General features: G+C 39.7%; 1 protein-coding gene and 1 long non-coding RNA gene across 2 annotated transcripts; one reads left to right on the top strand and one right to left on the bottom strand.

Annotated features, from left to right (window-relative positions):
• Positions 1-40,452: 40,452 nt before the first annotated feature.
• Positions 40,453-43,100, bottom strand: LOC105738157. Its single transcript, XR_001113913.2, has 2 exons — positions 42,930-43,100; positions 40,453-40,995 (listed from the first exon to the last, which is right to left on the bottom strand). It is a non-coding gene; the product is annotated as an uncharacterized LOC105738157 (long non-coding RNA).
• On the top strand, positions 41,738-45,726 carry MID1IP1 (MID1 interacting protein 1). Its single transcript, XM_030806992.1, has 2 exons — positions 41,738-43,619; positions 43,892-45,726. Exon 2 carries the CDS (start codon positions 44,156-44,158, stop codon positions 44,705-44,707), a length of 552 nt encoding a protein of 183 aa, XP_030662852.1. The 5' UTR covers positions 41,738-43,619; positions 43,892-44,155; the 3' UTR covers positions 44,708-45,726.
• Positions 45,727-72,089: the final 26,363 nt, after the last annotated feature.

Genomic DNA, 72,089 nt, shown 5'->3' with positions numbered 1-72,089 from the left:
AATTTAGATAAATTCATTGATAAGAGAATCATAACTGTTCACTGAGGGGAAATTAGGCAGGTTCAGGTTACATCCCTAGCCTCTGAGGATGATGTCATGGATACAAATTGCCACATTCTTAGAAAGCATTGGTATCACCTTCAGAGATAGCACAAGGTTGGTGGACCACACAGCTGACAAATTGTGACATTATTTATATTCATTAGAGGATGCTGAAAATGTCATAAAACCTGAGTGCCTTTAACCACCAAAAAGCCATCAGTTCTTTAATCTCCCTACTTCCTTGAAACACTTGCCCCTGCTTTTCTGGTCCCAAAGCTGAATGAGGTGAAGAATGTGCCCTGCCACCATTACCCTCCAGTACACATCCCACAGAATACACACCAACTGTGACTAAGACTTCCTAAAGCACCTTCCAAATCAATATTACCCTCTATTTGTAAGTAAGGATCCAGAATTATAAGGCAATAGGCCAATCTTAACTCTTTAATAAAGTGGTTCATGCCTCATCCAAATATTCATTAATTCAACACATTCAACCATGATCTAAGCACTAAGCTAGATTCAAGATAGAAACTCCTGCCACCGGGCATGGTGGCTCACGCCTGTAATCCCAGCACTTTGGGAGGCCGAGGTGGGGAGATCACGAGGTCAGGAGATCGAGACCATCCTGGCTAACACGGTGAAACCCTGTCTCTACTAAAAATACAAAAAATTATCCGGGCATCGTGGCGGGTGCCTGTAGTCTCAGCTACTCGGGAGGCTGAGGCAGGAGAATGGCGTGAACCCGGGAGGTGGAGCTTGCAGTGAGCCGAGATCGCGCCACTGCACTCCAGCCTGGGCGACAGAGCGAGACCTTGTCTCCAAAAAAAAAAAAAAAAAAAAAAGAAACTCCTGCCAACATATTCTAATCATCAGTTGGTTTCACTTTTAAAACCCAGCATTATGTGCAGTGTGACTAAGTGACAAGTCAAGTAACACTATGTCAATCAAGTCCCCTCTCTTCCATTTGATATTTGACCACCTAACACACTCATACACTCAGGCACAACCACAGGGGATACACATATTACTGAAATCTGAATCATCATATCATGACAGGTTTATATCAAGAGTTCTGATGCTATAAAATATGATATTTCGCATGTGACAATTTTAACCTATATTAATTGATTCCATTAAGTCTTGGATTTTTTTAAACCAGTCTGTGTGCTGAAATGAATAAACACACGTATTAATGTAAAATACTGTTACACGAGAAAGAACATTCTGGTTTTGTTTTGCATCATCGTTCACACAGATCTTTTCTAACCTATATTATTTTTCAAGATGTTCATAACTCTCTGAGAATTTATTTCTATTACTTGTGCCCCCTTATGGCTTTCAGGTGAAGTAGAAGAAGGAGGAGAAGAAAGAGGAGGAAGGGGAGGGTAAGAAGAAATTTGAAGAGATTGAATTGGGAGGCCGAGGCGGGTGGATCACCTGAGGTCGGGAGTTCGAGACCAGCCTGGCCAACATGGCAAAACCCCGTCTGTACTAAAATACAAAAATTAGCCGGGCATGGTGGGGGGCACCTGAAATCCCAGCTACTCTGGAGGCTGAGGCAGGAGAATTGTTTGAACCTGGGAGGCGGAGGCTGCAGTGAGCCAAGATTGCACCACTGCACTCCAGCCTGGGCGACAGAGGGAGACTCCGTCTCAAAAAAAAAAAAAAAAAATAGATTGAATAGATTGAATTTATCATCAAAGACGAAATGACTTGTGAATAACAAATCAACAAATGTCTTAAGCCAAAACTCCATTTTCAGTGATAAACATATCAAGCTCATTTAAGAAGTTAATGATGACAGCACTTATATAATTCATATTAAATTCATTACAAATACATTATAGGTTTTGGTTTAGGAGAAAAATAATTAGAAACTTTCCACTTAAAAAAGTTGCTACTAGATGCTGGAATCTGGGATACATTATAAAACTCCTGGTTAAATCAAGAAATACTTTGAGGACAAAAATAATGCATGAAAAGTGTTTTAAAAATTAAAATTAAGATAGCTCCTTCCTGCTCAGTAAATGTCATAGCAAAGGAGCAAAATTATATTTTACTTACTTTCAGTAAAACCTGGAACACCTGCCTTTGATGCAAAATTGGCATAGAATATAAAAAACATGCAAAGAAATGAAAAAAATGTGAAAATATAAAAATGATTGGCTGTACAGTATAACTTTAGAAAGGTTTTTATATTCCTGCATCAGATTCTTAAACTCTAGCCGAATTTACTAAGATACCTCAAAAGTAAATAATGGCAAATAAAGAAATTCACTCATTTGTTTAAAAGCACTTTTAAGTACCTAAATGTCTTATGTATTAAGTAGTTTATGAGAGTAGTTGAAGGAAGGTAACGAAAGAAGTTACAAAGTATTTTTAAGTTGTAATTAAACTGAGAAGCAAAACATACAAAACAATCAGAATATTATAAAATAATACATTAATAAGGAAAAAATAAAATAATATAACACAATTTGTATACATAAATGCAGAAAGAACATAGATAAAAGTGTCTGTTTCAGTTTAGAAAAATAATTTATGTACCACAGTAACTAGTCAAATAAAAAATGTATTACATATCCATATACTCTAAATACATGCAAACATAGACACATACACATAATTAAACATTTCTATTACTTCCAGATTATAGTGGTAATCAGGTATTTTTCTAGTTTATGTTGTATCCACTGTAGCTTTTATTTTTTAATTCTCTAGTTCGAGTGTGATAGTAATGTTGAGTAGTAATCAATAAATCGTGACTGGGCATGGTAGCTTTCGCCTGTAGTCCTAGCTACTTGGGAGGCTGAGGCAGGAGGATAACTTGAGCTCAGAAGTTTGAGGCTGCAGTGAGCTATGATCACGCCACTGCACTCCAACCTGGGCGACAGAGCAAGACCCTGTCTCAAATAAACAAACAAAAACCCAAACAAATAGTAAATTAAGAGAAAATAGCAAATAATCTTCCTAATAGTGAAATCCCCATATATCCTTGAAATGAACTTTGGCTCCGTCTAATTCATATAGAATTCCTTACATATGTGTTTCCAATTATTCTGCATTAGGTAAAATATGCAATATTGCTATGTTCTACCCAAATATTCTTCTTCCTCATGTATCTAAATCCTAACACATCTATAACACTCGTTTGAGGAATAATAACATTTCAGTGCACTAGGTAATACATATGTTTTTTATTTGCACAAAGAACTGTGTTTCCTCAACTGATTTATGTACCACCTGGACAAAATTATTTTTATTATGGTTTATTTCATTTTCTTCAGCATCCAAAACTGAAAAATACTTGTAAATTGCCAATGACACAATGACAATGGTAAAAAAATAAATAAAATAAAATAAAAAAGAACAGTCTTGAAATTCAAAAGCAAAACTCCACATTTCTTCAGAGAAACCCAAAGAAAAATGTAGCTGCAATACTTTTAAACTAGCAAATTCAAAGTAAAACCAAACAGCAGCCCGGCTAATTTATGAATGTCCTTATGGATACAAATAGCTAACCAACTTACAAATAAATTTGCAGGTTGCCTTAAGAGTCTTTTCTAGGCAGGGCACGGTGGGTCACGCCTGTAATCCCAGGACTTTGGGAGGCCAAGGCAGGTGGATTGCTTGAGCCCAGGAGTTCCAGACCAGCCTGGGCAACATAGTGAAACTCCATCTCTACTAAAAATACAAAAAATTAGCCAGGCCTGGTGGGCCACACCTGTAATCCCAGCTACTTGGGTAGCTGAGGCACGAGAATTGCTTGAAGCCGGGAGGTGGAGGTTGCAGTCAGCCAAGATCACGCCACTGCACTCCAGCCGGGGTAGCAAGAGAGAGATTCTCTAATGCCCAGTTTTATTCTCTCCCCTGACCAATCCATAGACTTTGTGGAGGGGAGGGTGAGGTGTTCTGAATTATACCAAATAACATACACATTTGTAAACTGTGGATTTACAAAGTAATTTGCAAAGTAATTACACATTATGCCCGCCCCTATGCACACATGCACTCATATACATGCTCACAGAGTCGTGGCTCTATGTGCGATCTCTATAAACACTCACATGCAGACAGAATGTCTCCATGTGCATTATGAATTACCTACTAGCTTCTAGAGCAGGGGCGTCCAATCTTTTGGTTTCCCTGGGCCACACTGGAAGAAGAAAAATTGTCTTGGGCCACACATAAAATACACTAATACTAATGACAGCTGATGAGAAAAAAAAAAGTCGCAAAAACATCTCATAACGTTGTAAGATAATTTACAAATTTATGTTGGGCCACATTCAAAGCCGTCCTGGGTCACGTGTGGCCTGTGGGCCACAGGTAGAAAAATCTTGTTCTAGAGCCTTCCAGATACATTTCGCAAAACTGATTTGGAACCAGCAGTATAGAGTAACTTGTATAATCTAGTTGGGAGCTGCAAGCTAGTTCCCAGAATTGCATAGCCTAACCCACATAACAGCCAGTAAACTCTGCTGGATGGGTTGAGTTATTTCTCAGTATCCCCATAACAAACAGTGACTTTTTTTCCTGTGGACAAGCCAAACAGAAAATTCTCATTTCTCTACCAACGAATGAATTTATTTTACATTTATTGAGAACTCACTGTGCTCAAAGCTGTGTTGCTTATGAACAAAGAGGACACACACACACACACACACACACTACAAGACCAAGGTGAATATAGTAGCTGCTATCAGGAAGGTCGAAATGAGAATGCAGAGGCAGGAGATATTACCTTTGACCAAGGAGTTCAAGGGTGATTTCATGAAGGAAGTCTTGGTTTGGCTATTCCTTAAAAGATAGGTATGAATTCAATGGGTGGGAATGGGGTTAGAGAAGGGAGTGGGCATAGAAGTGGAAAAAGTAAAAAAGTCACTGAAGAGTACAACATGATCTGAGCATGGTGTCATGATAGAGAGATGATGAAACCAGAGAAGACCAGTAGCTGGGAGCAGACAAAGGGAGCTCCAATTAATACGGTGAAGAATTGGGTGGGCAATAAAGACCCATAAGAAGGTTTTCATTATTTGTTTTTAAACCGTTTTTTATTGTGAAATATACCACAAATTCAGGGAAGTATATAAATCAAAAGTGTTTAGCTAAAGAAATTGCATCAAACAAACACACAGGTTGAAGAATAGAACATTGCTAGCACCTCAGGGGCCCCCTCTTCAGGTGTTCTTCTAATTACTTCATCACTCCCTCAAAGGTAACCACTAATCTGACTTTTACGATAATGACATCTTCACTTTTCTTTATAGTTTTACCACCTAGGCATGCATTCCTCAAACATAGTTTAATTTTGCTGGTCTTGCAAACTTTGTGTAAGTGCAATTATGTAGTATATATTATTTTGCATCTGGTTTCTTACATTCAGTGTTGTATTTGTGAGCTTCATCCGTGATGTTGTGGGAGCTCTAGTTCCTTTTTTTTTTTTTTTTTTTTTTGCTGTAGGGCAAGTTTGCTCAACCCGCAGCCCATGGGCCACATATGGCCCAGGATGGCTTTTAATGTGGCCCAACACAAATTTGTAAACTTTCTTAAAACATTATGAGATTTTTTTGAGATTTTCTTTTAGCTCATCAGCTATTGTTAGTATATTTTATGTGTGGCCCAAGACAATTCTTCTTCTTCCAATGTGGCCAAGGGAAGCCAAAAGATTGGACATCCCTGCTGTGGAGTATTCCTTTGTGTGAATATATCACATTGGTCCATTCTACTGTTGGCAGATATTTGGATTGTTTCTAGTTTGGGGCTATCATGAATAGTGTTGCCTTCTTGTGCCTGTCTCTTGATGCGTGTATCATCTCCTGATGAGAGGAGTGCCGCACTTTAGGCCAATCAGCGTCACAGTAACACGTAAAGATAGAGTAGCCTACAGAGAGACCTGTGACCAGGAAACTCCTTTGGAGATCAGGAAACTAGGTAGGCATCCCCTAACTAGTCTTGAGGGCCCAACTTGGATTGTTGCCTCAGTTGGCAAAACTCACTAGGCTGAAAGTCTTCAGTTTCCAATATTCAAATCAAAGTAGGAGTAGTTTCTCTGGATTTTTTTTCTTTTAGCATTTAGCAGGAGCAAGGAGTTGGTCCATGATTAACTCCATCACTGGTCTATTTATGACCTACTTTAATTTTTCATTCTATTTATTTGGTTAGTTTGAATACTGTAATAAGCAACTGAAAATCCACAGCCCCAAACAAAAGACAGGACCTTGGTAATGACCACAGCTAACTGTATGTTTCCCTCATCGTTCCATCTTCTGGCCTCTCCCTACCTCGTGCAGAGGTATTTTTGAACATTACATAAAACCCTCAAAAAGGACTATTGACCCCAAGTAAGTATCCATTTATGCTAGGCAAGTAGAAAAGAATATTGATTTCATTCTCTTTATGTCCTATTACTTCCAGGGAGGCAGACAAATGATAAAACGATAAGTTGTGTGAATCATGTGAACACACATTCATCTGGGACAAAGCAATTGCAAAGTCTTTACAGTTTTTTCATATGTAACTACTCATTCCCTTTAGAAGGATTTCTAGCAAAAATATAGCTTATGCAGCAACAGATTTCAGTATGATCCAGGCTATCTGAGAAACCTATTCCTTGATGATAAAATCGAATGGCAACACGAAGTTTAAATGCCTCTTCAGTATGTTTTGCTACCAAAATTGCTTAGTTTTCAATTTAACCATGCATTTAATCCTTTGGTGGACTGAGTAATGCCACGACAGAGTGTAAAGGAATTGGAACATCACGAGTTTGAGAAAAGGACAATAAATCCAATATTGCAAAATTACAGTAGATGGTGCTAGATGGGTGCAAAAGACTCCAACAGCCATCTGGGCCACCTTCAAGATTTCTCCTGAGCTTAGCAGTTTAGAAAATGTGCAATTTAGATTTATCAATTCAGGAGAGGCACTCAGATAAAACAGTTGAATTAGTGAGATCAATGAATGCAGAACCCTATAATTAGACAATGTTAAGGTTTTTATGGAAATTAACAATGAAGACAACTTTAAAGCCGAGGTCAAATCGTTGATCTTTCTGGGGTGTTGGTGCCAATGTTAAATTACTAAAAGAATGATTTTCCATTCATTTAAAATAATGTCATCTGTAAAGTTAATTTTTAAACTAATTTGCTCTTGGTATTAGTTATTTATCATTTATACAGTATTTGTACACTTTGTAGGTTAGCTTTGAGATTTAAATGTCCTATATAATGTATGCAAAGTGATTTACAAAGCATTACCTAGTATAAATTATTCTACACATGTGAAGTATTATTATTTTTATTATTATTACCTAAAGTGCTTATTAAATATTTGTATTCATTACTTTTTTACAGCCACTTTGTCCTGGATATTCTTCTTATTATTCTTTTAGCTTTTCAGGTGAAACAGCTGAGACATAAGATAATGAAGTGAATAATTTCAAACATGTATATATTCCCTTTGCAGCCACAGTACAAAATGACTTTCAATCAATGAACCAGAGATCAGGCAAGCACCTGTCCTTAATGAGAGGGTTATCTAGGGTTAACCCTAGATACAATGAAAATTAACAATGGGAGCGATTCCAAACCATCTCACTGTTGTGTCTCTATAACAGATGCTTCCCTCCCATGATCTGCTGAGCACTCAGTGGGATGCATTGGTTCTTGGCTTCCTTGGAGAAAGGAGCAACATGACACCACTAACCACACTCAGGATGTGACTTATCAGAATCTGTCAGTGACTGCAGGAAAATGTTGGATCTGGCATTAAGTAACCCTTTTTCTCTCCGCAGAGCCACATTCGGTTGAGGTTCATGTGTCGGACAGGGTGTGGAAGAAATTCCTTTTCTGAAAGGTAACCCTTATTGTCCAGCATCTGATATGTCCAGCCTAAAATATTCTCTTAAGTGCATATTAGCAAATCCTTGGAACTCCAAAGGCTTTTTCAGAGGCTGAAAGATCAGATATTTAAGTGAATTCTCTGTATTTATGAATCATTATGGCCTATTGATTGAATGTGTGAGATGTAGTTCTAATGTCTGTCTGCCTTACGTAAAAAGTTCTATGGACAGGGATATTATCCACAATGAGGGAGTTTTAATGGTGTTTTGATTTTTACAGGACCTAGCACCTAAATCGTTAAATAAATATAATTAATATTACTATTTGTATTTAAAAATAATAGTCAAGTGAATATTTCTTTTATTTATTTTCCAATATGTGTTTAGTACTTATTGTCCCCAGAAAAATGTACCTCGTCCTTGCTGTGATCAATAGTCACAGTAGTCATGGTGGATATGTCTTCTCCAATCACACTGACAGTATATGCAGAAACTAATATGCAATAGGTCTGTCCAGTAAGTATGAGAGGAAAATTTTATCTATATTTTTACTTTGATTATTTATTTATTTTGAGACGGAGTCTTACTCCAGGCTGGAGTGCAGTGGTGCGATCTCAGCTCACTTCAACCTCTGCTTCCCGGGTTCAAGTAATTCTCCTGCCTCAGCCTCCCGAGTAGCTGGGATTACAGTCTCCTGCCACCACGCCCGGCCAATTTTTGTATTTTTAGTAGAGATGAGGTTTCACCATGTTGACTAGGCTGGTCTCAAACTCCCGACCTCAAGCAATCCACCCACCTCGGCCTCCCTTTGCGCTGGGATTACAGGCTTGAGCCACCGCGCCTGGCCTAAAAGTCTATATTTTCTAATGTCATAGAAGGTATTGTAGTTGCCCAGCATCGGACTTTCAAATGTTAATAATTAGGCTGTGGGCCAGGCCTATTGCTCAGCAGCTAATGCACTGTGCATGCTACCGCGCAGGAGACCTCGGTCTGGTGCTAGCCGGAAGCTCTCCTATCTTCCAGCAGGAGGGAGGAGCACTGTGGAGGTGACACTGGGCGCCTTAGAGGAGAGAGCGGCGTGATGTATCACCACTCACCAGCCCTTGCCAGAGACCTGTTTAGAGTGAGATTACAGTCTCAGCAGAGCCTCTCATTTCTCCTGGTCACGGGGTTACAGAGCACTTTACAACTTGTGCTACAGGAAGGCAGGGAGGGATTTAAATGAGAGACTGGAAGAGACCCTCCATAAACCTCAGCCAGAGCAGCCCTGACTCACAGTAAGTTTCTGCTTCCGCTGGCTTAGAGATGGCCAGATCAATGTTTTTAGAAAAATGTAAGCTTTAAACATGGAATGGAATATGAATTGACCATATTTCATCTGGTCACAAATTTATCAGACAACTTGGAAAGCCTCTGAAATTCTGGCACTAAAATGGTTCTTTCTCAGAATTGGGGTATCTTTACTATTTGTCTCTATGGAGCACCTACTAACACTAATGGGAGAACAACCCTAATAAGGTCAACAAAAATGTTCTTGTAATAGTGTTCATTAACAGCGCTGCTAGATGACTGCTTAAAATCATTTCTGCTATAGTCTCTCCCGTAGATGAAATCATTTGCTTCATTTTTAACCGTTGCTTGGAATTCTATGCTTTCCAAATCTTCATCTGTGTTCCTTACCTTTAAGACGTGACCTAACAATTTTAATTCTCAATTTCTGGGGCCAGGTTCAGTGCTTTTTGAACACTAATCTGCCAAAACATGAGATAATATTCCTTTCTTGAAATTGCTATCAGTATTACCATCCAAGGGCCCCCATCAGCTGCCCAGGTTCCTAACTTCATCACTTTGTTTTTTCTCCTCTCCTTTGCCTCCCACATACAATTTACCACAAAGCCAAGCTGTTTAGTTTTTTTCCTCCACAATATCTCCAATATGTATTTGTTAATCTCATAAATATTTATGAAGTACTAGGAACAGTGCTACAAACGGGAGTTCTGTGCTAGGGCTGCGCATGGGCTCTATTTATTTTCATGGTCATCACCTTGGACCATGTCCCTGGTTGACTAAAGATGGCCTCAAATTCTTTGACAGTTCCCTCATTGAGAAATTTTGCACATTTAATGAGATTATAAACCTTTTAAGGTATAGGCTCTATGATCTATACATGAATTGAATATACGACCCAGCACAGCTAACATTTGTTAGCCCATGAAAAATATTCATGTCAATTAGAACTTGACAGAATCCTGTCCGTGTTGATGTGATTCCTGGGAGTCTCCCCAAAAGTTTGAAAAGGCTTTTATCTCTAGAGTCAGCAACTTTATTTATTTATTTATTGAGACAGGGTCTCACTTTGTTGCCCAGAGTTGGTGTGCAGTGGTGGGATCTCAGCTCACTGCAGCCTTAAATTCCTGGGCTCAAATGATCTTCCCACCTTAGCCCCCCAAGTAGCTGGGACTACAGGCACCTGCCACCATGCCCAGCTAGTTTTTTGTATTTTTTGTGGAGACGAAATTTCACCATGTTGCTCAGGCTGGTCGCGAACTCCTGAGCTCAAGTGATTCTCTTGCCTCAGCCTCCCAAAGTGCTGGTATTACAGGCATGAGCTACTGCGCCAGGCTTAGAATCAGAAACTTTGTATTGAATTGTCTAAATTTCCCTTGAAATAGCTTATTACAATTTTTTCTTATGATGGTTTATAAAAATTGTGATTTTTTGTTCCTATAACAGAAAGAAGTAAATATTTCCAAAGATTTTCTAGTGTATTTTAACAGATCAGATCTGTACATCTGGTAGAGACCCCATAAATAGTTTGAATCTGCCATGTAAATTTCATTGGGCAGTGATAATTCATGTCCTTAGATTTATTTTTTTAGCTTTATTGGGGTATAATTGCTGTACCAAAAATACATACATGTAATACATGCATCTATGCATCTTGAGTTTGGTCATGTCCTTAAATTTAAATGCTGATTTTAAGTTATCAATAAAACACTTAAACTCTACAAGTGCTTTGCAGTCATTCTGGATGGAATCTAACTAGCTTAATTTGAAATTTAGTGTAGCTGACAAAAAGCTATTAAGAGTAAAGTTGATGTGTCAAAGCATGGTAAGTTTAAAACTACATAAATACACTGCACAAACAAAAATAACAACCTTCCATTGTTCAGAGAATTCTTATTTCTTCAGTAATTGCTTTAGGCCTTCACCCACCACTTAGTTGAGTAAAACAAAGCAAGTAAAAGGATGAGTGACATTCATATTTTTTTGACATGGGGTCTCACTCTGTCACCCAGGCTGGAGTGCAGTGGGGTGATCTCAGCTCACTGCAACCTCTGTCTCCTGGGCTCAAACGATCCTCCCACCTCAGCTCCCTGAGTAGCTGGAACCACAGGTACACACCACCATGCCTGGCTAAGTTTTTGTATTTTTGATAGAGATGGGGGTTTCACCATGTTGCCCAGGCTGTTCTCAAACTCCTGAGCTCAAGCGATCCACCCATCTCGACCTCCCAAAGTGCTGGGATTACAGGCGTGAGCCACCATGCCCGCCCGACATTCATTTGTTTCTCAAAGCCATAAGCAATGTTGGCCCTCGTTATTATGTGTGCTTTATTTTTACAGACATTTAATAAAAACAAACAATTCAAGGAATATACATTGATCACTTTACCATGTAAAAGCTCTGTGCAGAAATTGTTTTTCCGTGATCTACTGGGGTGGAGGGGGAGAAATATATGTAAATAACCAGAAAATACTGCAAGATGTAAGTTGCAAAAATGAAATATAAAAATACAAGCATGATGCTTTAGGAAGACCAGGGTGGAAGAGACGAATTTTACTTAGGGGAAGGTGTGGATGGGGACAGGACTCAGACAAGGAGTCCTGAAGGAAATTACTTTTCTTCTAGGCATTGAGGAATAATTTCAATCAACATGGAGGGCAGAGATGGAAGGGGAGGGACTGAAAGGAAGAATAATTCTGGTTGAGCGAACTGCATGAGCGATATACAGGGTAAACTTGAGGAATGGAGAAGGCAGGTTCCACTGTGGCTGCCACACAAAATACAAGGTGGATGGGGGAGAAAAAAAATGTGAAAAGGCAGACTGGGAGAGACTTTAAAAGACCTTCTAAGGCATTTGGATTTTGCAAGTGATAGAAAGCCAGCGTTTTTTGAGCAGGAGAGTGACACTGCTACCAAATTTATTTTTTATTAAATTAGGTGTCAATAAAAGTATTTGAAATAACCCAAATGTTCAACACAGAAAATTGGTTGGAAATAGAATGGTATATCCCCATAATGGAATATTATGCCACCATAAAAAAGAACAAAGGTGATTTCTATACATAAATGCATCTCCAGGATATGCCATTAAGAAAAAAGATACAACGTAACATATTTAGCATGCTATCTTATATTTAAGAAAGGGAGAAAATACTAATAAATACATACAGGCACACATTTTGCTTGTATTTGCCAAAAATGAAAAAAATCACTTAAGGACAAATGAAGAACTAGTGAAAATATTTACCTATAGAGGAGAGGGAGAAAGCTGGGTGGAGGGCACAGAAATGGAAGTGAAATTTTTCTAAATAACTTGCTATATTACTTTGACTGGAAATATAGATCCATTTTCTATAATTAAAAATAATTTAAACAGGAAAAATTTGGTGGCAAATATAGCAGCAGACTGGAAGCAAGGATGATGCTTAGAAGGCCATTGCAAACAAGTTCGGTCAAGGAATGAGAAGCATTCTGAACTACATTACTGGTGGAAGGTGGTGGAGGAGAGGTGGAGACACTGGTGGTGACAAAGGTATCGCTTCTAAATGCTGCTTGTCCAGGTCTATTGGAAGTGTCTGCCTGATTAGGGAGAATTCATGCAACTTTAGAGTTCACCCACAGGACAGCAGAAAGCAGTGGATGAGCCCCTACAGTTGTATGAAGTAAGTAGTCCGGGAAGTTAAACTCACATTTTATTAAATATTGATTAATCCTTACTTGCCCAGTGCATACTAGCCAGGAGTGTGGACAGACAGGGGTGTGGGTAAAAATTGCTTGGATAATGGAAAGAGCCTTGGCACTGAGCTCCCTAAACCTCACAGAGTTGCTAAAACCTCAAAGTTCATTCACTTCCCCCAGAATGACTCAGAGCCATTCAATTAGGTAGCAAATCAAACTTATCTCTTCTCCTTAGCTACTTAAGTTTCCCTGCTGCCACTACAGGTGCTGTCACTGGCTATGCTGTCATCCTTAGCTTGTCCACCTAGAGTGTTCATCGCGAGCTGTTTTTGCCCACTTGTCCCCCAGTCACTGCCCACTTTGATACCACTGCTCCTAAGGCCACTAAAGCTGCCTCATTGCGTGACCTTGCTGTGATTTCTCCAACTTCTCTTGGTGCGGAAGTTTCCTGAGAAGGACATACCTGAGAAGCATCCGCCAGTACTGTACTCACACCACCCAACTGATCTGGACCTTCTGGAGAGGCAAAGGGCCTGCTTTAACCTGAGTAGTGGAGGAGATTTTGTCTTCTTTACACTGATGAGTTTTAATCCTAGAGCCAATGTTATTTAATTCCAGTTGTGATCACTTCTATGAAGGCTATTTTGAGGACCTGTCACAGGCGAGTGTGTGTGCCTTAAAGGGGTGTTGGGTTATTTTTGTTCTTTGTATCATGATTCTCTATACTTACATATAAGTTATAATTAGTTTTTGTCATCTATTCAATACTTAATCAATGTTTTAAAAATACTCAATTGACACTTCAGGAGAGTTTTTAAGTCTTATTCATGTGGGTTCAGGTTCAGCTCTAGCACTTAGCAACTGTGTGATTTTGGGCAAGTTACTTAACCTCCCTAAGCCTTGATTTTCTTATCTGTGAAATGGGAATGTCAAAACATTTACCTCATGGATGGTTGTGAGGATTAAATGAGAAAATGCCTGTAAACTGCTTATCCCAGTAGTACGGTGTACAGAGTAAGTGCTTATTATTGTTCACTATAACTTAAAATATGATGATGGGAAATGATAGCATGGGAAAATACGATTTGACATATGTATACATTATGTAATGATTACCACAGTCAGATTAACACATCCATCACCACCCATGCTGTACATTAGATCCCCTGAACTTGTCATCTTATAGATTGTACCCTGTGACCAACATGTCGGCATTCCCCCAACCTCTTACTCTGGTAACCACCATTCTACTCTTTGCCTCTATGTGTTTGACTTCTTTAGAGTCCACATGTAAGTTGAGACCATGCAGTATTTGTCTTTCTATGTCTGATTATTTCACTTATCATAATGTCCTCCAGGTTCATCCATGTTGCTGCAAATGGCAGGATTTCATTCTTTTTTATGGCTGAATAATATAAATATGATATATAAATATGAATATATGCTATATATATACACAATGGAATATCTATACACACACACATATACATATATCAATCACATTTTCTTTATTCATTTGTCAATGGACACTTAGGTTGTTTCCATATATTGACTATCATGAATAATGCTGCAATGAACATGGGAGTGCAGATGCCTGTTTGAGACACCAATTTCATCTCCTTTGGATATATACCCAGAACTGGGATTGCTAGATTTTATGGTAGTCCCATGTTTAATTTTTTGAAGAACCAGCATAGTTTTTTCCATAATGGCTGTATTAATTTACATTCCTACCAACAGTATGCTAGGGTTTCCTTTTCTCCACATTCTCACCGACATTTGTTATATCTTGTCTTTTTTGCTATCCTAACAGCATGAGCTGATATACCACTTTGGTTTTGATTTGCATTTCCCTAATCATTAGTGATGTTGCACACTTTTACATATATATAAGTGTAGGTCATTTGTGTATTTTCTTTGGAAAAAATGTCTATTCAGGTTCTTAGCCCATTTGTGAATAGAGTTTTTTGTCTTTTTGCTATTGAATTATCCTTTTATGATAAAAACTCTCAACAAATTAGGCATAGAAGGAATGTGCCTCAAACATAATAAAGGCAATATATGACAAACCCACAGCTAACATCATACTCAGTGGTGAAAAGCTGAAAGCTTTTCTTCTAAGATTAGAAACAACACAAGGGTGCTCACTTTCACTACTACTATCCAACATAGTACTGGAAGTCCTAGCCAGAGAAGCTAGGCTAAATAAATAAATGGCATTCAAATTTGAAAGGAAGAAATAAAATTGTCTTGTTTGTAGATTACATGATCTTATATATATATCTCAATTAAAAAACTATTAGAACTAATAAATTCAATAAAGTTGCTAGATACAACAACATACAGAAATCAGCTGTGTTTCTATACACTAACAATGAACTATCCAAAAAAGAAATTAAGAAAAATGATCCCTTTATAATAATATCAAAAAGAATAAAATACTTAGGAATAAATTTAATCAAGGAGGCAAAAGATCTGTATGCTGAAAACTATACAGCACCGATGAAGGAAATTATAGAAGACACAAATAAATGGAAACATATTTCACGTTCATGAATTGAAAGAATTAATATTGATAAATTTTCTCACTACCCAAAGTGATCTTTGAAAATACAGATTCAATGCAATCCCTATCAAAATTCAAATGGCATTTTTCACAGAAATAGTAAAAACAATTCTAATATTTGTATGGAATCCCAAAAGACCTAGAGTAGCCAAAGCACTCTTTGGAAAGAAGAACAAAACTGGAGATATCGCATTCTCTAATTTCAAGCTATATTACAAAACTCTAGTAATGAAAAGAGCATGGTTCTGGTATAAGAACAGACACATAGATCAACAGGGCAGAAGAGAGAGACCAGAAATAAACCCACATATAAAATAAACTTTAACAAGGGTGGCAAGGATTGACATTGGAGAAAGGAAAGTCTCTTCAATAGTGTTGGGGAAACTGGATATTCACATGCAAAAGAATAAAATTGGACCCTTGTCTGATATGATATACAAAAATTAACTTGAATCGGATTAAAGTTGTCAATGTAAAATCTGAAACTGTAAAACTCCTTGAAGAAGACAGGAAAAAAGCTCCTTGACATTAATTGGCAAGCACTGACAAGAATTTCTTGGCTATGAAACCAAAAGCGCTGGCAACAAAACCAAAAATAAACAGTGAGACTACAATAAATTAAAAAGCTTTTGCACAGCAAAGAAAACAATCAACAGAGTGAAAAGACCACCTATGTAATGGGAGAAAATATTTGCAAACCATATGTATGATAAGGTGTTAATATCCAAAATATTTGGGAAACTCACAACTCAATAGTAAAAAAAAAAAAAAATAGGTGATTTTTATTTCTCTTTTTAGACTGATATATATTTTCCAAGTCTGCACCAGTGTATATAGTTACTTTTGTAATTTGAAAAGGAACAATAAATGTTATCTTAAAGAATAAAAGAAGGTGAGAAAGAATGAAGCATCTAGATTTGACAAGTGAGAAGCAAGATGAGACTGGAGAGCTAAATAAAGCCAGATCATGTAGAGTATTGGAAGCTACCTTAGGGCTTCGAGATTGGATCTTTGAATAGCCATGAAAGCCCAGTCAAAGGCTTTGACCGTGGGTGCAGCAGGGCCAAGTCTGGATTTCTAAAAACTCACACTAGATTCAGGGTTTCCACAAAAGATGGTGAAGTAAAGGAATTTTTGTTACACTCTTTTGCTCCAACCCCACAGATTCGAACAAAGGAAAATTCCATCCACAATGAAACTAAGAAATGACTACTACTACCCAAATAGTGATGAATATTTGCTAAGTATAGTGAAACTTGGACAAAATGATGGGTTAATGCTGGGGGCTAACAAATAGCTTTCCAGATCTAAAGGAAACTGTAAATATCTATGCACATAAATAAAGGCATGCCTTTAGATACAATGTTGTAGGTGGGCTATGGGAGTGAGTGGGCCATGGTGAAATAGGGATTATCACTGTGCAGACCTTTTCCACCCTGAAGAAGTACAGGGGAAGCAATGTTGAAGAAAAGACACCATGGATATACCATTTTTGTTTTCTCCAGCCCAGATAAACTTCCTCTAGATGAGACAGGGATGACAACAGCTTGCCATTAAAACTGCTGTTTACCAGAGTCAGAGAGCAAAGAAAAACAAAACGAAACAAGACAAAAACCAGTAAGTTCATGAAAGAAAAAAGTTCAGTAAGCTCAAAAGTTGAGCCAATAGATCTTCCAGGTGAATAATGCCCTCCCCTTAAGGGATGTGCCAAGAGCTGATGAAGATGTGTATCACTCCCACGGAAGAGTCCTAGATTTGGGCATAGAATTTTCTAAGCCATCATACCTGATTTAAAACCAAAGGCTACCACGGGATGCTCCCTTTTCTCTTCCTTGGTGTTACTTTTGTTTGTTTGTATTAAGTAAAATTTACCTGTAATAAAAGGTACAAATCTTGTGTACGGTTCAATGAATTATGGCAAATGTATACACCTCTGTAACCAGTATCCCTATCAAGAACATATTATTTCTATCACCCAAGAAAGCCTTTTTGTGTGCCCTTGCAGTCAATCTCTAACTTCCCTTTTCTGCTTTCCTGTTATAGGCAATCACTGTTCTGATTTCTATCCCCATCAAATAGTTTTGTCTTTTTTGAACTTCATGTCAACATAATCATAGAGTATATACCCTTTCCTGTTTGGCTTCTTTTGCTCAACGTAATGTCTCTGAGATTCTATATATATGCAATTCATTGCTTTTTATTGCTGACTGGTATTCCATTGTGTGAATATACCACAGTTTATTTATCCAGACTTCTGTTAATAGACATTTGGTTGGTCTCCAGTTTTTGGTAATTATGAGTAAAAGTGCTGTAAACATTCTTTTACAATTCCTTTTGTGGACATAAGTTTCCATTTCTCTTGAGTAAATTGAAGTGGAGTTAATGGTCATAGTATAGGTTTATAGTTTACTTTCTGAGAAACTGAAAGTTTTTCAAAGTGGTTGTACCATTTCACATTCCCACATCAATGCTGAATTTCAATTACTCCCCATCCTCACCAAACTTTAGTGTTATTAGACTTAAATTTTGGCCATTTTAGCGGGTGTGACATGGTATCATATTGTGGTTTTAATTTGTATTTCTCTGATAACTGATGAATTTGAACACCTTTTCATGTGCTTGTCGGTCATATATTTTCTTTCATGAAGTGTCTTTTTATTCATTTGTTCATTCATTTATTTACTTTAAATTGCCAGATAAAATTTTATGCCTTTACTTTGTACAACACATTGTTTTGAAGTATATATGCATTGTGGAATGACTAAATATAGCAAATTAACATATGCATTACCTCACATAGTTTTCATTTGTATGGTGAGAACACTTTACATCCATTCTCCTAGCATTTTTCAAAAATACAATATGCTGCTAACTACAGTCACCAGGTTGTAAAATAGATCTCTTGAACTTATCCCTCCTATCCAACCAAATTTTATGTCCTTTGACCAACATTTCCCCAACCCCCTGTCAACCACCCTAGCCCCTGGTAACCATGATTCTTTTCAAGTCTTTTATGCATTTTTAAATTGGAATTTTTGTCATTTTATTATTGAAAGCATTCTTTAAGAATTCTGGATACAAGTCTCTTGTGAGACATATGTATCGTGGATATTTTCTCCCAGTTTTATAGCTGTTTATGGTGAGAAGGAAAGTTCATTTCCAGTTACTCTGTCATGGTGGGAATCAGAGATCCTTCTCACATTATTTATGTGGTGACTCTCTCCAGAACTTCCACCCTTTAAAGATGAGCAAAATGAAGAAAGGGCCCTGCATGGCTTGTATAGAGATATTAGCACCATCACCCCACGTGCCACCTGCAAAAAGAGAAAAAGAGAAGAAAATAAACATGTCAAAGGAAGAATGTACATCAGAAGAATCATCCTTGGAAACAAGCAAATGTCAGGAACTATAGGCCAGCACTGTTACACAACAAAACTTTCTGCAATGATGGAAGTGTTCAACTTCTAAGTTGTTCAACTTAGTAACTACCAGCCACATATGGCTAGTGAGCACTTGAGATGTGACCAGTGCAACTAAGGAACTGAAATTTTAGTTGTATTTAATTTTAATTTAAATGTATTTAATTTTAATTAATTTAATTTGGGCTAGTGGCTACCAACTGGATAGTGCCGCTCTGTACTCTCATTTTATACTGTCACATGGACTTCTTGGGGGATCAAAAAGGAGACATTCAGAAAATCAAGTCAGAGAGGGGAGACTTGCTTTTTCCCGAGCATCAGAACATACCAAAAAGCCACTTTTATCAAATCAATATGATATTGACATAAGAAAAGACAAAGTAATCAGTGGAAAAGAGTAGAGAATCAAGAATTATATCCCAGTATATATGAGAAATTAATAAGTGACAAATGTCATAGTTCAAACCCATTTTGGGGAAAAGTAAGATTTGTTAAAATAATTGGTATATTGCAATTGGATGTCCATCTCGAAAAACATAAAAATGGACTCCATCTTCCATGAAATAAAATATTAATTTCAGAAGATATAAAAAGGCAAATGTAAAATTAAACAACTAGAATCTTTAGAGAAAATTAGGAGACTATGTTCAATATAGGGTCAGGGGAACCCGCTTAACCAAGGTTAAAAACACAGAAGCTATAAAGGAAAAGATAGGCATATTTGGCTATATATGTGCAAAAATGTACGTAGGTTGTAAGGACACTTGTTGATGGTGGAGGTGGATTGCTCTATTCTGTCTGGGACAGGGAACTCAGTGGTGGGGCCTTTAGAATGAGGCTTTCCACTGAGGGGCTAGTAGATTCTATGACCATTTTTTCCTTTTTAAATGGTCCATACTATGCCATTCTCACCATTGTACAGTCATGCATCACTTAACAATGAGAATACATTCTAAGAAATGCAGTTTTAGGCAATTTCATCATTGTGCGAATATCGTGGAGTGTACTTGACCAAACCTAGATGGTATAGCCTACTACATACCTAGGCTACATGGTGTAGCCTGTTGCTCCTAAGCTACAAACCTCTACAGCATGTTACTGTACTGAATACTGTAGGCAGTTGTAACCCAATGGTAAGCATTTATGTAGCTAAACATAGAAAAGGTACAGTAAATGTGTGGTATAAAAGATTTAAAAAATGATACACCTGTATAGGGCGCTTACCATGAATTGAGCTTGCAGGACTGGAAGTTGCTCTGAGTGAGTGGTGAGTCAATGTGAAGGCCTAGGACATTACCGGACACTACTGTAGAGTTTATAAATCCTGTCCACTTAGGCCACACTAAGTTTATTTTTTAAATGTTTCTTTCTTCAATAATAAGTTAACATTAGGCCGGGCACGATAGCTCACACCTGTAATTCCAGCACTTTGGGAGGCTGAGGTGGGCGGATCACCTGAGGTCGGGAGTTCAAGACCAGCCTAACCAACATGGAGAAATCCTGTCTCTACTAAAAATACAAAATTAGCCAGGTGTGGTGGCGCATGCCTGTAATCCCAGCTACTCAAGAGATTGAGGCAGGAGAATCGCTTGAACCCAGGAGCCAGAGGTTGCGGTGAGCCGAGATCATGCCGTTGGACTCCAGCCTGGGCAACAAGAGTGAAACTCTGTCTCAAAAAATAAATAAATAAATAAAAATAAGTTAACATTAGCTTACTGTAACTTTTTTACCTTATAAACATTTCAATTTTTTAACTTTTGGACTATTTTATAATAACCCAGCTTAAAACACAAACACACTGTGTGGCTGTACAAAAATATTTTCTTTCTTTATATTCTTATTCTGTGTTTCTATTTAAAATTTTTTTTTTCTACTTTTAAAACTTTTTCGTTAAAGATGAAGACACTCGCACATACATTAGCCTAGGCCTACACAAGGTCAGGACCATGAATATCACTGTCTTCCGCTTCTACATCTTGTCCCACCGAAAGGTCTTCAGGGGCAATAACATGCTTGGAGCTATCATCTCCTGTGATAACAATGCCTTCTTTTGGAATACCTCCTGAAGGACCTGCCTGAGGCTGTTTTACGGTTAACTTTTTTTTTTTAATCAGTAAAAAGAATACACTCTAAAATAACAATAAAAAATATAGTACAGTAAAAACTGTACTAACCAGTAATATAGTTGTGAATTATCATTATCAAGTATTATGTACTGTACATAATTGTATGTGCTAGACTTTTATATGACTGGCAGTGCAGTACGTTCGTTTATACCAGCATCACCACAAACGTGGTGCTATGACATCATGATGGCTATGAAGTCACTAGGCAATAGGAATTTTTTAGCTCCATTATAATTTTGAGACCATCATCGTATATGTGGTTCTTTGTTGACGAAAACATTGTTTTGCAGCACATGACTGTATTTTAGAAGCAGGTAACTTGTTTTCTGGTTTCACAGGTCCATAGATAAAGAGGAATTTTGCCCCAGGATAGGCCATACTGATTCTTACACCTGATTTAGATAATGAGATTTAGAACTTTTTGAGATTTTGAAGCTTTTGAGTTGATGAAATTTTGGATTTAGAGTTAATGCTGGAATGGGGTAAGACTTTGGGGGAGGTATTCTGCATGTAGACTGAATGTAGATTTTTTTGAAGAGATGGACAGAGGACAGACTGTAATGGCTTGAATAGTGTTCCTGAAAAATTCGTCTACCCAGAACCGCAGACTATTACCTTATTTGGGAAACAGCACCTTTGCAGTTGTAATTTGTTAAGTTAAGATGATGTCATAATGGATTAGGGTGGGCCCTAAATGGAATAACTGGTGTCCTTATAAGAAGTCCATATGAAGACACACAGGGAAGGGGCTGGGCACAGTGGCTCAAGCCTGTTAATCCCAGCACTTTGGGAGGCTGAGGCGGGCGGATCATTTGAAATCAGACCAGTCTCGATAACAAAGTGAGACCCTATCTCTACAAAAACATAAAAAAAATTAGCCAGGTGTGGTGGCACACATCTATGTTCCCAGCTATTAAGGAGGCTGAGACAGGAGGATCACTTGAGCCCAGGAGGCTGAGGCAGCAGTGAGCGGTGATCGTGCCACTGCACTCCAGACTGGGCATCAGAGTGAGACTGTTTCAAGCAACAACAACAGTAACAACAAAGACACACAGAGAAGGCCATGAGACGATGGAGGCAGAGACTGGAATGATGTGTCTAGAAATTGAGGAAACCACGCATTGTCAGCAACCACCAGAAGCTAGGAAAGAGGCATAAGATAGATTCTCTATCAGAGCCTCCCGAAAAAACGAACCTTACTGACACCTTGATTTCATACCTCTGGCCTTTAGAACTGTGAGACAGTAAGTTACTGTTGTTTTAAAACACCAAGTTTGTAATAATTTGTTACAATGGTTCAGCTTCTCTTTTAGTCCTAGTTAACCAAAAAGTGGGGTTTCTTCTGTTAGATGACAATTGTTGGGGCCTCATTCACATGACCTTTACCTGTGACTTCTCAGTTCTTTCTTTCCTTTTTCCATTTTGTTGAGGTATAATTGAAACATCCTATTTTAGTTCTCTTTTGCATGCACTGAGAATTTGGAGGATGCTCCAGGCAGTGTCAAGAGATGACCCTCCCTTTCCCACTCAACCTCCTAATGATTACATTGGCTAAGCTGCAGTACTGGTATTTTTAGAACTATTTAATTCAATAAATAGTTAAACAGTAACAACAGCCACAGACAAAACTTTTACATGACAAAGGATACCATAAACAAATTCATTAAACAAAGACCTGGAAAAATACACCCGGAAGGCAACCACAGGTTTAATACCTATAATATACAAAGAGCTATTACAAATTGACAAGAAAATTAAAAACAACTCACTAAAAAACTGAGAAAAGGATATACACAGACTAGTAACAGACTTGCAAATTCAAATGGCCAATTACATGAAAAGATGCTTAAATCTGTGAGTAGAGATATGAAAAGTGAAGAAGCAATGTAATATTACTTTATATACAGCAGAGTAGCAAAGATTGACAAAGAAAAATGCCATCTCTCCTGGGCAGCAGTGTAGGAAAGAGTATCATAAATTGCTGGAAAAGTGAAGCGTTGCAGCCTTATCTGAAAAGCATCCTGGTCATTTCTGTTAAAATTAACAATATACACATTTTTTGACCCAGGAAATCTATTCCTGGGAAATTACCTTAAAGAGATAAAAGTCCCTGTATGCAAGGATATTCAAGAATCCTTTTCCTGTACTGTTCGAAGTGGCAAAAAAAAAAAAAAAGAAAGAATGCCCATCAAGAGAAAAATGGCTAAATAATTACAGTAAATTCATAAGATGGAATAGCATGCAGCCATTTCACAATCAAATTAGAGATAAATAAGATGACTTAGAAGTATTTCCATAAGGTGTTGTTGAGAAAAGCAAGATGCAAACACAAACAAATAACATAATAGGATCTTATTTCTGTAAAGCAAACATTGATCAGATGAAAGCATATGTGTTTGTTTATCATATCTGCCTATGAGACAGATTGAATTAATGCCCTAATTTTGTACCACTTCCTGTATTCATGCCCTTGCAATGTAACATCACAGTTTCTTCCATCAAGAGATGAAATACAGTTCCCCACCCACTGATTATGATTTTAGCCAATCGGATGTTAGCTGTCACATAAACAGACACTTTAAAAAGTGCTTATGTGATTCGACTTGCCTGCTTGCACTTCCTCTATCTCCATGAGGTAGGAAAATCTTGGTCTAGCCCACTGAGCCAAGGAGGAGGATGAGAGAGAAGTGAAGCCACACTATGTTACCCCTGACAGATCCTACCTAGAGCAGAGGCCCCAGTTGATCCTGAAATGCATGAGGAAGCTCAGCCAACAGTGACCAAATTCCAATCTCATGATTTATGAACTATAATAATAAGTAATAGCCATATTAAGTCACTGAGTTTGGGGGGGTAGTTCATTATGCAAAATAACTAACTAATACCTTGTATGTATGTGTGTTTATCTGCTTATGCACATACTGTCTGTATAGGATTAGATGTTTGTGCACAAAATTGAAAAGATACACAGTTGGTTAGTCTGGATTATGGGGTGGTGTGATGTAGGTTGGAGTGGGAAGACAGGAACAAAGCAAAAAATTAAACATAAATAAACACATAAATAAAAGAAGCACTCTAAAATAAAAATGCATGTATGCCAGCCCATTTATGTATGTTTAAAATTTCATACTGTACAGTTTGTTGAACAGAACCCCAGCTCTCTCCCCTGAAAAAAATATATCCTGAATCTCAGAACGTGAACTTATTTGGAATAAGGGTCTTTGCAGATGTAATTAAGGTAAGAATCTTGAGATGAGATTATCCTGGATTAGAGTAAGGCCTTAAATCCAATGACTGGCATCCTTATAAGTGACAGAAAAGGACAAGGAACAGAGAGAAACAAAGGGGAAGGTCATGTAAAGCCAGAAGCAGAGATTAGAGTGATGCATATACGAGCCAAGGAAAGCTAAGGATTGCTGGCAGCCACCAGAAGCCAGGAGCAAAATACAGAACGGAATCTCCCTCAGAGCCTCCAGAAGACACCGACACTGAAACCTTGATTTTAGATTTCTGGCCTCCAGAACAATGAGATAATATAATTCTTTTGTTTCAAACCACCAAGTTTATGGTACTTTGTTATGGCATCCCTAGGGAACGAATATGTACTGTGTACGTAGTGTCCATCAGTCAAGATGGTGTTCAGCTGTATCAGGAAACTGACTACTGGCTTAAATAAATAGACACTCATTTTTCTCATGTAACAAGAAGTATGCAGATAGACAGTTCATGGCTGGTACAGCAGCTTGTACATATAATCTACACCCAGGTTTCTTATAGATTCATGCTTTATTATTAATATGTGTTGCTGTCTTTCTTATATGATAAATGGATGCTGCACCTGAGGTATCTAGCTGCTTTTCTGACAGTAAAAAAAGAAGAACAAATATTATAGAAGAAGGCAGAAGACACATACCAGTGTTGACTGTCCTTTTTTATAAAGTTTTTCCAGAGGGCCACAGAGAAATTTTTTCTTTCATGTCATTGGCCAGACCTGACCTCTCCTAGTTGCAAGGTGGCAGGCATAAAATGTGATGAGATTCAGGAGATATTTTGAAATTCGAGCCACTGTGATTTCAGTATGATGGGTTAGATATTGAATCAGAAGAGATATAAAGGAGCCAAAATGAGCAAGTGGAAAAAGGTAGCTTTCCCCAATTAAAAGGAAATGTACAATTACAAACAAATTACACGGAAAGGTTGTTTTTAAGGAGGAACAGGAAAATGCCTCAGTGATGAGATAGTAAGTGATGATAAGATGCGGAGAAAGAGCTACAAGTTGTGCTGGCAGAACTCAGGAAATACAGATAAAAACAAAACAATTATTAAAAATAAAAACCGTATTTGTAATGTAAACTATGGACTTTGGGTGATAATGATGTGTCAGTGTAGGTTCATCAATAGTAACAAATGCACCACTCTGGTGCAGGATGTTGATAGTCCGGTAGGCTATGCATGTGTGGGGTTGTGGGGTATATGGAAAATCTTTGTACATTTCACTCCATTGTGCTGTAAACTTAAAACTGCTTTTAAAAAAATTTTTTTTAGCCAAGTGTGGTGACTCACACCTGTAATCTTTGGCACCTTGGGAGGCTGACGTGGTTGGATCACTTGAGTCCAGGAGTTTGAAACCAGCCTGGGCAGCATGATGAAACCCCATCTCTACAAAAAATACAAAAAAATTAGCCAGGCGTGGTGGTGCCTGTCTGTAGTCCCAGCTACTCTGGAGGCTGAGGTGGAAGGATCACCTGAGCCCAGGGAGGTTGAGGCTGCAATGAGCTGTGATCGTGCCACTGCACTCCAGCCTAGGCGACAGAGTAAGATGCCACCTCAAAAAAATAAATAAAATAAAATAAAGTAAATTATTTTCTTAAAATCAAGCATACAGAAAAACATGGAAAATAATAAAACAAACAACCCATGTACCCACAACCCAGTTTTATCAAATGTTGGCATATTTGCCATGATTTTTAAAAAAATCTTTTTAAAAATAAAGTATTTCAGATTGTTGAAAAAATACAGTGCCTTTGAAAGACAAAAAGTTGAAAAGATTTTACTAAGACCAAAAGCATGTAATGCAGAAATAGGTTTAAAATTATGCGATATGAATTGGAAAAGGAGAAATAAATGAAAGTAAATAGGAAAAAAAAGAGACAGCTATGGAAGAGGGACAAAAGAATGCAAATAAACTCCAGAAAAAAAGAACAGGAAGCCTAACTAAGAAAAAAATATTCAATGACAAAATTTTAAAATACTTTCTGAAAATGAAGGTAGACATAAATCTGTGGATTGAAAGAATACACCAAATTCAAGGAAAAAGTTGATTTAGCCTGGTAAATAGACAAATACTGGAGAAGTTGCTGAACTTCAATGAATACATTGAATCTTATGGGCATCCATAAAACAAAACCAGAATAAATTAGGTGGACTTCACACTTCTCCACAGCATTATTCACACTTAGAAAACAGTAGAGCAATGTGTTCAGATTTCAGTAGTGAAAAAATGAGCTGGTAATATTATAGTCAATCTAGCTGTTGTCCAGATACTTAAAAAAATCAGAAAGCTATTTTTAAAGTGTAATAATTTGGAGACTACTGCATCTACAAGCTCTTCTTGGGAAAAGAAAAAATCATCTGATGACAAAATCCAGCCAACCAAGAGATGAATCAAAGTAAAAGGCCCAAAGAATGTCAGAGCTGGTGGCCAGGCGCAGTGGCTCACACCTGTAATCTCAGCACTTTGGGAGGCCGGGGCGGGTGGATCACCTGAGGTCAGGAGTTCGAGACCAAACTGGCCACCATGGTGAAACCCTGTCTCTACCAAAATTAGAAGAATTAGCTGGGCATGGTGGAACACACCTGTAGTCCCAGCTTACTAGGGAGACTGAGGCAGGAGAATTGCTTGAACCCGGGAGGTGGAGGTTGCAATGGGCCGATATCATGCCACTGAACTCCAGCCTGGGTGACAGAGCAAGACTCCATCTAAAATAATAATAATAATAGTAATAATAATAATAATAGAATGTAGGAGCTGGTAAAATCCAATTACTACAAAAACAGTTTGATATACAGAGATTTAAATTAAAAGAATGATCAAAAACATATCAGGCAAGTGGAAACAAAGTGAAAAATAAGGCACCAAAATTAACATCTGATAAGGTTGAATTTTTAAAAATACGTTAAAATGGCAAGAAGAATCCATTTTCAATGATAAAAGATACAATTCAAGTAGAGACTGAACACATTTATGCATCGAATAACATATAATCAAAATACATACATTAAAAGCCAAAAGGAACTACCATGAGAAGTTGATAATGTGCTCAAAAGTGGGAAATTTGGACTTACTCTGCAGTAAGACACATCAAGTATACCACCAACTTCCCATCTACTACCATCATCAAAATCTAAGTAAGTATGTAATAAAGGATTTACCTCACATACTTAGGAGAATCAATTGAATAGATGAATATATATTGAACTCTGTTGCTATGGACTGATTGTTTGTGTCTCCTCCAAATTCATATGTTGAAATCTTAATCTCCAAAGTGATAGTATTTGGAGATGGGACCTTTGGAATTTAATTAGATCATGAAGGAGAAGCCCTCATGATGGATTAGTGCCTGTATAAGAAAAGAAAGAGAAAGCTTCCTTTTTTTTTCTCTTTGCTCTCTACAGGATGAGGATATAGCAAGAAGATGGTCATCTGCAAACCAGGAGGAGGATCCTCACCAGAACCCAACCCTGCTAGTACCTTGACCTTGAACTTCTCAGCCTCCATAACAGTGAGAAATAAATTTCTGTTGTTTAAGCAATTCAGTTTATAATAATTTGTTATAGCAGCCCCAACTAAGTCATCTATACTCTGAAAACAGAATACCTCTTTTTTATGTATCCATAAGGCAAAACAAATAAACAAACAAACAATATCTTTAATTCCAAGATATCATCCACAATAAGATACACTAATGAACCAACAGGAGATGTAGGGGAAAAAAAAACTAACAGTTGTCAACTTTCTTTTAATAGAGGGTGTGAAATATGTTACCATTTTAGAATGATTTAAATAAAACATATTCATTAAATTTAAGATGCCATCAGATTGCAAGGCCTAACATTATCTTATGTTGCACTAAGAAAGTAAAAATGCTGCCAATTACAACTGTAAAATGTCATTAATTATAGATAAGGTGCCACATTTCAGAGACATTCATGTGTCTTAGAATCAATAAAATAGGCAGTAAAATAAGGTACGTATGAGAATTGATACTATAAGGCATAAACAAAGATAATGTTAATAAATTCCTGCAGGTAAAAATCATGCAGATTATATTTGCTGACCACAAAATAATGAAATCTAAGTTAAGAACAAACATAGAAACTAAAATAACTTAACTATATAGAACTTGTAAAACTAACTCTAAAACAATTCTTGGGCCAAAGATACTAAAGTCAGAAATAGAGTTTATCTAAAGAAAAATAATTAAAACAACTAAAGTAACAATAAAAAAAGGCACACCCTTAAACACTTTTATGACTTAAACAGGAAAGATGAAAACAAATGAATTGAATAATCAACCTAAGAAGCTAAAAAGAGAGCAGTGAAAACCAGCAAGGAAAGCTGAAGAAAAAAATATCATAAGATAAATGAAAAATAAATTAGAAAAAATGGCAAGTTCATAAATAAATTCAAGAACAATTGTGTTTTTTCAGGAGGAAGACGAAAAATCAGATCGACTAAACAAGAAAAAAGAAAGAATATGAGAACAAATACAAAAATCTACATATGAGATTAGGATTATCATCATAGAAACAGAGAAACTTGAAAGAGCTAGATGAAAATATTTGGCACATCTCTGTGGATGAAGTGGTTAATTTTCTAGGACGATAAAAAGTATTAAAATTGTCCGGGCGCGCTGGCTCACGCCTGTAGTCCCAGCACTTTGGGAGGCAGAGGTGGGCGGATCACCTGAGGTCGGGAATTCGAGACCAGCTTGACCAACATGGATAAACCCCATCTCATCTCTACTAAAAATTCCAAATTAGCCGGGCGTGGTGGTGCTTGCCTGTAATCCCAGCTACTCGGGAGACTGAGGCAGGAGAATCGCTTGAACCTGGGAGGCAAAGGTTGTGGTGAGTCGAGATCGCGCCATCGCACTCCAGCCTGGGTAACAAGAGCAAAACTCCATCTTGACTTAAGAAGAGATTTTAAAAAACGGAATGGACTAATAACCAAAGTTGTGTTATTCAGTGTTTTTTCAAGTAAATAGAAACCACTTCAGTATTTCAATAGGAAGGTTTTAACATGGGGAATTGATTATATGGGCATTGGAGGGGTGAAAGAACACAAAGGAGAAATTGAGGTAATGCAGAGATATTTGTTGTAAAAAGCAGCTACCACCCCTACGTAGGGTTGGAGAAACAAGAAGGAAGAGGCTGGTATTACCAAAATCTAAGAGCTCGGAGAAGAGGCCCTGGGAAGTTGACGCTCAGACAATGTGAAGAAGGACCCTACCCAGCTGTTGCTAATGTCTCTGTGCTCAGAACTGGGACTCAGACTTCTGAGGAAGGGCATTACACTGTTATTGCTGCTAGGTCTTAGGGGATACCATGAGGCTGTTTCTTAGAGAACCAAAGAAGCTGCAGGTTGAAACCACCTGCTGCTGCTGGAGTGAACTGCCAATGCTAACAGGAATAGCAGAAAACGTAAAGAAAGTCCGTCTTCTCTCTGCTCACATTCCAATTTCTCTCTAGTTCCTCCTGTTACCAGGACTTAACCAGGAGCTGGCTGGCAAAGGAGTCTGGAAAATGCAGTTTGCAAAATTCCAGCCCCAACATTTTTTTACTCTTGGGAAGTTTAAGTTTTAATGTATTGGCAGATTCTATTGTCTACATGTATGTGTGTGAACGTATATATATTTAGGATTTTTACATCAATATTCATTACTGTAACTGGGCTATAGTGGTGTTTTAAGCATCTCTGTGAAGTTTATGTATCAGTGTCATATTGGTTTGAGAAACAGAATCCACCAATACATGGAAAAAATAATATTCAACAACCAAACAATGTTTAATCTAGAAATTTAAGACTGGTTTAATATTAGGTAGTCTATTAATAAAATTGGCCACACAAACTGGTCAAAAGGGAAAAACTGTAAAATCGTCTCAATAGTGCCTATCAAGTCATTTGACTAAAATCATTCCTGATTTTCCAACCTGTTATTATATTATAGAACATATCTGCTTATCAGCATCAAATTACACTTAATGCAGAAACACGTCATTCATTCCTCCTACCAAAATTTACTAAGTGTCTAGTGTATCAGGCCTTATACTATTAATAGATGTTGGGTATATAGCAATTAATAAAACAGACGAGGTGCTTATCTTCGTATATTCTAGTTGGGGAAAGACAATAAACAAATAGGCAAATTAATAATCACAGACTGTGCTAAATACTATGCAGGCTATCAACAGGGTAATGGAGTATGGAGTCACGCCGATGGAGATTTGTCTTAGATAGTATGATTAGGGAAGACCCCACTGAATTGAGACCTAAAAGACAAGAATGAGCTGCCCACAAACAAAACAAGAAGAGGATACCAGACAAAGGCAAGGGGGTTGAAGGTGACAGTTTTGAGATGGGTTTTGGACTTGATGACTAACTGGATATGAAAAATGGAGAGAGAAGTGTCAAGGATGGCTTCCAAGTTTCTGGCAAGAGGAACTGGCTGGATAGTGGTGCTATTTCATGAGAAAGGCAGTAGTGAAGGAGAGTAGGTTTGTCAGGGTGAAAGTATTGTTTTGGATGTGTTGAGTCTGAATGTCTGAGAGGCATCAATGTGGAGGAGTGTGTGGTGGGGGAGGGGGTTGGGGTGGGTGGTGGGTGGAGAAATAGAATAGACAGACCAGAGGCTAAGAAGAAGGATTTTGGCTAGAGACACATATTTTGAGTCAACCATATATGGATAGTATCTGACACCATGGATGGATGATATTGCCCAGAGCAAAAGTAAAAACTGAGAAGAGAACAGGGTCTAAGAGTTTTTAGAATCCTTAGGAGCTCCAACATTTAAAGATTGGGTAGAAAAGGATAAATTAACAATGGAGACTGAGAAAGAGAAAAAGGAGGAAAACTAGAAGGGTGTAGGGACATGGATGCTAAGGAAATGGCACATTTCAACGGAGATAAGGTTAATAGTGTCAAATGCTGGCAATGTCAAGTATGATGAGAATCGAAAGGTGGATTTGCAACATGGACAGTGGCTAGTAACATCAGCAGGAGCAATTTCTATGGAGCAATGGCACTGGAAGCCAGAACGGGGTGGGTTAAAGAATGAACAGAAGGTGGACAGAGATTGTAGACAACTCTGGGAGAAGGCAGGCTATGAAGGGGAAGAGGGAGATGATGAAGCTGGCAAGGAGACCAGGGATATTTATTGTTGGTGGTGGATTTTTTATAATAAAAACCCTTTTTGGTCCATTGAATGCTATGGGAACTAGAATTTAGGGCAGCACCTTAAAAATACTGTGATTCAGATGCTATATCTGAACGCCTAGGCAGTGTCTGTACTTGATGTCTAATAAATATCTCAAAATTAACATGCTTAAAAGTGAATTCTGGATCTTCTCACACAAACATGCTATGCTATCTGTCTTTCCCAGCTCAGTGTTAACTATCTTTTGGTTGCTTGGGTAAAAAACTTACTTCACTGAATCCCTTTTTTTCACATCTAAATAAAATGCCAGCAAATTGTACTGGCTCAACTTTCAAAATATGCACGGAACACAACCACACAACCACTTCTCACTGATGCTACCTTCGGCTAAGCCACTTCCATCTCTCCTGGATTATTGCAGTGCCCTCCAAACTACTCATCGATCTCCTATCCTTACTCCTCTAAAGTCCATTCTCAACTCAGATAATAACACAGGTCCCCTTTTAAAATGTAAAGGAAATCATGTCATGCTTTTGCTTGAAATATTTCAATGGTGCCATCTCCCCCAGTAAAACCCCAAGTCTTTAAAATAGCTTACAAGTTCCTATGTGATCTGACCTCATCACCTAACACCCTCCCCCTCACTCTATTCTGGCCCCAGAGCATGCCTCTGCCTCAGGAGCTTTGCAGTGGCTATTCCCGCTGCTTGGCCTGCTCTTTCCCCAGATAATCTGCATGGCTCATGTTCTCTCCTCCAATGTATAAATTCTTTCTAAATGACTTGTTCTTCAAATGCCACTTTTATCAGCCTACATAGTCTGAGAGATTTAGGCTACAAGTGTTACAAATGTTCAGATTATGTATAATTAGAAATTTGTGGATTATTTAAGAATGTGTGCTGACGTATAAAGTTTCCAAGAGGCTACAGTGAGGGCTTCATAAAGAAAGGGAAAGGAAGAAAGGAAGAAAGAAAGACAAAGGAAGCAAGGCAGGCAGGCAGGAAGGAAGGGAGAGAGAGAGGAAGAAAGAGAAAGAAAGAAAAGAAGGAAAGAAGGAAAGAAGGAAGGAAGGAAGGAAGGAACGAAGGAACGAAGGGAAGAAGGAAGGAAGGAAAGACAGACAAAGGAAGGAAGGCAGACTGTACTTCATGTATCCCCAAGTGGAAAAGTGAAAGTAGAAAAGATTCAAGGTCCCAATCATGGTTCCACACTACAAAAGATAGATGAGCTGCAAAAATATATAGATATTTATTTTCAATCACAGTTCTCATAAACAGCATCATGATGCATATTAATACAACATACATTAAAAATGTATCCCAGCCAGGCAGCATATTAATATTTACTGCTTACCATGCACCTGATATTCTACAAGAAGCACGCCTCATCTTTAATTTTTCCATAAACTCTGCAAGGTGAGGACACTGAGACTTACAGAGTACATGTCTTCTCAGAGCTCACAAGTTAGGAAGTGGCAGAGAGGTAATTTACATGGGGGTGGAGGGTATGGGGGATGGGTCTGACTCCAGACATTTGCATTTTTAATTACACTACGTGGGCTGCCACCCCATCCTCTCAAATAAATAGAATGTCTGTTAGAGATGATTTACTTCTACCTAATTTTGATATTTTAACACAAATCTACTCAGATGTTTTATGGCCTTTATATGAATGCAGTCATAATTCTAGAATTAGTCACTTACTTTGGTGGGTTCGTTTATTAATTTTTTTGTTAATTTATTATATTGCCTTAGACAGTATCTTGTAGGTGAACTTGACCTCCTTGTACATCTTGCTTTTTTGAGTAGATTACAGAGCATTCCAAAATAATTAGGGGCTTGGGAGTGCATTATCTTCCCATTCCTCCCATTTCAACTTTTGGCCTTTTTGATGGGGAAAGAGAGGGGAGAAGAAAGGAAAACTGTTTCAGGAAGGTAGGTTGAAGGTCATATTCTAGAAGGAAGGCAAATAAATACATTGTGCTTGAATAAATAAAAAATAGAATTTTGAATGAATGTGACATTAGATAGTAAAAACCCAAGCCCTCTATTTTTCTGTCATGGAGAAATTACACAAATGGTACACAGAAGTGTGAAGCACTTGAACCAATTGTTTGAACACATTAAAATTATGGTCCCTACAGTAGGTAAAAAACAATATTTATAAAAGCAGCTGAACTGACCATTTTTAATGGCATCCAATTTGCTTCAACCTGGATGCAACAGGCAAGAACAACATTTATAAAAGCAGCTGAACTGACCATTTTTAATGGCATCTAATTTGCTTCATCCTGGATATAACAAAGCTGAATGTGCTGTCTGAAACTAATTTAATTTTTTAATTTAATATTTCATAAACTCCCAAAAATCATCAATTTGGAATATTCTGGATTCTTCCTCCAATGATTTAGATAATCTCCTTCTAGTTGGGGAGACTAAATGAGAGTGATGTGTTTTAATACCTGGCTATGCTGCTCTTTTTCTCTTTTACTTATCAGACTTTCTTTTTCTGCTTCATATGATCTGCAGGAATAGACTTTTTGTTAAGTAACTCATGGTTGTTCTTTCTAAAACCCAAGATCTAATTACTATGTGAATCATCTCAGCATTCGTATTTACATTTACTAATAGTTTAGATCAAGATTGGAAAGACATTTGAGTCTCTTCTATAGAAACTAATGAGGTCATTTTGATAGACGCCATGTAGCCTCAAATAAACATTTATGACAAATATTACTGACTGAACCCTATGCCACAAACAAGCACTTTATACTTCCGGCCAAGGTAATCACCCACTTTGTGCAAAATAAAATTATACATCTCTATTATCCTTAGAGATGGAAAATATATGTTTCCTTGTTTAATATATTTTCTAGAAAGAAAATGATACTTATAATAAAGTTCAAGGTGTCTATTAATGGCATACCCATAAATTTATTTCCAAATTTCTATTAATTGTGAAACCATTTAGGAAACAAGGAAATTAATCATGTGCCCCAGTTGAATTTTGGACTGCCCAGGATTAATGCTGATCTAAAGACCAATCTTTGCAGGCCAAATTGTTAAAGCTAATCTTTGTACAGTAGTGTGGTTAAAAGAATATACACTATAGACAAGCAAGTATACCTCTCACCAGACTTAGGGTATAGATGAGGGCACAGGGAGACTCCTACAACTCCACTAATAGTAAAGAGCTACTACAGACTTCATAGAAAGTAGAGTAGGCCGGGCGCGGTGGCTCACGCTTGTAATCCCAGCACTTTGGGAGGCCGAGGCGGGAGGATCACGAGGTCAGGAGATCGAGACCACGGTGAAACCCCGTCTCTACTAAAAATACAAAAAAAAAAAAAATTAGCTGGGCGTGGTGGCGGGCGCCTGTAGTCCCAGCTACTGGGAGAGGCTGAGGCAGGAGAATGGCATGAACCCGGGAGGCGGAGCTTGCAGTGAGCCGAGATTGCGCCACTGCACTCCAGCCTGGGCGACAGAGCGAGACTCCGTCTCAAAAAAAAAAAAAAAAAAAAAAAAGAAAGTAGAGTAAATATAAGTTTTCCAGATATTTTGAATCATCAGCTCTAGATCATAATAACAAAGGTGAATAGCCATCTATATATGTGCTATGCAAATATACTTTTAGAAACAGTATTTAGAGAGGTTACAGAAAAACATTGTTTTAATAGAATTTCCTCTCCAAGACTAAAGCTTGGGAGCTCCCAACACTGGATTTCTTAAACTGCAGTTGACAGGAGCAGAGAGCAAAAACAATGGTTTCTGCCCCAAGGGTCCAAAATTTGGAGAACTTACTACTTTCCTATTCCCATTTAAGTGGGGTTCACAAATGTTTTTATGCAAAAAATGCTGACAGCATTTAATTCCAAACCAGGTCACTGCCTCAGACTGTTGACTCTCTCACCCCCTCTCTTCACACCCCCTAGAATTTTATGTGAATGGAATTTCAAAAAATTTATTTAAGTATAAGATATATGCAAAAAAGTTCAAACATAAGTGTCAGCTCAACAATTTTTCACAAGATGAACACACCTGTGTAACTAGCGCCTTGCACCCAGATGAAGAAAAAGAACATTATCATACCTACTACTTTAAACGAAATGTTAAAATTAATTTTACTTGAAATTACACTGAAAGAAATACTGAACTTTAGAAAACAGACTCTTTGCTATGGAATGTATTAGTTCCTAAAAGATCTCTTTAAATTGAGAAAAAAATATCTTGTAAAGTTTTAAGATGTTTGCGTCTTTAGTTTTTAAATGGCACAATTTGGTTTTAGGCATCATTGATTGACCTACTGCAATGAAAGTTGGTTAGCTCTGCTGTTTTTCATTCCCCCATCTTCCAATTTTGTTGCTTGCATTATTTTTTTCATCCTCAGGGTTTAAAATATTTACTTTATATTCTGCAACCAGTATCCACACTATTTTATCTTACTTCTGCATTTAAATTGATTCAGACTCACTACGAATCTCTTCATCAGGGTTTCTCCATTCCTGGATTACTCATTTCAATTAAATTTTTGTTGTTGTTGTTGGCAGGCTTCTACCAGTAAGTTTCTCAAGAAAAACCCTGAGTTCATGTTTGAGAATGTCTGCTTATTGTTTTTTACTTGAGTAATATAATACTTTTGAATCATACATTCTTTCTTCCAGCTCCATTGTCTCCTGTAGTGGAATGTTTTTGTAAAGCTGGTTGGATTCTCTCCCCTCTGGGACCATCTTTTTGGTGACTTCTTTTCCTGCTTGGACACTTGAAGGCTTTTTTTCTTCTTCTTTGAAGTTGAAAAATGCAACTAACTTGTTTTTCAACTGCTCTGCATAATTTTATCTGGTATATAGTGTGCTTATTAAATCTGCAGATGAATGCATCTTGTCAAGGAAAATTTTCTATATTACAACTGAATTTCTTCTATTTCACTTGTTGAGGTCTCTTTGGAAACATCAGTTAAGCTTATATTGTGTGTGTGTGTGTGCGTGCGTGTGTGTGTGTGTGTGTGTGTTTTGAGATGGGGTCTCACTCTGTTGCCCAGGCTGGAGTGCAGTGGCATGATCTTGGCTCACTGCAACTTCCGCCTCCTGGGTTCAAGTGATTCTCCTGCCTCAGCCTCCCAAGTAGCTGGGATTACAGGCATGCACAACCATGCTCAGCTAAATTTTTTTGTATTTTTGGTAGAGATGGTGTTTCACCATGTTGGCCAGGCTGGTCTCAAACTCCTGACCTCAAGTGATCTACCCACCTCAGCCTCCCAAAATGCTGGGATTACAGGTGTCAGCACTGTGCCTGGCCTATATTATGTTGTCTTTGTCTTCTCTATCCAACATTTCCTCTCTTATTTTCTTTCACTCTTTTGTGTCTTTTCATTGGGATTACCTGAACCTTTTGCCCTACGCCAGTAATTGAACTTTCTGGCATGCCTGTTTTGTACCTTGTTTGGAATTACATTTATTGACTCTCTAGTGATGTGTTTGGTTCAAATTTTGTTTCTTTTGCTCTGCAATATCCTTTTTCAAATCTTCCTAATTGTTTATTATTTTTCTATTCTTATCAAGGTCTTCTATAGCTGGAAGGACTTGTAGGTTGTATTTGCTTCTAGACTTATATCTTTTGTGTACTAACTCTGTCCAGACTGTCTAATGTGATGTAGGTGAATTCGCCTTGACTTCATTGTACCTTGTCTAGGTCTAGTTTTTTTTATTATTAAGGTTGGAAGAGTAAATTATGGAAGACTTGGGCGTGTAACTATTGAACCTGTCCATTGGATAATGTATTTATGACACTGTAGCTTCAACAAAATGAAGCTACAACCCATATGTATATGTATATATATGGATTTGTAATTAGGACTTGAACATATGAAATATTGATAATTATGTGTTTTCTCCCTATGTTAATTTGGTGTTATAATTTGTAAACTTTGAATCTAATTTCAGAATTTAAACTAACCAAGCTGACACACTTTAACAGGATAGAGTGAAGAAAGAACATTCTCATTGTTCCTTCTATGCTGATGGTACAAGAAAGTCCTGGAATCCTAAGGATCTAGGAAAAATCAACTTGAGAAGTTTCTATGTGGTAAGAAAAACTATGATCAGTCTTGCCCTTTTGTCATCTACCATATTGAAATTGAATGTACAGTTCTGTATACGGTTCAGAGTTCTTAAAGATGTAGAAACAATGAGAACATAACAAAAGGTATTCTTTAGTATTCTCAACTTTCCCTGTGCTCTACTTCTCCCAAATGCAAGGCTAAAGACGCTCTAAAAAATGAGATTGTGGGGGCCGGGCACGGTGGCTCACGCTTGTAATCCCAGCACTTTGGGAGGCCGAGGCGGGCGAATCACGAGGTCAGGAGATCGAGACCACGGTGAAACCCCGTCTCTACTAAAATACAAAAAATTAGCCGGGCGTTGTGGCGGGTGCCTGTAGTCCCAGCTACTCGGAGAGGCTGAGGCAGGAGAATGGCGTGAACCCGGGAGGCGGAGCTTGCAGTGAGCCGAGATTGCGCCACTGCACTCCAGCCTGGGTGACAGAGCAAGACTCCGTCTCAAAAAAAAAAAAAAAAAAAAAAAAAATGAGATTGTGACAAAATGCTAACTACGACATATTCAGACATTCCAAAACCTGAAAGTGGGTCTGAAGCCAGCAGATTCACTACTCACTGTTCTTAGGTTTTGGCATTTTTCTGTCTACCTTCTCTCAACTAAATCTTCATGATGGTTTTTCCTGTAAGGACAATTACAATGAGATACACTCCCTTCCCCATCTTAACTCAGAATATTATGATGCTATTTCTGCATTTTTGTATCATGTGATGGTGGTTTCTTTGTGGTATATGACAAAAATGCCCTTCTTCTTGACTCCACAGGAAGAAAACTGGCTATTAGCTTGGGACTTCAGCAAGGCACTTAGCAAGGTCTCTCATAATATCCTGTGGTCAAGAAGAAAAATATAGACTGGATGACTGTACAATTAACATGATTCATAGCTGGCTGGAACAACATATGCCAAAAGGTGCCAATTAATGGACTGATATCAAACTGAAGGAGCTCTCCAGATGTTCTACAGCAATTTGCCTCTTGCCCAGTGGTGCCTGGTACCTATTATCAATAACTTGGATAAATATATAGAATAGTTATCAAATATATGGGTAAGATCCAAGTGCATTACAGCACAGAATCAGGACCCAAAATAATAAAACAGGCTGAATTAATGGGCCAAATCTAATGAGATAAAGTTTAAGTAGGATAATATAAAGTTCTGTACTTTGGTCCAAAAAATCCCCACTACTCAAGTATAGGGTACACAAAATTTCGTTACATAGATGGCAGCATATAGATACAGCTGTTAAAATAAGTCTGTTAGATGTTAGGCAGCATTATAAGCAATAGCTATCTATTGAGTAGTAGAAAGAACATTGGAGTTGGCATTAGAAAACTGGTCAAATCCCAGTTCTGACAGTTTGGCCCTTAAACTCTTTGATCCTTGCTTTCTTCTCAGGGTGGTTGTGAAGTTAAAATGAGTTAACATGTCTTTTGAGTTAACAAGTCTAATTTCCAAGCACTTGTGCTCAATAAATATGACCTAGAAAAATTACCATTCACAATAATATAAGTGGCTGTGCCACTCTATTTTGTCCTAGAAAAGACGGTACTTGGAATGAGAGGGGCCACACTCAAAGCAAACCAGAGCTACTTCTAAAGATAGTGACTAGGATGGATGAGTGACTCAAAAAAGAACATGAAGAATGGCTACAGGAACTGGGGATAACTGACTTGAAGAATAGTAGTAGACTTAAGGAGACCATATCTACCTTCAAACATCTGATGGTGTGCTTCATGGCCTTTTGTAGAGCTCCAAAAGATAGAAGAACACTGGAGAACGGAAAATACAAGAATGTGGGCAAGGGCGACCACTTGGTGGGGATGTTGTGAGCGATTTCAGCACAAGTGGATGGTTAGACTACATGGCCTTTAACACGAGAGTCTGACTGTCATATTTCTAGGACATTTTTCATGAAATGGATCCTTCTATGTCTGTCTCAAAATAATCCAGGATCTCTGCTATCTTCGGTTGGGCTAGCTTCTTGCCTTAAAATATCATCTTTCTTCCAGTTCTAGGCCTGATCTCTTCTTTATCCAATCTGACTTTCTTGCACCAGTTTACTCTTGCTGACTACTTTGTTTAGGAATTTCTGGTCACCTTTAAAATGTCATTTCTCCCCCACAAACTATCCAAGGGACACAGTACAAGGGATAATTTGTGGACGTTTTTGGGGAGATGAGCCAGCAAAGCATGCTTTCCAGGTTGCTTAATTAAAAGAGTGGGAATTAAGAACCAGAATTTAAGAGTTCCGGCGGGGCGCTGGTGGCTTACGCCTGTAATTCCAGCACTTTGGGAGGCCGAGACGGGCGGATCAAGAGGTCAAGAGATCGAGACCATCCTGGCCAACATGGTGAAACCCCGTCTCTACTAAAAATATAAAAATTAGCTTAGCTAGGCGTAGTGGTGCGCGCCTGTAGTCCAAGCTACTGGAGAGGCTGAGGCAGGAGAATCACTTGAACCCGGGAGGCGGAGGTTGAAGTGAGCCGAGATTGCGCCACTGCACTCCAGCCTGGCGACAGTGCGAGACTCTGTCTCAAAAAAAAAAAAAAAAAAAAAAGAAGAAAAGAAAAAAAGAGAGATCCAGAATTCCAGAATTGGAACTGTGAACCAAGAAGTGGGGGTGGGTACCTCAGACAAGGCTTTTACCGGAGATTTAGCATATAGGATAGAAAGCAGAGACCAAAGGCCTCTTGCTTTGAGGCTGTTGGCGTGCTACAAGGACTCAAAAGTTATTTGTTCAACGGATGACTTCTGTTTTCTGGAGGCAAACTGAATCCTGGGCAGGTGGCTCAGCACCTCCAGCCTGCTCCAGATCGGGACAGGGAAGGTGCCTGGGGCAATCAGTGAGGTTGCCGGCCTTCCTTAGGCCTGGGCCAGCCCGCTCCCCTCCCATGTGACCCCAGGCAACCATTTTAGTTTTTTTACAGCCGAGCGTAGTGGGGAACTGGCTGCGCGCCGGTTGCCAGGGACGCGGCAGCCAGCTTGGCTGGGGCTGGGGTGAAAGAGGACGCTGCGTGGGGGAGGGCTCCGCGGCTTCTGACTGGCGGGAGCATCAGGACTCATTTGCATAATATTTTCTGACGGCTTCTGATTGGCTGAAGCCAGAGGGGCGGTGGTGGGGTGATTCCAAGGGCCCAGAGCTCTGGCCCGCGGACCTTTTCTTTCTGGAGTTACCCCGGTGGGTGTGAGTTGTTGCGGGGTCTGGGGGGGCTGGGAGGCCCGGTTTGGGAAGTTTTGCAGGCAGGTGCATGAGCCATCTTTCTCTGAAAGTGTTTAAGAAATGTGCAAGAACAGCGGCCAGAGTCAAGAAACTGGGGGATGAAGAGGATCGAGACTAGACGGAAGGAAACGTATCAGGGGAGGGGTGGAGGCCAGAAGGAAGGAGTTAGGTAGGGGCCCTTTCCCAAGCTGGCGTTTTTGCTGAGTGGAATCCTTTTGCTAGATCCCTTAGATTTCCGTTTTCCGTGTGTTATCACACTGTTGGAACTGGGAAGAAGAGAAAAAGAGGCAAGATTTTGGCATTTAGTAACTTAAGTCTGAATACCGAGTTTTCATCCGGGTGCATACGTACCTAAAATACCAAATGGGTCCAGGAAGGCGGACAAAGTACGCTTTAATTTATGAGAAGATCAGCTACTAGAAACTGTATATCTGTTTTTCTTGAGTTTTCTTCTTGCAGTGCTCTTTCAATCTCATTGGACCTATTTTATATTATTTTCCTGCTTAAGCACTGGGGGTTGGGTGGAAGGATCTGTGGCTCATCATAGCCAATTTCCACACTTTTAAGGTTTCTGACTCTTCACATAAACACCTCTCGCTATGATGAGGTCCTGTATCAAGTACAATTAATCTTTGTACTTTACAATTCACATAGTGATTTTTATTCACATGATCTTATTTAAAGTCCTTGGCACGGCCCATGGAACAAGCTCCATTTTTTTGATAAAGAAACTGAAGCTAGAAAAGTTTCTATGTGTGCAGAGAGGGGAGGTGAAATTATTTTAATGCTTCAAAGTTATATAATGCTTCCCCCCTCCCTGTATTTTTCTTTCCATTGATCTTCCTTCAAAACCCTGATAGGTCTATCCCAGTTTTGCAAGTAAGAAAACATGGGCTGTGATCTAGAGCTAATAAGTTTTGGGGTAGTGGGTCCTCAGACTTGGGTCCGTCTCCAAGGGTCACTGACTTTGTTTTGTTTTGTTTTGTTTGTTTTTTGTCAACAGATTAGTCCTTGTGGCACCAAGTCAGAATTTCATTCAAAAGACAATTAGGAAGATGGTTTTCTATGGAAAATATTTAAGTGTAGGTCTTAATGTGAAAGAAAGAGGAAGAGAAAGAAACCCCTTTATTATGTTCTCCCTTCCTTAGGCATTTTTTGTCCTGTGGGAAAAAACTGTACTAGGGACAGAGACCTCTGTTAAGTTTTAGAGAAAAGGGATCTTTTTTTTTTTTTTTTGAGACAGAGTCTTGCTCTGTTGCCCAGGCTGGAGTGCAGTGGCAGGATCTCGGCTCACTGCAACTCCGCCTCCTGGGTTCAAGCAATTCTCCTGCCTCATCCTCCCGAGCAGCTGGGATTACAGGCGCTCGCCACCACGCCCAGCTAATTTTTGTATTCTTAGTAGAGACCGGGTTTCACCATGTTGGCCAGGCTAGTCTGGAACCCCTGACCGTGATCCGCCCGCCTCGGCCTCCCAAAGTGCTGGAATTACAGGCGTGAGCCACCGTTCCAGGCCGAGAAAAGGGATTTAAAATGAGAAGCTTGAATCTTATTGAACATAATTGTAGGACTGTCAGAGAGTACTGGTGGATGAGGAATATGGCAAAAGGGACATGAGATGGGAAAAATTAAATAGGCTGTGGTTTGGAAGTCTCAAAGTGAAATTCAAGGTGCAAGGCACTTAAAAGTTAAATCCAGCGATTCAGTACGTAGCTTAGGCCCTATTAAATGACCCAGTGCTTTAAGAACTATCTTTTGGAAGGAACACTTCACACATGCACCCTCAAAAATAATTAGACACCTCCCCATTTCTCTGTTAAATGGTGAAAGACACCCAAGACTAGACCTAACTACTGTCACCCTCTCCTGGCCTCTTGGCAGCCAAAAGGCCACATGGCCCAGGCTCTCCAGCATCACTGTGTAGCCGACTTGGACAAAAATTGACTTCTCCCCATTGCCACTTGCAGATCTCTTGAAAGAATCAGCAGATCTGATAGTGTGCCCCTCTTCATCCCTGGCAACCACTGTTAAAGGAAAGATTGGGAAAGATCCCGCCCCGCCGGGAGGGAGGCAAAAGCCTCTGACGCTCCCCTCCCCCCATAGCTGACCAAGGCCAGGGCCACTGCGGGAGCACCGCGCGTCCACGTGCACCCAGCATGCCCGGTCACCCTTCTTACGTAAGAGTCCCAGGATGGAGTTGTACCTGCTGCCGGCCCCTCTTCCCCGACGGCTAATAATAAACCCAGGTTCCTGTTTCCCGGCCGCGGCCACTCCAGATTCGGGGTTGAGGGGCTCACTCTGCAACCAAGGCACGTGCATTCCGGTCATCCCACGCGGGGAGCGCGCGCAAGGCCCGCCCAGCCCCCACATGCCAGCCCCACCCTCCAGTCGGTCGGGACGCCAACGCCTTTTTGACCCTCGCTGTGCCCGGCCCTCCTCAACTGGCCTGCCCAGAGCTTGGTGCTGGCGGGGTCCAGCTGCTCCAATCCCTCCTCCTCTCCCTGCCCTGCCCTGCCCTGCCCTGCCCTGGCCTGCCCCGGCGCCCTCCCTCAGCCCGGGTATCAGGCGAGAGGCGGAGCTGGCCCGGCGCGCCCCGCCCCCGCTGTAGAAAGGGCCGGGCGAGTGTTACTCGCGGTCATCCCGGCCCGGGCCTTTTATCTCGGTGCTGCCGCGGGAGGCGGGAGGAGGAGACACCAGGGGTGGCCCTGAGCGCCGGCGACACCTTTCCTGGACTATAAATTGAGCACCTGGGATGGGTAGGGGGACAACGCAGTCACCGCCGCCCGCAGTCACAGTCCAGCCACTGACCGCAGCAGCGCCCTTGGGTAGCAGCCGCTTGCAGCGAGAACACTGAATTGCCAACGAGCAGGAGAGTCTCAAGGCGCAAGAGGAGGTGGGTGCCCCCGCCCCATCGCTGCCCCGGCCAGCATGGTTGCTTGAGCTCAGGCTTTTCGGAGGGAGAAGTTGTGGTGGTGGTGGGGGGACACCCTTCTCCCCGCGGCCGTAGGTGGGCGAGGAGGTGGGACTGCCCAGCCGCGGGGAGCCACCCAGGCGCCGTCCCGGACGAGCTGTAGCCAGAGAAGGGGGTGCGCGCGGGCAAGGGCGCCAGGCCCCCTAGCCGGGTGAATAATCTAATCTGTTCTTTCGTCCCCGTGTATCAAACAGGCCAGGGCTCGACCCACAGACCACCCTCAGCCATCGCGAGTTTCCGGGCGCCAAAGCCAGGAGAAGCCGCCCATCCCGCAGGGCCGGTCTGCCAGCGAGACGAGAGTTGGCGAGGGCGGAGGAGTGCCGGGAATCCCGCCACACCGGCTATAGCCAGGCCTCCGGCGCGGGCCTTGGAGAGCGCGTGAAAGCGGGCATCCCCTTGACCCGGCCGACCATCCCCGTGCCCCTGCGTCCCTGCGCTCCAACGTCCGCGCGGCCACCATGATGCAAATCTGCGACACCTACAACCAGAAGCACTCGCTCTTTAACGCCATGAATCGCTTCATCGGCGCCGTGAACAACATGGACCAGACGGTGATGGTGCCCAGCTTGCTGCGCGACGTGCCCCTGGCTGACCCCGGGTTAGACAACGATGTTGGCGTGGAGGTAGGCGGCAGTGGCGGCTGCCTGGAGGAGCGCACACCCCCAGTCCCCGACTCGGGAAGCGCCAATGGCAGCTTTTTCGCGCCCTCTCGGGACATGTACAGCCACTACGTGCTGCTCAAGTCCATCCGCAACGACATCGAGTGGGGGGTCCTGCACCAGCCGCCTCCACCGGCTGGGAGCGAGGAGGGCAGTGCCTGGAAGTCCAAGGACATCCTGGTGGACCTGGGCCACTTGGAGGGTGCGGACGCCGGCGAAGAAGACCTGGAGCAGCAGTTCCACTACCACCTGCGCGGGCTGCACACTGTGCTCTCGAAACTCACGCGCAAAGCCAACATCCTCACTAACAGATACAAGCAGGAGATCGGCTTCGGCAATTGGGGCCACTGAGGCGTGGCGCCCGCGGCTGCCCAGCACCTTCTTCGACCCATCTCACCCTCTCTCATTCCTCAAAGCTTTTTTTTTTCCTGGCTGGGGGGCGGGAAGGGCAGACTGCAAATTGGGGGGCTGCGTACGTGCAGGAGGCGCGGTGGGGCTGCGTGGAGGAGGGGGCCTCGTGTGAGAGAGAAGAAAATGGTGGCCGGAGATGGGAGGGCCCAAGGAACCTCCTGGGAGGGGGCCTGCATTCTATGTTGGTGGGAATGGGACTGGGCTGACGCCCTGCATTCAGCCTGTGCCTTTCCTGGGGTTTCTTTTCTGTTCTTTTCGGAGGAGAAGGGCCCGAGAAAGGGCTATACCAGGGCGCGGCGCTGGGTTGCCACACTTGGGAAAGCAGCCCGGAGCTGGGTGCTGGGGAAGGCGGGGCGCGTAGCCTCCCGCCGCCCTGCGGTTGGGCCGGTGGAGGCCCAGGCGTTGCTAGGATTGCATCAGTTTTCCTGTTTGCACTATTTCTTTTTGTAACATTGGCCCTGTGTGAAGTATTTCGAATCTCCTCCTTGCTCTGAAACTTCAGCGATTCCATTGTGATAAGCGCACAAACAGCACTGTCCGTCGGTAATCGGTACTACTTTATTAATGATTTTCTGTTACACTGTATAGTAGTCCTGTGGCACCCCCACCCCATCCCTTTCGTGCCACTCCCGTCCCCACCCCCACCCCAGTGTGTATAAGCTGGCATTTCGCCAGCTTGTACGAAGCTTGCCACTCAGTGAAAATAATAACATTATTATGAGAAAGTGGACTTAACCGAAATGGAACCAACTGACATTCTATCGTGTTGTACATAGAATGATGAAGGGTTCCACTGTTGTTGTATGTCTTAAATTTATTTAAAACTTTTTTAAATCCAGATGTAGACTATATTCTAAAAAATAAAAAAGCAAATGTGTCAACTAAATTGGACAAGCGTCTGGTCCTCATTAATCTGCCAATGAATGGTTTCGTCGTTAAATAAAAATCAATTTAATTGATTTACTAGCAAAAGTAAATTTTGTGTTCTCTCTGGTATTTCATGGTGGTGGATATTCATCTGTGCAAGGATTTAGCTTTGTTTGGGAACTAGGTACTGACAAAATTTACTTCCAAACTTTATTTCTAATTCAGTACCAAGATAAGACCATACATCTCAATAAAAAGTTCAAAAATATTTAAAATATTTGGGAAAGTACATATATTGTATCTTTCAACCAATTTGACTAACATATTGGAGTGCGTAATTAACATTTTGAATTTTTTAAGAAGCTCAAGCACAAGCTAAAGTTTTTTGAGGCATAAAAACAAGGCTGAAATTTCACTTGGTTACTGAGAAGTGAAAATTAGAAGGGAAGACCAGCTAATCCTAGTGCACACACCTTACAGGTTTTTGTGTTTATCTGAGTAGATATTTAGATGCATTATAACATGATCGATGACTTCTTTCACTAGTTCAAAAAGGGCTAAGCTTTGTTGAGCGGCGTCCAGTAATGCTTCCAGTTTTTCGGTGAGCCAGTCTGCAATTGTGGACAGCAGTTCTGATCAAGGCTGCTGTGGAGCCCATGGGAATGCTTAGATGCCATTAAGATGCTCTACTGGGATGGTGGGAAAGGTAAGAATATGCTCTGCATATTCTTTATTTCATTATTTGTTTTGGGGGATAAATGTCAGATCGACCTGTTGAAGTCATGAGGCATTCTCTAAGCTCGTAGGGCTTGAATTTAAAATACATATAAGTTTGCGGTCTTAAAAAAACAAGCAAAATATTTTGTGGTGCTGGCGGGCAGGGGCAGCTCAAGTCTATCAGCTTTTAGCAGCAGTGAAAAAAAATGGGGAAGTGTCAAGATGGGTGCTTGCCAGTTGCCAGAGAAAGTTAATCTTTAATTTGTATAAAGATAAGCTAGGCAGCACCAAAAGTAAGACCTCTTGTCTTGTGTCCCCTTTAAAATATCAAAGTGCAAGCAAAAAATAAAGGAAACTGAAAAAAAAAAAAAAGCTGCATGGTAGAAACACAAAGACTTTCAAAGACTTTGGAGCCAGAAACTGCAAATCCTCTTGCTACTAATTGTGTGCATTTAACTCCGCGCCTGTTGCCACATTAGTAATCAGGCATAAAATTAACTACACTGCTTCATGGAGTTGCAGTGAGAATTAAATGAGATTATATATAAAGTGTTTGAGGCTTAAAATTTTCTTTAGGCACTGCTGAAATGCTTTACAAGTTTCTCTTTTGATGTTTACAGTGATTACATTTATCTAAGCAACTTTCATACATGTTCAGTTTTAACATATTGACTACTCTGACAAATATGCTTTAAAAAAGCAGTAACATTATAGAGTTAATGCAGAGTCCTAAGGATAGTCTAGTAGCCACTAAGGTTTTCTTTTTTTTTTTTTTTTTTTTTTGAGACGGAGTCTCGCTCTGTCACCCAGGCTGGAGTGCAGTGGCGCGATCTCGGCTCACTGCAAGCTCCGCCTCCCGGGTTCCCGCCATTCTCCTGCCTCAGCCTCTCCGAGTAGCTGGGACTACAGGCGCCCGCCACCACGCCCGGCTAATTTTTTTGTGTGTATTTTTAGTAGAGACGGGGTTTCACCATGGTCTCGATCTCCTGACCTCGTGCTCCGCCCACCTCGGCCTCCCAAAGTGCTGGGATTACAAGCGTGAGCCACCGCGCCCGGCCGCCACTAAGTTTTTCTTAAGTCTTCACTTTAGATGCTGTTGTTTCTAGCACAGGTAAGCAGAGTCTTTCATATGCTTACACACTGCAGTCTGGTTGCTACCATTATCAGCTGGCTTGCAAACCAGAAGCCAACCATTTTAGGAATGCTTTAAGTGAACAACTTGCAAACCCCAGGGATGGAAAAAACCCTAAGAATGCCCAATTATGAGCATTTACAACTATCACAACTGTGGCTGAAGACTACGCCCTTCTGAAATGAGATCTTAAAGCAGTATTATTTGAAACAAAAGGTTTTAGCAAAAAAATGACATATGCACAATTTCTCCACCACTTTGTGTGAGTCAACCGTTTAGTTAACTTTTCCACTTGAAAAAATTCAATAGAAAACCAGATACCATGTTGCACTATCTCAGTTAATATTCACAATTACAGTGGCTACAACTAGGAAACGGCATCACCAATGCTGCCCAGAGTCACTTTATATTGAAATTAAGTTCTTTACACCAATTCAATGGTTGTTTACAACCACTGGCTAGTGTACACAGGAAATAAAATTTCTAGATTTAGGGGGGAAACAAATGCTGCTCCAGTCATCTCCTCTGCTGCTTCTGTTCCTCAGTTCATGCTTAAAAACCTTTCATGTTACTCTTGGTTTTGTCCGTTTGCTTGCCTGTGGGGGTTTGGGCCTGCTGACCTGCACATTTCTCTCTTAAACTAAATGTTGTTCCATGTCCATTTCTGCCCCCACCCTACATTCTTCATGAATATATAAGGCTTAGGACAATATGTCCATTTTAAGGAAAAGCATAATTTTAATTACATACGTGAAGCAACAAGTAAATTATTTCCTTTCTCAAAGCCATTAGGAGAACTTGACTTAAAACCAAAAAATAAATAAATAAAAATAAAAAAATCACAGTTTGGGCAAGTGATAGCAAGAACTTTGGGGACATTCACTGAAAGTTGTTTTCGGAATATTATTGCAGTATATATAATACGGAAAAGTACATGAAGATAGCAAAACTAAACTCTAAAGAGTTATCAATTATTAACTTTGTTTTTGAAAATATTTCTTCATGTAAGAGACTTTTTATATACAAACAGTGATTCTGACCTAGGAGTAATGATGCTCGCTGTTAAAGAGCATTGGGATATTTACGAACCAATAAGGTTTCCGGGCCCAGTAAGTACTGTTCCACTGGTAGTAACTACTATTTTATTCCAGATCAGTTTGTGAAACAAAATTAGGACAAATTCCCAAAAGATTCACCAGTTAAAACTTCTCAAACTATTGAAAATTTTGCTTAACCTCTGAGGTAAACAATAAGTGACTTCATATTTTCAGAAGGTCTTTCCTGAGGAATCTCCAAGTCACTTATAGATTTTACGAGTTGAATGGAGTTGAATTTTAAGAATCGAATGCAATGTGTGGCATACCCCTCAGAGAGCTCTCAGAGATACTGTTGCTCTCTGACAATGCCCATCTCCATGGCAGTTTATGACTAAAGGGAAGGCACAGATAGATGAACTGGGCAAAAAGGAGCAGCTTAGGTTGCAATTGATTACCCTCCAGATATTTACATTTGATAAGAATGTAAGAATTTTTTACATCACAATCTTGTACCAAAGCTTCTGAGAAAGCCTGGTTTTGCCCCTAAACACAGCTTTCTGCTTTGTTCACGTGGGGATTTTCATGTTTTACATTTATACAATGTTTCTTAGTGGTCTGGCCTAATTTACTCTTTCTGTGAACCTGAAAACAGTTTGTTAGAGAGCATGCCATAATTACTCTTTTGACCAACTTGAAAACTAGCCTGCTGTTGCCAATTTTTTTTATTTTTAAATGAAGGTTATTGGCATTTGCATATGCCTTATCATTTCCCCTTATTTTTAGTTACTGAGCAAAAATCATTTGAAAAATAGTGCCTCTCCTCTCTCCCTTTCTCTCTCGTTGTCTCTTTCCCTCCCCCGGTCCCTTCCTCCCTCTGTTCTGCATTGCCAATGGTTCTCAGATGTTTGCAGATTGGACACAGTTCTGGTGGATTCAGAGCTCAAATCTCATACAAGGTACCTTTTTCCCCAAAGTTATTTATCTTTTGATGGTACATCTAGTACATTTTTTACCAATCATTGCATCTTTCTTTGATTTATTTTGAAGAGTTTTGGACACAATAATGACAGAAGGAATGTTTTCTTTTAAAGTTTTGGAGATAATGTTTTGCTCCCAACTAATAAAAAAACTTGAGTGCAAGTTTTTGAAAACTCTAAAGATGTAGCATATTGGATTGGTTTCTTAAAATTAATTACTGGTCTTTTTAAAGTTGAAAAGTTTATGTAGCTTCTAATCAAGGCTAAATTGCTTTAATTACTAAGATAATTTAAACTTAAAATTATTTTTTCTTTTAAGGCCAGGCATAGTCTTTTTTTTTTTAAATAACTCAAGGAAATGTAAAGATTGTTCTTGAGTCACTTCGAACACTTTCACTAGGCCTCTAGCTAGTTTACTTGGAGCTGTGTAGAACTTTCCGATAGGTGGTGGACATGATGGTAATGTATTACCAACAACTGTTTTTGTCTCTGAAAACTAGTATTATCTTTTGACTCATGCAAATCTCATGCCCAGGACTCTCCACTATACAAGACCCCAACTCTGACTGTCATAAGGCCTTGCCACTCTCCATGGGGCAGAGAATCCTCAGAGCCAAAGAAACGTCCAGAACTGTGTCCCTACTTCTAGACCACACTCTGGGTGCTTGGATACCCAGAGTTTCCTGTCCAAATGGCTCTGATCCCATTCCAGGGATTTCATAGGCATCTGCCCTGGGTGTATTTTCCAGTGGTAGATGAGCTGCTGACGTGTGCACCCCTAGGCCTGGGGCTTGGTGGGGAGCTGTGGATGGAGCTTGGACATGCAGACTGGGCTGTCCATATTTGTGCATACAAGGCCTTTTGTGGTGCAGAATGGATCTTGGGTAGGAAGATAAGGAGATGGAGCAGAGGCAGGAGATTCCTGTTTTGTTCTCTTGCCCTGTCTCCCTGAGTTTCAGGACAAACAAAGGGGTTGAAGACTGCAGAAGGGAAACAAGAGCAGCTCAAGCTTTAAGGTCTTCTTTGGTTTCAACAAATGAGGATTCCATGCTTTTTCTCCCTATTTCCCACATACCTCAGGAGTCACCTTGCTCCACTGAAGAATCATATTTAATTAATAAAATGTTGATTGAGGAAAATAAAACCCACATCTATACACAGAACTCTTCCAGCTGCTATTCAGTGCTTGAATAATGGTGATTGCAGCAAAGGTAGTTATTCCGGACTCAGATACATCTTCCCTACAACCACTAGGATTTTACCTCCCCAAATAGTCTTTCATCTTTTTTCTTTTTTTCTTGATTGAGTTAGCTGTTTTCTTTTTAGTGTTAAAAGTCTTGGTCAAGTTAAAGCAGAAAATGGAGAGTTGTGCATCTGTCTAAAGAAATCCCCTAAAACCGCGACTATCTTATCAATCCTTCCTGTTTGGGCATTCTGTACTTTAAAGAGAAACATTTTTTTTTTTTTGTAACTTCCAGTGCTTTTTGTTACATTTTATTACTTCTTTGTCTATTCTTTCAGAATGCTTTGCCTAGCAGTTTTCAAAACATATCTGCCAAGGTGCCCAATTTGAATAATCCCAAACTGGTAAGAATTTAGATTGTAGAATGTCCTCATCACCTAGTTAAGAACAGGGTTGCACATGAGAACTTTCTGACCTTGGACTGTCTAGAGAACACTTTCCCCACCGTGGTTACACGCATGGTAGATAATACGACTAGGAAATCACTAGCAAAACATATAAACCAGTTCTTTATTTTACCTAGCACAATAAACAATGTCGGAGGTGGGGCATTTTCTAAAATCTATTTTACTTTTCAATATCAGTATTACTGGTGTTGATATGTGCACTTTTATCAATGAGCATTCAGTTGAAACTGGACATGATTCATTTGATGTTGTCAAAAATAGAAACTTTGTGGGGTTGTTTTTTTTTCCCCCCTTTTGAATACCACACTGCTGAGGTAAAGAATGTCATAGCATGTAGGCGAGCTCAATAGGGCCAATTAAAACCTGACTACTCTTCCACCATGTAGAAATACCTGACAGAACTTGCTGCGGCCTTGTTTCTCCCTTCTTAGATACCTAATTGAGGAGATTTCCTGTTTGGTAGTCAAGGAAAGATGAAAACGAAAGTACCACATTGCTGGTTCTGACCAAGGTATTTAAAATTGTCCAGTTGTTCACAATGCAATATTAATTTTAACCCTGCTTTAAAAAATGAAATGTAGACATTGTGAAAGAATACATACATGTTCTATAGTAGCCAAAGTATGTGTAGAATGCAAGGAGTGTGGTTAGTGTAGTTTAGTCATTCAAAAGAAGGTGTAGTATTTTATAACATCTAATTGACATTGCAGCTTATAACTCACAGATGCTTTGAGGATATAATTTTGTTTCTGTTGTGATAAGTACTTGTTGATAATTTCTTCACAGCTTAAATATTTTGGGGAAAGTGCCAATTTAGATGGTTAAGTCTTGTGTTGGGGTCTGGGAGGAATCTCAGGAACCAGCAGCCCTTTTCTTCTAGTGGGTTTGGGAGCAGAAGAAAATGCCTGCTCCCTGCAGCCATATCGGCTCCATGTGGAAAAAGGGAGGCACCAAGACAAGCCTGTCTAATATAGTGTTTCCAAATTTTCCAGATATGGTTCCCCACTCCCCTATCCTGGGTCAGTGTGAGTAACAGGAGTGATGGAGAAAGGCAAAATATGTTTCAGGACATTCCTGGCCATTGGAAACCTGAAGAGTGGGGAGAAATTGTTCTCTTCTGATAGCCAGCTGTGATACCTTTTTCTCTGACTCGAGAGGCAACAAATATTAAGTAGAAGCATACGAAATTGCCATTTTTTTTTTTTTTGCTCCCTGATTTCAGCAGTTAGATACCCCCCTTGTGGGTGTGCTATAGTATTTTCCCATCACTTTATGAAACTATTTTTCACTAACTCAGAGTTGGCCTGATGTTGAGGTAGAAGGGGTAGGGGACAAAAGAGATGGGGGTGGGGCGGGGAGGATATTATATAAAGGAGACAAATAGAATGGAAGAAAGAGGAGGATATATAGATAAAGCGAGGGAATGAAAAAGTGGCAGAGAGTCTGTGGCAAATTGTATTTTCTAAAACTGGATGCAAAGTTATTTCCAACCCTACATGTACTTCTACAACCTTGCCACCTTCCTTCAAGAGGTAGAATCTCTGTCTCCACCAATCAAATTTAGGTGGGGGTTTGTGGGCTGCCTTGACAAAATGAATGTGGCTGTCACTTTCAAGGCCAGGCTATAAAAGGTGGTATATCGTCCTCTTGTGTGAGATATGGGACTCAATATTGAGATGCTGGCTCTTGGAACCCAGCTACCATGCTGGAAGAAGCCCAAGCCACATAGAGAGGCCACCTGTAGGTGTTTCAGCTGACAGCACCACTGAGGTCCCAGCCAACAGGCACCATCAGCTGCTAAACATGTGAGGATGCCTTCAAATGATTCTAGCCCCCAGCTTTCAAGCCACCCCAGTTGATGCCAAGTAGAGCAGAGACAAGCTGTCCCCGTTGAGCCCTGCCCAAATTTCAGACTTATGTGCAAAATATTTTTATTCTTTAAACCACTGAGTGGTTTGTTACACAGCAATGGATAACTGGAACAGAGACATTTTTTCCAAATTTCAGGAGACTGTAGAACTAAATGGAAAGAATTGAAAGTAGAATGTAATCTATGGAGCAGGATCTGTTCTATCTCATTTACCTGAGTAGCTGCTTATAATAAACTCGGAATCTTTGGAAACATTTATCTGATGGCTGGCATTGAGAACAGAAGGATTTGAAGTGATGGATGATGAGAGAGGTGCTCAGAGTAACATTTTACAATGCTGTGAAAACTCAGGCAGAATAATGGCACCCCACAGATGTCCATATTCCATTCACTGGAACCTGTGAGTATGTTACCTTGCATGGCAAGGGATAATTGAGGTTGCAGATGTGATTAAGGTTGTTAATCGCCTGACCTTCAGATAGGGAGATCATCCTGAATTATGGCCTTGTATGGGTCCTTGATGGACCCAATGTAATCACAAAGTCCTTTAAAAGATGGAAGTAGGAGGCAGAAGAGTCAAAATCAAAAGGATGTAGCATGAGAATGACTCCATTTGCCACTTCTGGCTGTGAAGATGGAAGAAGGGGCCATGAGCCAAGAAATGTAGGCAGCCTCCAGAAGCTGGAAAAGGCAAGAAAACATTCCCCTCAAAGCCTTGAGAAGGCGTGCAGCCCTGCCAACACCTTGATTTTAGCCCAGTGAGACCCATTCTAGACTTCTGACCTCCAGAACTGTTAGATAATAATCTTGTGTTGTTTTGAGCCACCATGTTAGTGAGAATTTCCTGCAGAAGCAATAGGAAACTTATTTTAGTTTTCTATTGGTATCTAGCATATGGCCAGGAAACAAAAAGGTTATATATACTTGGCACCTAATCCATTTGTTGCCTTTTGGATGGTTAAAATAGAATTTCTAGCACAACAACCTGTTGAAACAGTACTAAAAGGTCCTTTTTGTCTTGTTTTGTGAAGGAAACTTGATTTTTCTTTTAAGCTCTAATCTTGGTGACAGTGGCTCTGCATAAAAAGATACTACTTATGGTGCTGTCATTGTATTACTGAAAACCTTGCTTCAAATATAGCAGCACTATTTATTATGTATTTGTGATTAAGATCTTAGACCCAACTTCTCTTTTTTCATGCACCATTCTTACTTCTTTCCTTTCAAAACATTTTGATTCTTTTGTGTAGCATTTATTTCTGTACCCTCCACTTCAGTATTACTTTTGTTTTTTATTGCCATATAATTGAACGTAATAAATGCACAGATATTACATATATGATTTGTTAAGTTTTGATAAATGCATACAGCCATGACTAACACCTCAATCAAAGTACAGAACATAACCTTCACTTTAAAAAAGTTACTGCATCTCTTTCTTTCCCTTTCTTTCCCTTTCTCTCTCTCTCTCTCTCTCTCTCCCTCCCTCTCTCTCTCTCTCTCTTCCTTTTTCCTTCTTCTTTTCTTTGTTTTTCTTTTTTCCCAAGATGGAGTCTCACTCTGTTGCCCAGGCTGGAGTGCAGTGGCACAATCTCGGCTCACTGCAACCTCCTCCTCCCAGGTTCCAGCAATTCTCCTGCCTCAGCCTCCCGAGTAGCTGGGATTGCAGGCATGCACCACCACGCCCAGCTAATTTTTGTATTTTTAGTAAAGACAGGGTTTCACCATGTTGGTCAGGCTGGTCTTGAACTCCTGACCACATGATCTGCCCACCTTGGCCTCCCAGAGTGCTGGGATTACAGGCATGAGCCACACGCCCGGCCTTTTTTTTTTTCTTTTTTTTGAGACAGAGTCTTGCTCTGTTACCCAGGCTGGAGTACAGTGGCGTTACCTCGGCTCACTGCAACCTCCGCCTCCCAGGTTCAAGTGATTCTCCTGCTTCAGCTCCCCAACTAGCTGGGATTACAGGTGCCCGCCACCACACCCTGCTATTTTTTTGTATTTTTAGTAGAGGCAGGGTTTCACCATGTTGGCCAGGCTGGTCTTGAACTCCTGACCTCAGTCAGGGTGATCCGCCTGCCTCGGCTTTCCAAAGCACTAGGATTTCAGGCATGAGCCACTGAACCCAACTCCCGCATGTTCCTTTCTGATCAATCATCCTCCTTACCCCATCTCCCACACAACCACTGTTCTGATTTTTATCCTCATATAATTAGTTTTGGTAGTTCTTGAACTTCATATTAAGAGAGTTGTACAGTATGTTCTCTTTGATGTCTTGCTTCTTTCACTCAGCATAATATTTTTGAGATTTACCCATGTTCTTGCATAAGTCAGTAGATCATTCCTTTTTATTGCTGAGTAGTTTTCCATTTTATAAATGTGCATGACTTGTTTATTCATTCTTTTGTTGATGGACATTGAAGTTGTTTGCATTTTATTTTTTTAACTATCATGCACAAAGCTGTAAATAATATTCTAGTGCAAGCCTTTCTTTTTTGTTTTTGATAAATGCATAGAAGTGAGATTGCTAGTTCAAAAGATAGGTATATATTTAACTTTATAAGGAACTTCTATTAAATGAAAAACCTTACACAAATTAAATTTAGCAGAGTTTAATTGAGCAGAGAATGATTTGTGAATCAGGCAGCCCCTGAACCAGAATGGCTTCATTCAGAGAGACTGGTGCGCTGCTGAGTGGTTGAAGATTTGTGGACAGAAAAAGGAAAGTGATGTTCAGAAAATGGAAGTGAGGTACAGAAACAGCTGGATTGGTTACAGCTTGGTGTTTGCCTTATTTGAACACAGTTTGAACAGTTGGCCACCTCTGATTGGCCAAAACTCAGTGATTGGCAGGAGAGTAGGTTGCAGTCAGTTTACAAATCCAGTTAGGTTACAGTTCACTATGTAAAATCTTTAGCCTGAACTTAAAATGTGTCAGGAAGCACCTTTAGGCTCAACTTAATTTAACACTGCCAAGGAGTTTTCCACAGCTGTTATAACATTTACCCTCTCACCAGCAATGTTTGAAAGAGGCAGTTGTGCAGCCTCTTTGTTGATTAGTGGCTCCTCACCATTGATTCCTTACCATTGGGACCTAGTATTCCTGGCTCTCATTGAATGGTGATGAGTTAGTCTGGAATGCAGCATAAAAGCTTTTCAAAGGAGGGAAGCATATTAGATATTGTCTCAGTGAACATAAGGATCATAAGAAAAGAAGTGGTGTTTGCTAGTTGTCAATTAAATATGAGGGCCAGGGAAGGGAGAAAAAAGAAATCCTTGAGGAAAGAGCTTCTTTTCTTTCACCTGATTTGTTCTTTAAGGCTTTATAAGACACTGCAACTAATTTCTGGATTGTTCTGACTGGTTATTTAATCTGTAGATTTTCCAGGCCTTTCTTTCTCGTCTTTTTTCTACCTTCATTTACTTCACTGCTTGTTAGTATATGCTCTGATGAAAACTCACACTAAAAGCTTTAGATTCTTGTTGATAACACTCATAAAGACTTGTAAAGACCATAAACTCAAACTCAAAGCAATCATTCCTGAACTGGGCCCTGCAGGAATTGGGAAGGAGGCTAAAGGAACTGGACTGGCTCCCATCCCCCTCCCCTCCCCACTGTGATTCTGGGAGGCAGAGTAAACAGGAAGTGGGGTATGAGGGGGAGGAGTAGCTGGGAGAGACACCCCAGAACAGTCTGCACATGCTCAAGGCAAACTCAGAAGGAACAAAGTTTTAAAACAAAGGCCCAATCCGTCCCTCTCTCCCTTCTCTCTTTCCTTCTTTCCTCAGTCTGTTAAGGTGCAGTGGAATCAAATGCAAGAACTCAGATGTGGTTCCAGGAATTTTCAAGCTCGCTGCAAAGACGGAGTGTAGACAAACAATTTAGCAATACCATGAGAGAGATAATGGAGTTATGCTGGGCTCTGGGAACATGCAGGAGGAAGCTTGCAAGGTCAAAGAGTCTTCACAGAAGTGGTACTTCATTCAGCAAATATTTATTCAGCACCTACTTACTATATGCCAGGCACTGGGCTATGTGCTGGCAATGATAGTGAACATTACACAGTCTGTACCTTAAAATGCTTATTGTCCAGAAGAGGTTACAAACAAGCAAAGAGGTAGTTACAATGCAGCCTAATAACTGCTATGATGGCTGGGTGCTGGATACTCAGGAGGGGCCCCAAGTGAGGACTGGGGTTTGAGGAACCATCTCTTGGCAAGTAACCTCTGTGCTGAGATCTGGGGGAAAAATGTGGATTAACTAGGTGACAATGAGGTTGGAATGGATTCTCTGGGGCTATGTCTAAGAGCCTGGGAGCAGCGATGGGCAGAGGGTGAGAGAGGAAGGCAATACATGAGCAGAAGCAACATTATGAAGAGTGTTTAAAAATATGTGAAAGACCTGCTTCCTGATAGTATGTGTTGAGAAGGACACATCACTTCTGCCAAACATGCATAACCTAAATTTAATCACGAGGAAACATCAGGCAGATCCAAATTGAGAGGAATTCTAGAAAATATCTGATCTATTCTCTTCCAGAGTGTCAAGATCATAAAAGGTAAAGACAGAGGAACTGTTCTAGGAGAAATAGAGACTTAAAGAGATAGGAAAATGGAATGCAGTATGTAACACTGGATTAGATCTTGGACCAGAAACATCAACATCTATATGTATATTTACACCTCTTTTGCTATAAAAGACATAATTTGCTTAATTGAAAAATATGAGTAAAGTCTATATTACTTATATTGTAGCAATGCTAATTTTCTGATTTTGATCATTGTACTGCAATTGTGAAAGTTATTTTTCTCATTTAGAGGAAGATATACACTGAAGTATTTATGGGTACAGGGCACTGTGTTTGCAATTTATTCTCAAATGATTCAGAAAGAAAGCAATGAGAGGGAGAGAAGTAAAATTAGATATTTGGGTGAGGGGTATATGGAAAGTTTTTGGCACAGTTGCTGCAACTTTTCTGTAAACCAGAAATTATTTCAAAACAAAAGGTTTTAACAAACTGTGCTCAGTTCTTTATCCAAGGACAATAGGAAGTGGTGGGCCATTGGAGGGAGCTGTGCTTAGAAAGATGTCTCATGCTGCAAGGTTCAATCCAGGGAAGACTCATCACCAATTTGAAGGCTCTTATAATAAGGCAGGTGAGAAATGATCCTGACCTCAAACAAAGTGGTGGCTGTGGACAAAGAAGTGAATAGATAAATGAGATAGTTAGGAAGTAGAAATCAAAGCACATGATGGGACTTTATGGAGATTTTAGAGAGAGAAGAGTCAAGGGTGTCCTTTGGGATTCTTCCTGGGTGACTGAGTAGGTCTATGTCGAATGTGTGAGACAGCACTAAACAAAAGAGTAGATTTTAGAGGGAAGGGTGGTTTTAGTTTTAGACATTACCCCCAAGCTAGCTCTGGCTGCAGCCTTTCCTATCTAAGTTGATGACAACTCCATCCTTCCAGTTGCTCAGGCTTAAAACTTTGGAGACACCCTTGATTCCTCTCTTTCTCACAATCCACGTTCAATTTGTCAGGAAATTTTGTTGGCTCTGCCTGCAGAAAATATCAAACATCTGACACTTCTCACCACCTCCACTGATACTATGCTAGTTCAAACCACCATGATATTTCACCTGATCTCTTTGCATCTATGCTTTTCCTCTACAGTGGCCAGATGGATGTCACTATTTTAGAAGTGATATGTCACTCCTCTGATCCAAACCCTGCACTGACACCTCATATCTTTCAGTGTAAACGGCTTCCAAAGGCCTTCCAGACCCTTCGCAGAATGGCTTCAGTACTGCTCTGATCTTATCTCACACTCTTCCTCTTGTTTCCTCTGTTTCAGCCACATTGATGCCCCATGCTCCAGCCCTTGAGCCCTTGCTCCTGCTGCTCTCTTTTCTGGAACATTCTTTTCCCAGATATCAAAGTAACAGAAAACCCCAAAATAACAAATACTTAAACAAGATATAATTATTTCTCACTCTTGGATAAAGAAAATGTGAAGTTAAGTTATCTGGGAGTGCTATTGTGGCCCTGTAGTGTGCCATCTGGCCCTGGGCTCAGAAATTTATGCTTCCATAGCCTCAGTACCCCTCCTTAAGGATATTTCATGGCACAAGATAGATGCTGGAGCTCAGGATATTACGTCTATGTTTCAAGCTGTCAGCAGAACAGGTAGAAAGAAACAGAGGAGTACTAAGTAGTTGCTTTCAATTGAGACAGTTCCATCATAAGCAGCAACTTACTCACAACTGATAATTTAAAGGCCTTTGGAAGGAATTTGGCTTTTACATTGAGAAACTGTATTTAGTTGCTATGAAGGCTGGGACATGCAGTTGTTTAAACAGGTGGCAACAAGCCCTGATAAAAATTAAAGTTGTGTTACTAAGGAGAGAGAGGAGAATGGATATTGGCACAGGTAGCTAGTAGTGTTTGCCATAGATCTTTTGTTTTTCATGTTGATGGTCTCACCATTCCCCTATCCCCTGACAGCATGACCACAGGGTCTGGTTCCATGTGATCCATCTTCATTGTGGGAAATGGGTGGTGGGGAGCCTGGGTTTTGAGCCACACTGGTGAGGTAGTAGGAAGAAACGACAGGCTAGGGTAGAGGATGTGGGAAGCCTGGACATGTAGGAAATGGGAGGAGAAATAAATGCAGGAATCAGGGCTCTGCTCTTTGATTAATTAAAGCTAAACTGAAGTTTGAATCTTGCTCTTGATGTTTATGCTTGTTTCTTTTTCCTCTGTAACCATAAACACTCAGGGTGGTCTCTTGGTGATTTAGCATGACAAGACCTAGTTGTTCTGCTGGGCCTGGGTGTGAAATCTGTCCATGTTCAGAGTTTCTATTATGTTTCATTCTATTTCCATTTTCATTGCAGGGAAGGACATTAATAATGCTTTCTAGCCATGTGTGAAGTTTTGCTGCAAAGAGGTAAAAAGGACTTACAATTACAGTATATTTCAATAATGTATTTTCTGAGGCATAAACTTTTGTGGGACAGAAATATGTACCAAATTTATTTATTTTAATAAACTAGCAGAATTAAAGGATTGCAGGAATTAAAACAAATAAAACCCAAGAGATCATTTCCTAGAATTTGGCATGTCCATAAATAACTTTTAAAAACAAGGCAAAATATACATATTACAATATATCTCATAGAAAAGACTTTAGGGATATCCAACATTCTCCAACCACTGGTCATCTCTGCTTGAGTGACAGGAGGACTCTTATTTTTTGTTGTCTCCTTTTAAAATTATTGATTTGTATAATTTTTAAATGTACATAAAGCCCCACCCTTAAACCCAAGGCAGGCCAAATAGCTAAGGGATGATGAATATTACTCAATGAGGAGGCGGCTAACACGTGAATGCTTTTGTGGGACACAAGCCATGCAGCCTGTGGCACTGCAGTGGTGGCACATGTGTTGGAGGTAGGCGGAGCCCCTACTTATCCCAACTCTTGAGTTGCCAAGAAACTCTGTTCTAACTTGGTACAAACTAACTTTGGGGGAAGTGTGGTGTGGTCAAATAGTTTCCTATTCTATTGTAGGGGTAATGGCTAAGCAGAGGCCCCTGTGTTTTTCTAATAAAAAACCCAGGGCACAATAATCAGATTGTAGCCAACCCAAATAATTAGTTCTAGCATTTCCGACTTATCTATTTTGAGAAAGACTGGAGGAAGAATAGAGATCTTTAAGGTGAGGACCACTTGGAAATGAAGATTCTTCTAAACCTCTAAGGCAACAGTAATATGGACACCAGGCAAAACATTTAAATGTATGTTAAGTATTTAGCAAAAGAGGAAGGTAAAGAATGGGGCTTAAATACTGAACCGTGGAGAAATGGAGACAGAGAAGATGAGATAGCATGATTGGTGTAGAAGGCAGCTCTCATGATGGCAATGAGACTGTGAGGAGCACAGCATAGCTGGGTAGGATGAGCCTGCTGTTCAGGAAAGGGAGGGAGTCTATGCACATGGTCAGACCCGTGGTCTATGAGACTAGAGGAAGGGAGAGAGTCTATCTCAACATGTTTTCCTCTGGAAGATGCCTCTCAGAAAGGTAGAAATAAAGGTCTTGATGTCTGATTTTTTTTTTTTTTTGTAAGATCAAACACATTCCTACCTCAGCAAGCTAATTCCTTTCCCAAAGATGTGTTTGTAGTTCTGTGGAAATAGCCTAATTCTATGATATAATGCCTGGTAGGAATTCTAGCCTTTTCTCTATAAAGGTCAGTTTCTCACTAGCAGTTCTTCTCTCATGGAAACGGAGATCTGATGATTATTCTAAGAGAAAATAATTGTCGACATTTGTTGATTTAAGCATTTTGCCAAAAGAAACCATTTCTTCTCTCAATTGAGAAAATGGTCTCATCTAAAAAATCATTATTTAATATGGCAGAAATTTTCATTTCAAGATGGACTATGATTCTGTGCATTCATGGGCACCATGTCTTGATAGGTCATGACAACATGAGCATCAGTGTTAAATAAGAAAGAAGCCCTTTGATTGGACATTATTTCTTAACTCAGGTAATAATGTTACCTCGGCTGGGTGCGGTGGCTCACACCTGTAATCCCAGCACTTTGGGAGGCTGAGGCGGGTGGATCATGAGGTCAGGAGATCAAGACCATCCCGGCTAACACGGTGAAACTCTGTCTTTACTAAAAATACAAAAAATTAGCCAGGTGTGGTGGCAGGTGCCTGTAGTGCCAGCTACTTGGGAGGCTGAGGCAGGAGAATGGCGTGAACTCAGGAGGAGGAGCTTGCAGTGAGCAGAGATTGCGCCACTGCACTCCAGCCTGGGCCACAGTGCGAGACTCTGTCTAAAAAAATAAGTGAAATAAAATTAAAATAAATAAATAAATAAATAAATAAATAAATAAATAATGTTACCTCTATGTTAATAGTAGGACAATTTATTTATTTAGGCTGTTTTAACAATATAGCTATCTTTACTCATTCTGGGCATCATGGTTTTTAAAATATGGTTTATTCAGATATGTTTGCAGGTATTATGTTTTTATTCAACTTGAAAGAACAGTGTCTTTTGCTTTTAAATCATGAAAGTTAAAATTTACAAAAGTAATCCACTGTGTTACTTGACTCTGATATTTTAATCACCTAAGTCAAAGAAGTCAAGGTTGCTCTCTCGTGGCAAATATAAATTGCATATGACCTTATTGTTTATTTCCATCTGTTCATAGGATAGATTAGAGGTTTTACAAAATCTTCAAACTAAGAGAGTTACTGAGGTGCATACTATTAGGGTAACATGAAAAACGTCCCCACTCACAGGTTTTCCCCCGGTTGAAAAGCAGATGAGTTTATGACTTTAAAACAATCACCCGAATAAAGGATGTATCTCACAGAGGGATATTGTGTGGGAAGAAATGTGTCAAATACTGAAAAAACAGATATAAAAAGAGTAATGTGATAAATGGAGAAGAGGTAAATATGTTAATCTTGACTATATGAAAAGGAATAACCTAAGAGATGACCTATTTATCCCTTAGGAAGAGGATCGATGTGCTTTGCTAGAAGGAAGCTTGCTCCAACAATAGCTGTATCCCTTCTCAGCTTCTTATGATGGTTTCACACTAAGGTGGCATATATTTCCTGGAAATATTTCCTTCTTCCCAAAGCAATTAAAAATCCAAGCTCACTTTTAAAAGTCTCCTATGAGAATTAACTTGCATATGATACTTAACAACTTAGTAAACATTAAAGTGTCATAATGATGCTGGACCTTACAACAGGGGTACATAAGTGTACCTGAAGATAAAGATGTAAAAGGGAATGCTAAATATTCATCAGATTGTAACTAAAATCATCATAATAAGACATATTGGTATCATAGTTCTTATAAGTTAAGTAGTAATTCTATGTAAGAAAATAATTTAAGAAGTGCTTCTAATCTAATATTCCCCCTCCCCAGGATTACTTGGAAGTAAGTTAAAAACCTTGATGAAAAAGTTGTTTATATAAATATATGTAGTATATTATTTATGTGTGTATTGAAAGCCAGACAATGAAATTCATAAAAGATTACAGCTAAAATGAACCTTAGGGATCACCTAGTATATTTTCCATCAACTAATTTGTGACAAAGGTAAGACTAGAATTTAGGTCTCTCAACTTACAGATCTTTGTTTCTTTCATTACATTGAATTCTTTGTTGTCTCTATTTAAATTATTTACTTCGCTCAGAAAATTAATAATTTTACCATATTATTTTACAATTTTATCCTTGGAGATGAATTTCTAAAATTTTGGGGATATTAGTTACTGGTTTCTATGGGAAGGGATATTTTGTGTATAATACAAAATTTTTAAGGCTAAGAAATAGGTTTGTTTACTTCACACATGGGCTAGGAATGCTTAGTAGCAAGATAAATCTCTACTTTTTACATTGAAAAGATCTTATTTTTATTTTATGAGTTTTGTAAACTTTTTCTTCCTTGATGGTCATTTTGAGCCCCTATATAAATCAAAAATAAAATTCTCAAACCCTATTGTAAGAGCATAAACATTCAAAGTTTTGGTACTACAACTTTAAGGAAAATCTAAAGTCCTTTCTTTGTCGTTGTCTCATTCAGACCGTAATAAATATTTCATTCCCAATTTAATGGATTTGGCTTGGAGGTGCCTTACATAGCCATATTGTAATGTTCGGGTTTGGTTTGTTTTAAAAATTTATAGCACTTCCAAGCAGAAGTTAGGTCTGTTCTCACAACTGCCAATACCGCAGGCCATTTTCTATAAACATCTTCTCAAAAAGAAATCAAACACACACTACCCAAAGAACCAGAGACACAGCTGTTTCTGGTTCTGATCTTAAGAGACATCAACTTTCGCTTGGCACAGTGCAAGTGAGAAGGGAATTGATGAAGTCTGATCACCTATTCCAAGAAGTTCTGCCTGGGGATGGAAAGAATGGAAGAGGATGTCTCTGACATCACCTTCTTATTTAATTCAAAACTTATTTCCTAGCTGAGATGAGAAAGTAGAAGTAGTGGGAGAATCCATATAGTCCAAATAAGATAAAATGCCATTTATTTTTTCTTTTTTTAAAAAATATAACCCCTTTGAGTTAGATGTATACTTGCCATATGACCCAGCAATTCCATTTGTAAGTGTTCATCCAAGAGAACTAAAAACATATATCCACATAAAGATTTCTACACAGTTTTCATTTTATTCCTAAAATCCCTAAACTGGAACCAATCTAAATGCTCATTAGTATAGTATAGCCATACGATGGAATACTATTCAATAAAAAAGGAACAAACTACTGATACATAACACAACATGGATGACTCCCAATATTATGCTCAGCAAAAGAAGTCAGAGATAAAAGAGGAAATAAAGTAAGATTTTATTTCTATGAAGTTCAAGAACAGATGAAACTACTCTCTGGAAGAACACATAAAAATAGTAGTTTTCAAGGACAGGTAGTGGGGAAATTGATTGAAAAGAAGCACAAGAAACTTTTGGGTTACTGCTGTGTCTTGATTTGGAGTAGTGGTCATGTGAGTGTATATCAGGGATTTCTCAATCTTAGCACTACTGACATTTTGGTCCAGATAATTTCTTCTTGAGGAGGGCTGTCCTGTGTATTATTGGATGTTAAGCAGTGTCTCCAGCCTCTACGCCTTTTCTATTGTGACAACCAAAAATTTCTTCAGAAATTGTTCCCTGGGTGGCAAAATTACTTCCAGTCGAGAACTACTGGTGTAGTTCCTCAATCCCCATCAAAGTGTACACTTAGGATGGGTGCGCTCATTTTACTGTATGTAAATTATACCTCAATAAAGTAAATAAAAATAAGCCTTTTTGGGGAAGGGCTTATTTGGACAAGAGTAACTTTATAGTGGAGAAATCTAACAAACACCTTCACAGCCAGGTGATCAAGGTCAACATCAATAGTGATCAGTCATGTTGACAGTGTGTACCTTTGATGTGATGATGAGAAGAGAATGACACTTTATCTCTGTGGTCTTCCTTACAAAAATACATAACCGCAGTCTAATCATGAGAAAAACATCAGACAAATCCCAATAGAGGGGCATTTTACAAAATACATGATTAATACTCCTCAAAACTGTCAAGGTCATCAAAAACAAGGGAAGTCTGTAAAACTGTCACAACCAAGAGAAGCCTAAGGAGACATGATCACTAAATGTAATGTGGTACTCTGGTTGGGGTCTTAGGACAGGAAAAGGATAGTAGGCAAGGAAACTAAGGAAACCTGAACAAAGTATGGACTTAGGTTAAAAATAATATATTGGTCAGACATGGTGGCTCACTTCTAGAATCACAGCACTTTGTTTATTATTATTAATTATTATTATTATTATACCTTAAATTCTAGGGTACATGTGCACAACGTGCAGGTTTGTTACATAGGTATACATGTGCAATGTTGGTTTGCTGCACCCATCAACTTGTCATTTACATTAGGTATTTCTCCTAATGCAATCATTCCCCCAGCCCCCTACCCCCCAACAGGCCCCGGTGTGTGACGTTCCCCACTCTGTGTCCATGTGTTCTCATTGTTCAACTCCTACCTATGAGTGAGAACATGTGGTGTTTGGTTTTCTATCTTTGTGATAGTTTCCTTAGAACGATGGTTTCCAGCTTCATCCATGTCCCTGCAAAGGACATGAACTCATCCTGTTTTATGGCTGCATAGTATTCCATGGTGTACATGTGCCACATTTTCTTAATCCAGTCTATCACTGATATCTGGTTTAAAAATGGGGAAATGACCTGCTCAAAAGAAGACACAAATGGCCAACAGGTGTATGAAAAAATGCTCAGTATCACTAATCAACAGGGAAATGCACATCAAACCCACAGTGAGATATTACCTCTCCAGTTAGAATGTATATTATCAAACAGAGAAAATAATAACAAATGCTGGAGAGGACGTGTAGAAAGGGGAACTCTTACACACTGTTGATGGGAATGTAAATTAGTAGAGACATTGTGGAAAACAGTGTGGAGTTTCAAAAAAAATAAAAATAGAGCTACCGCCAGGCACGGTGGCTCACGCCTGTAATCCCAGCACTTTGGGAGGCTGAGGCGGGCGGATCACCTGAGGTCAGGAGTTCAAGACCAGCCTGGCCATCATGGTGAAACCTCGTCTCTACTAAAACTACAATAATTAGCCAGGCATGGTGGTGGGCACCAGTAATCCCAGCTACTTGGGAGGCTGAGGCAGGAGAATAGCTTGAACCCAGGAGGTGGAGGTTGCAGTGAGCTGAGATCACACCACTGCATTCCAGCCTGGGCGACAGAGTGAGACTCTTGTCTCAAAAAAGAAAAAAATAAATACAATAAGATAAAAATAGAAATATAACTACCATATGATCCAGAAATATCGCTACTGGGTACATGTCCAAAATATATAAAATCAGTATGTTGGCCGGGCGCGGTGGCTTACGCTTGTAATCCCAGCACTTTGGGAGGCCAAGGCGGGCGAATCACGAGGTCAGGAGATCGAGACCACGGTGAAACCCCGTCTCTACTAAAAATACAAAAAATTAGCCGGGCGTGATGGCGGGCGCCTGTAGTCCCAGCTACTCGGAGAGGCTGAGGCAGGAGAATGGCGTGAACCCGGGAGGCGGAGCTTACAGTGAGCTGAGATTGCGCCACTGCACTCCAGCCTGGGTGACAGAGCGAGACTCCGTCTCAAAAAAAATAAATAAATAAATAAAAAATAAAATAAAATAAAATAAGTATGTTGAAGATATATCTGTGCTCCCTTGTTTATTGCAGAACTATTCACAATAGCCGAAATATGGAACCAACCTAAGTTTGTATCAATGGATGAATGGATAAAAATATATGGTACATATACACAATGTAATAATATTCAGCCATGAAAAATAAGATCCTGCCATTTGTGACAACATGGTCAAAACCCAGAGGGCATTATTTTAAGTGAAATAAGCCAAGCACAGAAGGACAACTATAGCATGATCTCACTCATATGTGGAAGCTAAAAAAGTTGAAGTCATAGAAGTAGAGTAGAATAGTGATTACCAGAGACTGGGGAGAATAAAGGGGAAGCTGTGAAGGGGAAAGGCTGCTCAACAGGTACAAAATTACAGTTAGATAGGAGGAATAAGTTCTGGTACTCTGTTGCACAGTAGGGTGACCATAGTTAACTGTGAAGTGTTGTATATTTTCAAAAAGCCAGAAGAAAGGATCTGGGGTATTTTGTTTGTTTTTTAATTGACAAATTAGAAAAATCATTCGGAAGTACATTTATTTTATTATTATTATTTTTGAGACAGAGTCTTACTCTGTTACACAGGCTGGAGTGCAGTGGTGTGATCTGGGCTCACTGCAACCTCCGCCTCCCAGGCTAATGCAATTCTTGTGCCTCAGCCTCCTGAGTAGCTGGGACTACAGGCATGTGCCACTGCATCGAGCTAATTTTTGTATTTTTTTTTTTGTAAGTAGAGGGGGGGTTTCATCATGTTGGCCAAGCTGGTCTTGAACTCCTTGCCTCAAGTGATCTGCCCACCCCGGCCTTCCAAAATGCTGGGATTGCAAGCATGAGCCAACCTGCCCAACTGCAGAAGAAAGAATCTTGAATGTTTTCACCACAAAGAAATGATAGATGTTTGAGGTGATGGATATGCTAACGACCCTGATTTGATCATTACATATGTATCAAAACATCACACTCTGCCTCATAAATATTACAATTATTATGTGTCAATTAAAAACAAAATAAAACTAAAAAGAAAAACAGAAAAATCTACAGATTTTTTTGCTGTTTTTTTGGTTTTGTCTTTGTTTTTAATACTGCTAACCACAAACATGACAAAGGTTTTTATTAAGCCATTGTCATCTGCTGCTAGACCTTTGATCTAATAAATGACCTTAAAACCTGGTTTATATATGTTAGGGTCGAGTAAGATTTAAAGCAATTCAATAAAAATTTATTGAGCACTTACTATATGCTAGGCACCGAACTAGTTATTAGGAATGTGAAGATGGATGAGATCTGGTCCCCTGGCCCCTGCTTCCGGGGAACTCAGAGCCTTAAAGGAGGGCATTATCTAGTGTAATGGTAAATTATTTATTACAGGAATATCGAGGTGAAAAATATTGTTGTATAATGAGAGACACTTTTTGTCTCCCCCAAAACAGATTGCAGTGATTCTGGCCTAGAGAGAGTGCAAGCTTGGATTACGGGGGCCAAGGACTATTCTGAAAAAGAGAGAAATACAGGTCAATGGGAAGGAGGAATCTTTCTTCAACCTGCTCCCGTTGGTCTCGTTGCTCTTTCCATGTTGGCTTGTGGGAGCAGTTCAGCGAGTTTTGTGAACCATACCACTTGCTTCCTGTATTAACAGCCAAAGAACAATTGTATTCTGCCAGGTAGGCTTTCTTGCCCTATTGACCTCTGAGTCTTACTGTGGCCAACACTTAGGCTTACATCTGGACAGAGCTGTGGAAGGTTTAACCAGATGAGCAAATCATGGAAACTCCCTGTATCTCATTTTCTTATCTACAAAGAAAGGAAAACCTAAAATCTCATAAGATAGTTGGGGTAAACAAAAACTCCTTATAAATGGTTAGGTGTTTGGCAGACATTGGTCATTTTTACTATCCAGGCCTCTTTCTGGACCGGAGATTTACATGGAGCCTTTTATCCTGTGCTTCTTTGCAGTTTTAGAAAGTTACCTACCATAAGGGAATTGGTATGGCATGGTGATTAAGAACATACACTTTAAAATCAGAGAGACCCTGGGTTTAAATCTCAGCTTGACTGTTTTCCAGCTGCGTAGGAAGCAACAGTGCTTCCCTTGGAGGTTTCTGTGAGGATGAGATGAAATAATGTACAGTTAAGTGCCAAGCATAGTGCCTGGTGGGCAGCAAACACTTGATAATGAAAGTTGTTCTTTTATCCCATTTCTTCGTTTATGTTCCACTACACTGTATGCTCCAAGAAGACAGGATTTTAAAAATTTTCATTCACGTATATTTCAAGTACCTGAAACAGTGGATGGCATATGGGAGTGCTTATTAAATATTTGTCAAATGACTGAATGAACATGTGGGCTTCACTCCAGGCTCTATCTGCCACACATAGCACAGAAGACACTCTGGTGGAGATAGAAAATTCAGAGGCTAAGAATATCTGTGCCAGTTTCTGGTATTTTAATAGTTCCATTGCCTCAGGTGGGCAGGTAATCCATTTAAGATCCCCAGTTCTGGTGGACTAAAGATGCCCACACTTTTTTTTACTCTCTTTTCTTAGAGACATGGGGGTCTATGCCCCCTCCCCTTGAAACATAACAGGCTTTGTGACTGCTTTGACTAACAGAATATCATAAAAATTAAATCATGCCAGTTTTCAGGCCCAGGTATTAACAGAATGATAGTCTCCATTTCCTGTCTCTTGGATGCCAGCCACTATTAAAGAAGTATGACTACCCTGAGACCCCCTTGCTGTAAGAAACTCAAGCAACATGCAGAGGCCTTGAAGAGTGGTGCGCTATGTGAAGAGAACAGACAACTGGAACACTGGCTATAGAGAAAGAAACTATGAACTGTGTGGAAACTGAAATTGGTTTCAGAGTGATTAGTTACTTATTTTCATCATCCCTCTTCACTTTGTTCCCAGAAATAAAATTGATGACCTGCCCACTTTGAGCAGAGGGGAGAAAGTGGGAACTGGCCCCATCAATGAATCCAAAAAATTCCTCTTTGGGGTGATGTTATAAAACAAGTGGGCCCATGAATTACCATAAATCCTTTGATGGCCACTGGGCAACCAACCACCATAGCACCCCACTGGTTCTTGCCTCCTGGTATTCACATCCTTGTGTAGTACTTTCCCAAATAGGACATAGGAATAGGGCTGACCTGGGTCTCCAGTAGGAGAGAGTGCTTTCTGAGGAGTGTGATTTCTGAGTGTAAGTCATGAAAGATATTGCAGCTTTCACCTTGCTTCTCTTGAATCACTTGCTCTGAAGGAAGAGAGATGCCATGTTATGAGGACACTCAAGCAGCTCTATGGGGAGATCCATGTGGTGAGGAACTGAGGTATCCTGACAACAACAAGCACTAATGTGCCAATTTTATGATGAAACCATATTGGCAGTGGATCCTCCAGTCTCAATCAGGCCTTCAGATGAATGCAGCCCTGGCTGCTGACATGCTGACTGCAACTGAATGAAAAACCATGACCCAGAAACACCCAACCAAGCTGTTTCTAGATTCCTGATCCACAGAAACTGTATAAGGTAATAAATGTTAATTCAGAGTTTTAGGGTAATATATTACATAGCAATACATAACAAATATAGCCACTATCTGCATCCATGTGGTATTTTTTGTTTCTTTGCTATTTTGTTGCTATGTTCACTCAAGTGCAGCTTATATTTGGAGCTCAGAACTTTAACAACAAAATTGTTTTCAAGCTCTATGATGTCTCATGAAACTAGATTCTGTTTTACTGATCTTCTGTACTTCCTTTGATGGTAGGTAGACCCCGCCTTGTCATACGCCTTATAAAAGGCACACTCTTAGAGATGGTGACACTCATAAGCCAGCCTGAAGTTGCCTAATGGACCTATGTTATCTGAAACATTGCTAATATTTCTATTTCAGCCATATGCAAGTATAATTTTTTAAAAAATTATCTGTATATGGAAATCCATGCTGAGGCCCAACTAGGCCATGACTGCAGGACATGAGTCTTCCAAGTGTGTGTATACACAGACCTAAAAGGAGAGGAATGTCAGGACAGTGAGAAAATTAAGAGACTCCTATCCTTAATAACCAGCAGCAGAAACTCTTAACATTGTGACTTGGACCCTGATTTCCCTGCCTTCTTCCAAAACAAAGTTTTGGCAGTGCCATCAGGAGCTTCTTGCCTAGGTTTGCTTAGGAGAAGTTACTTCTCTAGATGAGTGATTTTCCAAGTATTCAGAATTAATCCAGAGCAGGGGCAGTTATCCATCTGTTAATGAGGAGTCTTTTAACATGGACTTCCTCACTCCCCATCTATCCATCTGGCTGTGCTTTCAAAAGTTGACGACTGCTTTATAATATATAAAGGAGTCAGAAGAAGATAGAGAAGAGTTCTAGAAAGTTCTGCTCCATGCTTATGGAAAGACAAGAAAGAGTAGACTTTGATAAGGCAGGGGACAATTTCATCAAGTATAAGGACATCTTGTCAGCTGGGGCCAAAGAACCCAAGGGTGGATTTCTGAACTAGGACTGTGTTATCATTCCAGAAGAATTTTAAGAGGAGAATCAGAATGATCACACTGGAATGGCTTACATATCTTGTCCTATAAGTAGGACACTGGATCATATGACCTCAAAAATTCTTGATCCAACCCTAAGATTCCATGAAGAGTCCACCTAGTATATTTATTCTCTTCTCCATATAACATACTGCTTTCCCATTTTTATGAGAACCTAGGCACTTTAATAACTGCCATCTTTATTTTTGTTGTCTTTTGTGGATGCTATTATAGTAATGCAAGTTGATTCTGGTTTTCTACATCTTCTTTCCCTTCCTACAATTTCATAAAGCAGGTTTATGCCCAACTTGACTATATCATAAACATGTATGGAAAAAAGCAGTTAACTACATTTGTATCAAAAGAAGTTCAATAAGACTGAGCAGAAGCAGCAACAGAGGTTAAGAGTAACTCCAATTCATGGACTAGGAATGGGACGAGAAGCGAGATAATTTATAGCCAACTGGCAGCTGGAAGGGTAGTGAATGGATAAGGTCAGAGCCACAGATCTTTAACTGTGATGGCTCTACCATCTGTATAGAAACCATGTGAAAATAAGAATGAATGGTTTGGGCACAGAGCTCAGCGTGTCTGTGCAACCAAGTCACAGAAAAAGGATGGAAAAAAAATCAGTTTAATCCTCAGAGTTTATGTTGCTCAGTCTCCAACTAGTTGAGAATGTTTTCTCTGCCATGTCTTAATGAATGCCTTACCCGTATGACTCAAGTGGAGAAGCTTCCACAACAACATGATAACAACAGGACCACAAACCT

This window comes from Nomascus leucogenys, chromosome X (genome assembly GCF_006542625.1).
Source record: "Nomascus leucogenys isolate Asia chromosome X, Asia_NLE_v1, whole genome shotgun sequence".
Taxonomy (NCBI): Eukaryota; Metazoa; Chordata; class Mammalia; order Primates; family Hylobatidae; genus Nomascus; species Nomascus leucogenys.
This window is presented reverse-complemented; position numbering and strand designations above follow the sequence as displayed.

What these genes read in the sequence shown, in the direction of transcription:
- MID1IP1 (XM_030806992.1), top strand. Translation starts at nt 44,156, where the DNA reads ATGATGCAAATCTGCGACACCTACAACCAGAAGCACTCGCTCTTTAAC.